Consider the following 72,089-nt stretch of genomic DNA (forward strand, 5'->3'; position numbering starts at 1 on the left):
ACTGAACCTCTCCTGTAAGATACAACTTCCACTCCCCCCGTGGCTCCCTGCAAAACCCTTTCTCCTCCTGCACTAAAAGTGGAGTCACACCCCAGTCACTTCTAGTCTGGTCTTTTCTTTTCTTTTTTTTTATAACTACATATCCAATGAAATGAACACACACACACATACACAGAACCTCAGTTAATAAAGTGGCTCACTTTGCTCCTGGGTCTCTCCTGCTCCTAAGCTGGGCTACCATGCAAATTATCTTCAACTTCCTCCCCGTGAGTCCTACTTTCCTACCCGGGGATCCGAGCATCTCTCCCCCACTACACGCACCCTCCCCCACCCCCAAAACGTAGCATTATCTAATCTGAAATGCACCTCCAGAGAGCCTAAGCTAAGCAGGGAAAGCAGTGGGCAGGGATGGAGCGAGTGAGGCATTGCATGGGGAGTATGTCTCCACTGCCTTTAAAAAAACCTAAAAAGTTCCCGAGATGGACTTTGGACACCTTAAAGTAGTGCTTGGAATATGCTTGCTAGGGGACTTCTCCCCTCTGGAACTAAACTGCCACCTGTCCCTCCCGGCTCGCTCGCTTCAACACAAACACAAACACACACCATTATTTTGTATACGCACCCCTGCCCCGTTTGAGATAGCCTTTTTTATTGTTGTTTCTAACCCTGTTCCCACGCTGAACAAAATCTAAATTAAATCCCACCCCGGAGCAACTCACTCTCCTCCACCTCTGCGCTGGATCAGACTACAAATAATAATTGTAAAAGCAGTAAAAATTGATATTTAGGAAAAAAAAAAAAAAACAAACCACGGAGCGGGGGGGAAGGGGGAGAAAGAAAAAGAAAAGGCGCCGGTGCCACATACACAACAGTTGTAAAATCGGGGCTTCCCAGCCCGGCGCAGGCAGGCGGGCAGGCACACGGGCACACACCCCTGGGTGGGCAATGCGCGGCTCCCGGCGGTGGGTACGGCACCCGCTCCCTTTCAGCACCACGGCGTGCGGACAGCTGCCCGCCAGCCCCGCCGCCCGCCCCGGCGCTCGCAAGTAGCTGCATCTCGCCCCCCGGAAAGGGGGGAAAGAAATAAAATTTACTAATAAACCGAACGGAGCTGACTCCTTTCGCTGCCTCTCCCTCTTCTTTTTCCAGGAGGGACTATTATTTCTTTCCCTGTCCCCCCATCCCCCCCAGCCTGCCGCCTCTGCCCTCCGGGCCAACCAAAAATGAAATAAAATGAAATGAAATCGAAAGGAAAGAGAGAAAGAGAGAGCCAGGAAGGGAGAGGGAACCTGCCTTCCTCTCCCCATCTCTCTCGGGAAAGTTCAGGAGGTAACTCACCTTTGTGCATGCCAGTGAACCTGTCCTTCAGCACCGTCAGTTCATAGATCTTCCCGAACTCCTCGAAGAGCGGTTTGAGGTCTTTCTCGTCCAGGTTACGGGGGATCTGCCCAATAAAGAGCTTAATGGCATCGTGGTCCTTCATTGGGATGGTGGATGGGTTTCCGGGACTATGGTTTAATCCGTTCATATGCCCGTTGGTGCTGGGGTTGCTGTGATTGCTACTCAGGCTGGTATTGTCTGGTTGTCCGTTTGCTAACGTGGCCATCTTTATATACATAGAGAAAATCTTCTTTCCTTTTTTCCCCCCTCTTCTTTTCTCTCTCCCTCCCTCTCTCCCTCTCTCTCTCTCTCCCTCTCTCCCTCGCTCTCGCTCCCTCTCCCTCTTTCACACACACACACACACACACACTCACACACACACACACTCCTCCCTCTCCGTCTCTCTCTCTCTCTGGGTCTGATCTGATTTTTTTTTTACATTGAAGATCTGTGTCCTTTCCGTTTAAACAGGCTGGATCGGTTCAAATTCCCAGCCAGACTAGGGGGTGGGGTGTGAGTGTGTGGATGTGTGTGTGTGCGGGGAAGGGAGGCTGGGGGTGGGGGACTGCTTTTGCCTCTACTCTGGCTAAACCCCCTCCTCCCATCCAACCACCCCCCCGTCTGTCTGCCCGGTAGAAGCTCAATGGTATCTTCCAACACAGCCCCTGGCTATAAATAGCACTAGGCGCATGGCTCTTTGAGAGACAGTCAATTTCTATTGTGCCAAGTGAGCAAAGGGGAACGGTTGCGTTTTTAGGACCAATGATGATGATTTTTTTTTTCCTTTTCCTTTTCCTTTGCAAGCCCTCCGATCAATCGTTGTCGTTATAATTTCAGTGATCATCGGGAAAGCTGCCGTTTTATTTGAGAGGGGGAAAAAACCCAAACCCAAGGTGTTCTGACTTCTTCCTATTAATATGATGTCTCTTATTTATTATTTACTCTTATTATGAATTCTCAATTGATAATAAAAGCAGTACAGACACGGACGAATCCTCGGGCTCAGAGGTTGCTTTTGCTGTTGTGGTTGTGGTGTTACAAGCTCTCTTTACTATATCTCTTCTTGTTGCATCTAAAAATTGCATGCTCTTTACGCTTTTTTTTTTTTTTAAATTATGCTGCTGATGATGACATCAAGCTAGAAAAGGCGCAAACTGTGTTATTGTAGCTCTTTGGAGGGAGACGAAAAATATTGAGATGACTTAATTTTCATGATGCCGATATTTATTTTACATACAATCAGTGCGGGCGTTATCTCCTATACTAGCTGCATGTGTGTGTGTGTGTGTGTGTGTGTATTGGAAAGGGATTGATTAGATAAGATTTTCTTGCCCGACTTCCAAGCCATCAGGATATTCTGTCTCTCTCTGATGGAAACATAAATTGTATTTTGTAGTCATCAGGGATCGGGAGTTGCTTGTCCGAACAATGCTCTCTAGACGGTGTGTACTGTATGGTGGAAATGAAATCAGCTCTGCTTTCATAGCATCTGGGGGTGGGGAGGGCAGCGAGGCTCGGATTAAGGACACAACTCCCCCTCGTCCCCCAAATAATAACAGTAATCCGGACAGTAACAAAACAAGGCTCTGCATGTTCTCAGAGCAATTTTTTGTTTCGGCTTGGCTTTTTTTTTTTTTTTTTTTTTTTTTTTTTTCATCCCTTTCCCCCGGTTCCCGTGCAAGCTGCGCGGGGACGAGGTTTGGAGGAACAGCAGCAGGCGAGCCCCGGAGCAGCCTGAGAGTTACCTGGCCTGAACCCCCCCCCAACCCCCGGCCAGACTGCAGCCACACCCCCTGGCTCTCTCCTCTACCGCAGGGGTGCTGGCAGCCCCCCTCCCCGCCCTGCCCTGGCCGCCCCCCCCCCCCCCCGGGCACCGCGGGGGCTCCCAGCCATTGTTCCCGGCGCCGCTGGCTGCTCCCCGCGGCGGAGGCGGCCCCGGGGGGCGGGCTGGGAGCCGGACCCCCGGCCGCCCGTCCCCCGGGAGCGTCAAGCAGGGCGCTGGTAACACGTGTGACTGTAAACGGAAGGGGCAGCCGTGGAGGAGGGAGGTTATTACTTAAAATTTGCAACGTCCCTGCGTGTTTTATTGACCGGAATTTATTTTTATTTCTGTTTGTTTTTTTTTTTTTTTAAAAAAGAAAACAAACAACAAAAACAACAACAACAAAAAGGAACAAACCCACAACACCTTTGTAGCAGTTTTCACTTCATTTGGCTTTGGTTGTAATAACAGAGCAGCAAGGCAGTGTCCTGCTCCACCCTAACCCCCCCCCCCCCCCCCCCAAAAAAAAAAAACCCAACAAAAAAAACCAACCAAAAAAACCCAAACCACCCAAAAAACCAACCCAATGCAGGTGGCTCCGCTGTTACAACTACTCCCGTGAATGCGAGCCCTCCCGTGCCTTAAAGGGGAGCCCCTGCCAGGGAAGGAGCGCGGCGGAGCCCGATCGTGGGGCGGAGGGTGGCCGGGTGCGGAGGGGTACAGCAGGGCTGCGCCCCCTCCTTGGGCGACCGACGGCCCCGCAGGGGGAGCGCGGCGGGGCGGGGGCGGGGTCGGGCCCTGCCCCAAGGAGCCGCCCCGCCGCCGGATCCCCCCCCCGCCCCTTCCCCCGGGGCCGGCTCCGGAGGGCGACACCCGAGCAGAGCCCCCGGCAGCCCTGGCTGCTTTTTACGGCTCTTGAAATATCTTTCGCCGCTAATGGGGAGGCAGCTGCTGCCAGACGCCTCACGCCGGGCTGGTGGCAGGCACCGCGCATTGTCTGCCGTCTGACCGGGCTTGCTATTTATTGGGGTCTAAGCGCGGGGGGGATCTGCCTGCCTTGCCTTCCCGGGCATGCACTAGCAACGTTTAAAGGCTAAAGAAACGGAGACCTGACAGCCCAGGAGCTGCGGGGAGGGTAAAACCCTCAGACAGCCCCTCTCCCAAATCCCCAGCCCCGTGACTCACCTGCTTTCAAATCCTGCCTTGTGCCTTGGACTGTGATAAAAGAATAACAACAACAAAAGCTGCATGAAACAAAACCTTTCAGCACACACCACTCACCCCCCGAACCAGGACCTTAAAAATCTTGATACCCACTCTTCCTGAACCTTAAAACGGTACCCGTGATAGAGCCAGGGAGGCTCACCGAAAGAAAGACTTGTTAAACGTTTTTGAAAGAAGGAATATCCACTAGTGAAAAGTGAAACAGCATCCAGCACTGATCCATCCCAGGGACAGCTCTGTTAACACTTTGTCCCTGAGCAGGCCACTCCGCCTGCAATCACGACTTATCCCAAATGGAAGCCAATTAAAAGAATAGGGCAGTGAAAAAAAAGAGTAATTTTGTTGCTCATCAAGGGTGCCCCTTTTATAACAATATATATTTTTTAAAACTTTGTGCTGGTCCACACCCCGTTTTCACAAAGCCACAAGTATAGTCATTTAGAAATGGATGCTGTTCAAGTACAGCCCCCTGGTGCACAGGCACAGCTGTGAGGGGTGGCAGGATGAAATAATATGGACACAAATATTGCTACAAGGGCTCTGAGATGAACACAGCTGCTACTGTGGATGGAAATAAGCTATACCCCGTAAGCACCTTTACACATGTACAAGGAGCTGTACTGGATTTTAAACAGATAGAGGCAAAGGAGGAGTGAAATTGTTATCTATAAACCAGCCTTTGCTGAACAGTTCCCAAGTGAGAAATGTTCCCAGTGTAATCACAGTGGGTCCAGTCCAGTCATCCATAAGCAGGGGAGTCCACAGGAATTTTGTAAGAATAAGGTCTTTTGCAACAGTCTCCAGTTTCTCCCAGAGAGTAAAAATTATTTATCTGCTTGGAACCAAAATAAAGCACTTTATATTACCCCCTCTATTTTTTGTTTTTGTTTTTGTTTTGTTTGTTTGTTTGTTTGTTGGGTTGGGGTTTTTTTGTTTGTTTTTAAATGTACCTACTTGCCACAAAAATGCAACTCTCTCCCAAAACCATTTACAGCCCCATTTGCTTCTGCTCCACACTCTGGTTAGTGTCTCTTTTTGGGGGGGCAACACAAACACTATTTATCATGGGGTAGATTGCCAGCAATTTTTAATTCTTCAGAAGAAATGCTATACCCCGAATCAGCATAGCTGGAAAAATGCACTGGCATTGCTATACCCGCAGCAGAGAGATGCAGTGGGACCAGCCACAGGTATACACACACACACCTCGTGCGGGAAAGGGTTTGGGGACCAGGCTTTGGCTTTTAATGTGCCTTTCAAAGGGCTTGATTGATTGCTGTTAATCCTGTGAACAACTTCGGTGTTGTTAACAGGACTGCCCGCATTAGTAAATGTGCTTGCATGCATTAGTATGCCTCTCGTCCCCATGACGTCAATAGACAGCTTTCCAATGACTTCCAGGAGGGCTGGATCAGGCCCTTGCTAGCAGCAAGTTTTTAATGAACACCGTTTGGTGCAGGGAAGAGGGGCATAGTGATACATCAGCCCTGACTGTCTTCAGTCTCCAGGAAACAAGCAAGTAAAAAAGCAGAGCAGGAATAGGCCGAAAGGTTGCTGGAGGGGGATTCTTCTGCTGAACTTCAAAACCTGGACCCGTAGCACACACAACCATCACTCGCTGAATGCTATAAAATAAATGGCAGGCAACTTTTTTTCCAAATAAGTAAATAATACCTGTGATTTATTTTTTTTTTTAATAGATAAAATAAATGGCAGACAAGTTTTGTTCCAAATAAATAAACTGTAAGTGTTAATTTTGTTTCTAAATAGTAATTTATCCTTCTTTTGGTCAGCCCAGATACTTTCAGATACTCTGCTAGCTTATTTTATTGAAATTTTTCCTAATAAAACATAAGACCGTTAATAGCAAAGATACACATTCCGGTTACAATTCAAAGATACAGCTCTCAGCTACTATTAAAGGGCCCGATCCTGCCAAGCTTTCTAACTCAGCTGGGACTGTTTACTTCAGCTTGTTAGGCTTTCTAGGGAGCGCTGACAGGATCAGGGCCTATTAGCCGCGTAATCAAATAAAATAATTGAGAGCTGCATGTGGGCCTCTAATACATCTAACTAAAGGAGAGGGACCACCGTCTAGTAAACTTTGAGCAAGAACCTAAGCATCAGGGGATGGACCTGATCCTGAAAACCTTAATCTGCATTGCTGTTAATCAGTCTGCTGTGGTCAGAGGGATTATTCATCTGAGGAAGGATTACTCATGTGAACATTTGCAAGATTGGTCCCTGAATTAATGCGTGAATCAGTGTGGGGTTTGGGTTTTTTTTCCCTCTTCTTCCCCCCACCCCCACCCACACCCCCGCCTTAGTTAGAATCAAGAAGGTTGATTGAGGAGAGAACTGAAAATCTATTTGCATCCAAAGGAGCTTAGTACAGGATTGCAGACAATGTAGGCGATGACAAAAGGTATCACTGTAATGAAAAGGGAGCTTTGTTTACGGAGGCCTTTTGTTATTAAAGTAGCACTGGTGAATTTCAGGTGGTAAAGTGAAGGCTGTATAGAAAACGGAGGTTAATAGAGGACAGAAAAATAGAAAAGACCATGTATGCATGTGTTTGCATATACGTTTAGACACAGGGTTTGTGCAGGCACATACATGCACATCCTTACATCCCTATGGATCCTATGGATTCTGCTATTTAAACAGAGCTCTCCAGAATATTCCTAGTACCCACACTGTGAACACTGTAAACATGTTGTATTAGTCCTTTGAAAAGAATATCGAGTTTATTACCTCCCCATCCCTATTCTGTAGTATGTATGTCCCTGTATATAATGAGTAATGAAAGCAGGCAAGCCTGTATTGCAGGGGCAATAATGCTTCATGTTAATATGGTCCTTTTCATCATCAAATCATTGTGCAATCAATAACAAATTAACGTTCACAGCGCCCCTCTAAGGAAGGGAGATTTCAGTTTAATAGGATCTAGTAGCGCCACCAATTACAAAGGTTGTCTGAGACTCCCTACAATAAAATCCTGTTTGGCTTTGACAAACTACACGTGCTTTGGCTGAAACTCTAAGTTGGGTGCCTGCCTTTAGTTCAAATTCTTTAATTATTTCAGGAAAATTTCAGCCAGACCCATTTGCCTGTCCCTGAGAACAACCCAGAGGAGAACCGGGCAGGTTTGAACCGAGTCAAATGAGATGCTTTGTAAAGCTCTCCTGTCCCCATGCTTTACAGCATGATACTAAGAGCTGACAGGAGGTGAAGCTCTTTCTCAAGTCTTTTTGCTATCTTGGGGAAAATCCGCCCCAAAGTGGCCAATTAAAAGTCTTGGGAAAATGGCAGTTCTCATGCTCACTAGAGATGCAGATTTCCAAAACCAGATTCCCTGGTGGCTCAGCTCTCAGCGGGTACACTCCGGCGGAGGCGAGTTATTCCTGTCATTGCAGCACTGGCCTGGGACAGGCCAGGAAAAATTTGAGTCTGGATACCTGAGACAAAAGCAGCATGTCTGTCTTCCCTGTGCTTTCAGGGACTGACAGGGAGATCCAATAGTGAGACTAGAGCAGGAACTAAAAAGAGCTGGAGGGAATTCAGGAAAGCTAGAAAGACAAAGGATGTTGGAGTATACTGGGATGGATTGAGAAGAGACACAATGGGGAACAGACCGGGATTCAGACTCATGGGTAGTATCTGCACTAGCAAATGAACCAGGTCCAGAGCATAGGTTTGAGAAATTAATTATTACTTTAATCTTAGCACATACTTTGGCATGGGTTTGGCCCATATCAGCCTCCCAGCCACCTTATGGATGCAGTTTGAAAGTCATCACAGGCCAGTAGGGTGTTTCCAATAGGCACTGTAGAAAAAGACAATGTGTTTTTTGGGAGAAGAGAGTTTAGCCATATGGGTATGTAGTGCCATTACATTTAGACCCAGGGTAAAAGAATTCTCCAGTTACTTATTTACACTGACCTGGTTAGCCATGGAGAGCTTGGGAGGAAAGGTGGTGCTGAGACACAGCAGTCTGCTTCTCCAAGGGAAGAATCTGGGAAAATGGAGGGAAATGGGAGGTGAAGCAGATCTAACAGGGAACCGTCTGTGGTAGAATAACAGGGAAAAGGGAGGAGTAGGTATACAGAATGCAATGTAAGAAAATATTGGAGGGGAAACTGTGGGAAAGCATAGAGGATCTGAGAACTCATGGGGTTTGTAAACTCGGGGACAGGCCACTGGAAACCTAAGGCAGGAAAAAGAGACAGACTGAGGAAGAGCCAAAAAGTGAAACTGTATACTGCATTAGAACTGGATGGGGGGATACAGAGTGAGAAGGGCTGGATCTGAGACAAGGATGAGTTAAAAAAACAAGAGGTGTTGCCAGGAGGACAATATTTGCCCCTAAAAGACCACTCTCCTGTGTGCTTGAAGTAGGAGGCAAAATCCCCCAGTCCTCTGCAGTCAACAAACAGCACTGCACATGCCATCTACTCTGTGAGTGATCATGTAATTAAAGGCTGAATTAGAATGCATCTGTACAACAAAGGAAAATCCAGGTTGTGCACGTAACCTCAGTTCTGGGGGCTCTTAATATTTAAGTGCTTGTCTTTGCAACCAGAATAATTTCTTTTTAATTAGGGCTTGTGTGCATGTTTGTGTGTGTGTATGTGCACTTGCATATATATATGTGTGCATATGTGTGTTCAATTTATATTTATTAATTAAGAAAAATAACACCAGGCAAAGAGCTACAGGGAAAAAAGTTAACTCCTTTTTTTTGTTTCCTTTATTTTCTACCACTAGTTTGGGATTTTGGGACTTCAACTTAGTTTAGGTAAAAGATGGATTTTAAGACAGCTTTTTGGGAATGATGTCCTCCCAAAACTGTAAGCACACTCAGTACATCTTCTTGAAAATCAGACCTAACTTTGAAAAGGACTTTAAGCAGCTAATTCATATTTGGGCACCCAGCTGCTCGCTGAGCTTTAGAGAGAACGGAACATGGAGATTAGGTACATGACGTTAGCAGCCCAAGTCAGTCGTCACTTTTCAAGTAGAGCTTTACAGCCTCAGGGGAAACAATGACAAAGTCAGTGCTCAGATTCAGAACACCCTGATATCCCATGGCATGTTTTACTTCTGAAGCTATACCCAGTCTCACTTTGAACAATGTATGTTGTAGGCACAGTCTCAATATTGGATTTGTTTGCATGAATGAATACTTGTTTTATAAAACCCATTCTTGCTCTTATTTTATTCTGCAAGTAGCCAGAGGGAATGTCAGTCAGGGTCCAGCATCAACAGTGCTGATTTCACGTACCTCATTCTAATGCAGATCCATGGCAGATGACCAAGTGTTGACAGCATGTGTGTGTGGGGGTGTGTGTGCACGGGCATGTACGTGTACATCTACACATACACATATATGGAAATAACTGCAGATAGAGAAGGAGGGCATTCTGTAGCCAAATGGCAAAAATGTTCCTCATCAGCTTTCTGTTAGAATTTCATAGTACCTTTAAAGATTTTTTCACCCCTTATTTTGTATTAATTCTCTCTGTCTGTCTATCTCTCTGCCTATTTCTCTCTCTCTCTCTGTCTATCTATATATCTATGAATCTATCAGTTCTTTGCTGTCTGATACATGGTATTTCTACCTGCATTATTTGCTATTGTTTTTGCAAATATGCTCAGTTTCCTTAATGGTCAATTTTCTAAATCCATCCTAGAATTTATGAAAGTAATAAACTTTAGATCTCCTCTTACACCTTTTTAAACTTTTATTTCTTAGTGGTTTTGTCTGTTTCTGTCCAAGATAGTAAATCATCTATACTGTGGGCTGTCTTCTAAAGGCCAGACATGTAGATGGAGGCTGTAAAGGAAATAAGCAAGGATGTGCAAACTGTCCAGGGCTTCAATAGCAAAGGGAGAGACTACTCATGCTTCAAGTTAGCTGTTTAACCAACCCAAAACTCATAAGCTTATGGAACAAATACAAGGGGTCATCTGGCTGCTGTATTTGCACACAAGTGTGTATTCTATAGGAAAGCTTCATTTCAAAACAACTTTTACACCTGGGAGCAGTTTTCATCTCAGACTTCCTTCCAGCATCTCAGGAAACTGTACACTGCATGTACACACACCGCCCCCCCCCCCCCCCCCCCCCCCCCCCCGTGATCTTGAAGTAATAGTTATAGTACAAGTGATAGCATAATATAGAGATTCAGACCCCATTTATTCCTGCTGCAATAGGAGGGTGAGAATTTTTGTTTTTATTATTTATCTGATGGGTTGTGCTGGGCCTGAAATTAGAGCAGACAACATTACATCCTTTGTGCTTCCTGCATGTATCCTTTTAATTCAGGAGCCCCAGTTGCCTTTGTAGTTGATGCCGAAAGATAGGCGTTGTCGAGGGCTGTTCATCCCTCCAGACCTTTGGTTGAAGAGGAAGTGGTAGATTTGAATACAGAAAGAAGTGCCGGGTCTCTGAGAGGCAGCAGATGAGAAAAACACTCAGAGAAGGTCACAAGTGGGGCTAGGAAGAGGGGAGAGAGAGAAATTGAGAGGGAATGTAGATATGAAAAGAAATCTCTAACTCACAGGGAAGGCAGCAGAAGGCAAAAGACCTAGTTTCCTGGAAGAACTAGATAAATCTTCCTGAAGAAATGGCTTGGGATGAGAAAACCATAGATTACAGGAAAAGAACTGGGTAGATAAGGAAACTAAGACCTTTCTGAGGAAGCTCTGAAGAGGCAGTTAAGGAAACTAGATGCAACGGCTTGGAGGGGTAGGAGCATAAAGTCCAAGAGGTACAGCACGGGGAGAAATGACAAAAAAGCTGTAGGCTTTTCCAGAGTCCATAATGGAATAAGAAGTCTTTGAGTCTTCCCACACTTCCAGTCTTCAAATTCATCTAGGATACTGACAAATTGTTCCAGCTCCATTCACGGTAGTTTCTTATGGAAATATCATCTATCATAGGACCATAGAATCATTTAGGTTGGAAAAGACCTTTGAGATCATCAAGTCTCACTGTTAAGACAGGATGGCCAAGTCCATGTGATAGGAAATAATGAGTTGACTGTAAAGATGTCATCACCTTTGTGAATTTATCTACACCAAAAAAAAGTACTTAAGATGAACAGAGAAATTTGTATAAGCAGTTGCATGCATATATTAACATTGAAATTTAAGATTTGCCGGTATTATTTTCACATAAAGTTGGAAATCAGGGGTTTTGGTGTGAAATCATGGGAGAAGTTTAAACATGAGTTTAAACTTCCTCCCACTGCACTTGCTGGAAGCACCCCATCAATATAATCAAGAAGTCAACTCAAGCACATGGAAGAAGTCAAATGAAATACTGGTATCCAAAGTAGGATCAATTGAAGACTCAGAGTCAAAACAGGAGAGTTCCTGTCCTGTAGTTCTGTTTTCATGCATTGGCTCATGCTGTGCTCCTGCTGGTGCCCAGCCACAGTGCTGCTAAGAAGAGACCAAGAAGAACCCTGCTAAGTCTCAGACTGACAAAATTAGACCTTGCTTTCCAGGAGCAATTGATTTTGAACAAAAAAAGGCCTGATCTTCTTTGCAGTCTGTGCAGAGGGAAGGAAATTTGTCTTTCTTCTTGCTTTTGACTGCAGGAAATGTCCAACTGACTGATCAATGGTGTACATGCTGTCTGTTTGCTTGCAATGCAACCTGAAAAGAAACAAGACCCCACAGAGTGGGACATAAAGGTGAGGCTGTACCATTCTTTCATCAGAGAGAGAAATGCATAGCAAATGGCAGCCATGTGTGTTATTGCTATTGCCTTTGAAATCAATGAGGAGAGAAGCCTTCTTAGCAATGCACCTAAGAGAGAAGTTTGCTCCCTTGAAGAACCAGGATAAGGCCACAAGGATATCAGCTAGCTTAAAGATTTTATGTGGCTGAGAAACATCATGTAATGAAATTACCCTCTTGCACATATCAATATATTCATTATCTTTGGTGTTGCTATGAAATGGAACATTTTTAGCAAAGAGATGTCTATCTCTAGGTGATCTTTTTTTCCATCCACACAGCTGAATCAGTTGAACTTGTGTAACTCCATACGTCCTCTGAGCCTCAGGCCCCAGCAAGCTTGTGCTACCAACATGTCAACCAATCAAGCTGTAAGAGCCTGAAAGCTTAGTTACTTTCCACAGTCATATCAAAAGGTCGTATTAAAGGCAAGAGCCTTGCTGGTGGCTTATGCATTTCCATTATAGAAAGTGAATGGGTCTAGGTTTCAGAATACATAGGAGTTTGTGCTTAATGAAGATGTAGGTACAATTTTTGGTGACTGTTTTCTGCAGCAAATTTGCTTCCCAAAGACGCAAGTGCTGCTGTCCAAAGGCCATCGGTTCCCTCCATCTCTGCCTCTTCTGAACTCTACAGAAAACTTAGACTGGGTTTCACAGCCCATCCCAGAAAACCTCAGGTTTTTAATCTGAAAGCAAGGACTCTTTCAATCAAACCTGAATTCTGCCTCAATAATTGGTATGAAATACCTTTGTTTATATTGGTTAAGGATCTGCTTTTTCATGCCAAACAATTCAATAAGAAAATTTGCTGTTACTCAATTCCTCTATTTTCAAAGAAAATAAGAACCCTATGAGGGGTAAACCTCTGTCTAAGCACATAGGACCCAAAGCCACCAGCATGCACCTCAGTTTCAAAACACTAAGATTCTTCTCAAGTGTTTCCAAGCATGGAAAGTTGCAAGGAATTCTTTATTACTATGTCTGAAATATGCAGTTCAAATATACAATTAAAATATACAAGTATACATTTTTAAAGAACTCTTTTGGTTGTTGTAGCCCTTTCCTTTCTTTCAAAGCATTCATCTTAGCAGCAGATGATATACCAAATCATCCCCAGTTATCATACTTCATTGATTTTGCTATACTTGCCATAGACCATGTTGAGGATTTGAAAATCAGAATTCAATAATGTCAGCTGAGCTTGGGAAGGCAACGTGGCTTCTGATAAACCAATTAATTAGCTGAACAATCTCAACCTGCACCCTAATATTGACCTTAATATTCTGGGGCATTTCTGCCACATACAATTTTCAACATGTTAAATTTCTATTGTGACATTAGTAGTATGTTCTTCTTGTACTTAAGCTTGTGTAAACTGGAAGATACTCTGTTATCAGTGGATTTACTAGTAAGTTGGGGCAAGGCTGAGTGGTATTAATTCCCAAATTTAACTGAGTACAGAACAGCTTGTAGACTCAGCAGTGTTTCTGTGTTCCTGAGCTCATATCAGGATGAGATATAGGAACATATCAAGGCTCCTGTGCCATGGTTTCCATGGAAAGAAAAGCGAGACATGCAGTCTGGTCAGTTTGGAGACAGTAAGCTCTCAGTAGACTTTCCAAGGTTCCCCATATTTGTGTTGTGCTGAAAGTGGGGGATGTGAACTATAAGAATTGAGTTTCATTCCTGAGTTTAATGCTGCTTTCATTAGGGACGTCATGTATCTATGCTGATCTCCAGTTTGCCTTTTGTACTGAGTAATGGACTCAGTAATTAATAGTTATTATGTGTTTTTAATATTGACAAATTTAGATTTTGGCTTATACGGTACCCCAGAAAGCAGGAGGCAAACCTCACATTGAATCTCTGGGTGGCATTTTCCTTCCTGACTAGTCAAAATAGCTGGTGGAGATGCTTTTGTCTATTCAACAAACATGGGAAGACTCACAACTAGTCACTAAATCAAGTGAACTCCTAAAATTAGGTGGTAAAGCTTGAGTCCTAAGTTCGTAAGTGGTCCGTGAGTGCACAGAGGAAAGGTCACTGTGGTAAGTAAATACCATATGACACACAGCAGTATCCCTGGATGCAATAGTTTCCTGGAGATAATTCGCATGATGATGGACTGAGTGTCTGGGAATCTTAGCAACAATGAAACACTCTTCTGCAATACGACTCAATGCTTGTAGATACAATGAATGCAAGGAACTGAATGTAATGCTGTCGTTGGCCCTTACCCAGTTTTCTGATTGAAAAACAGTCTGGAATCCCATGCACACTCAATCAACCAAGGTCCAAGATGGAGGAAAAGAAAGAAAAGACCAATACAGTCAGAAATACGTTATGCAATATGAGGGCTTGGACATGATAATAGCAGGGTTTTTTTAAATAGGATGGAAGGTATGACACTCTTGAAACTATCCTCTCGGAGGCTGTCCGGGGAGAAGTTCAGCATCCCTTGGCAGCAAGAAAACAGATGAATATAGAGTTAATAACGTTCCAAGGCCAGCATTCTCCTGCTGAAACAGATTCTAATATAGAAGGCTACATGTGAGCTATTTTTGTGCCTACAATGACTGCTGTGTTTGCCTCCACTCCCAGCATCACTCTCATTGTACTGTATGTAAAGCACTTTGGGACACGTTGGCTATGAAAGGAAGTTCAATTTGTGAAACCAAATTCTATTCTACCCTCAGTCACTGCACACTGAGCCGGGTCAGCTCTGCATTCATTTCACATCTTTTTTTTTTTTTTTTCAGAATTTACAGCTCCTGCCTGTCTTCAGAGTTACCGAGGAAGCACACACATGATTTTATATAAGTCATGCAGATATTATGTTTTTATTTGTAAAAATATATACATGCTTACGCATACACAGAGACATATACAGACTCTGTAGAAATGACTCATAATAAAAAGCAAGAGACAGGGGAAAAATATATCAGTTCATGCCTTTCTTTGCTTCAGATTTTTTATTGCTTTTCTGTTGAATGATATTTCTGTACTATCTACATAATGAGTACCATCTTTCTTCAGATAATTAAAGAGATGCTGCCCATATCCAGCTAAAATTATATATTTACACATGGCAACCTTCTAATAATAAACATGTGAGATTGTTACAACTGAACAAAACCTCACAAGTCTTCATTATTTCCCTCCACTTAGGCTCTTTATTATCCTTCTTCTTATGCATCTAGCTCTGGTGAGTGATGCCAGAGAAAATCTCAGTAAAAGGACAAGGCAATACAGCCTGTTGGCTTGCACCTGGAGTCTGATGACTTGGACTGGCTCCTTGGTTCTGATCTCTGGCGTGGCTGTGGGGCTCTTTCCTTTGTGTTTCATGACCTCTAAAATCGGAATAGCACCATTTCTCCCTTACCTTGCTCCCACACACAGAGACTTTCAAGGAAACTTGAGGGAAAACCAGTCTTTTTCAAGGCCAAATACTTGCCCATGAAATATCACAAAATACCTCCAGACTGTGATCCTATGCCCTCCCTACAGAGTATGAAAAATCTTCCTTCGAATGTGGTGACTCATTTTGGATTCTAGTTTTGTGGTTCTTCTCTGTAACATTAGAACCAGAGGGAGTTGTATTAGACCAACAGATGCAGCTGGAAAAAAAACCCACAAATTAACCACCAAAACCCAACCCCCAAAAAATCAGTTACATGAGCCTGAAGAAAGCCCTGAAGAAATATGATGGCTGAAGTATTGTTATGGGTTTGTTTAATTTTGTTTTCCTTAGCAATATGGCTGGATTAATAAAAAGATTTATCTGCTTTCTACTCCAATTCACATTATTCCTATGCTTAAATCATCCTTATGACAAAACCAGTACCACCACAGTGTACTGCAACCCTGGAAGAAGAAACAAACAATGCACACCTATGTAAAACACTATAACTAAATGATCTTTTTCTTTCTCAACCTACAGAACAACACATATTGCACATGTTGCAGCCTCCCATCTTCACTTTGTGCTAAGGAAGCTGACATCACTGTTCTTGCTCCAGAGCAGTGAGCTCAATCTGCAAGCAAGAATCACTTGTGCAGAGTTGAGGAAGAAAGCTAGATTTTCTTCTTTGGGTTTCCCATTAAATGAATACATGAATAGCATTCTCACTCACATGCCTCAGTTTCAGCATGACTGTGATCAAGAAAAAATGCAGATAATGAAGCATGGCCAGTTCAAGTTTAAGCAATATGGTGTTTACTTGTTTCCCACAGCCTAGCCTTGAAACCAAGCAAAAGGATTTGCTCCACTTCTTCCTTTCCTGCTCACCATTCAGCATTTCATCTCATCTTCCTGCTCCCTTGCTAAGGTGTATGTTGGTTTTGGTTTGATTTTTTTCTTTCTTTCTTTCCTTTTTTTTTTTTTTTTTCCTATTTTGCTAAGTCTGTTTACAATGATTTCTTCTTCTCTTTTTCCTGTCTTCTGTAATCTTGGTCCCAGGAGTTTGGTTCTCTGAAGACCTAGTTTGATGCCCCTTGTTTTACTGTTCTAGATTATTTGGTAGCCAAAAAACATTTCAATTCACATTTGACTTCCCCAATAAATCCTGTTATCCCTGCCCAGTTGCCAGCCTTCTCACTCACAGTCATTATCAGCTATATCCTATTTGCCCTAATCTGGTTATCTAGTCTTTTATCAGCTTATCTTACCAGGCCCCACCCAAGCAAAACTCCCTTGAATCCAGTAGCAGGCAAAGGCCCTCCTGTCTTCTTTGGAGTGGATAATTCAAAACCCCAAAGCATGTGACAAGGCAGTTCTGAAAGAAGACTTTGAAAACATCCATGCAAAATAGCTCAGGACAGTGATTCCCCTCAGAGGCCAGGGTAGGCTGAACGATTCCACCCAAGCCATGCAACAAGAAATCACCTGGGAGTAAGATCTAGACTTTGCTCCATAACGTCATGCTTCATAGCCAAAAAAATCCTCCATTCCTCCCACAACTGGCTGCGGTATATTTCTGTACTTGTTCACTTCCTAGCCCCTTCCAGGCTTTTGCAGGTACTCACTGATGAAAACCACTCTCTTGGCAGAGAACATTTTGGCAGACTACACAATGTATCTCTATTTCCCATGAATAAAAGTTTCTCATCCACCCTCATCCACTGTTATGTGCATCTGAGCCTGGACTGAAATTTTTCACTAAGTTATTTCTTCTGATTATCTAAAAGGAACATCTTGAAATGTTTGAATTTTGTATACAAAACACAACCTTTCACATGCCAGGACCTTTGGAAAATCTCCTCAGCAGTTCTGTGTGTTGAATCAATAGCCCAGAGGTGTGTCAGATGACAGTGCAATGTTAGACATGTTGGTCTCAGATGAGATGTAGAATTGTGGTCCTAAGAAGCCAGAGGTTTTGAGAATGCTGTCTGTTAAACAGCAGCTACCAACTGGGCAGTTTTAGATCTGGAAGTGGAGGAAAAATCTCTCCTTCACTGATAATGCAACATCAATACATGGAGTGTTGATATGATTATTTTTGTGGGGGGCTTTGGGTAAGACAGGCTGTGGGATCTTCAGTAACCATCAGTAGGCAGGACTGGATTTGATGTCATGTTTGAAGGAAGGCATCTGCAAGATCACAATACCTTTCATGACCTCAGCAGAGCCCTGCTTGGTAACGGGCATGGAGTGGAAAAGGAAAGAGGTCTTTTACTGACTCATTCCCATTTCCTGAGTCACTCGAGTTTCCCTTGCAGGTCTTCAACTACGCATTATTCTAAGGTTGCATTACTGAAAATGCCATAATAAAAACTGAGTTGTGATATTTCATAATGTAAATTTCTCCTGCATTAAACTTCAGTGATTGAATTCTTTCTACAATTGTTGGCTCAAATTCATCAAAAGAAAAATACATATTCTAACATATTTTTTTTTCTCTTCCACATTAAAATATACTGATGCTTTTATTGAGAAAAACTTTAAAAGACAACTTATCCAAAAATGTGAATATATTTATTTTTGGTTTTTCCCAGATTTTTTTCAGCACTCCCATTAATTTAAGACAATCTATCCACACTTCCTATTTCACCCTCTGACTCATCTTTAGGATTTCTCAGTCATCTGGTATGTAGTGGGAGTCGAAATAACCAGCAGAAAAGTTGGGCTCTTGCCTCTTCTCCCCCACCTCCCATGTCACAACTAAATCAAGATATGCCAAGGAAACAATGGAATTAACAAATAAACTACATTGTTAAAGTAAATGGATGCAGCAGAATCAAATTAACAGTAATATTGTTTTTAAATCTTTAGCAGTTGTGAAGGCAACTAATTCTAACAACATAAGAGGGGACAATTCAACAGTTACACTCTGGAAGATGGAGAGTCAATTTCCTCCACAAGCACAAACTCTCTGCGTGAATGTTTCTGTTGCCCATATGTCAGGGAAGAATTATAGCATCTCTCTCCTTCACAGGAATGTTGGTAGGATAAATACATTGAGGACTTGGAGGCACTCAAGTCCAGACTCATCCCACTTAACTATGACACCTGTCTGAGGAAACCAAGAAGAAGTTTAGTTATTCAAGGATATATAAAGTTGAGGCAGAAGGATGGACATCTGCAGAAGGCAATTTAGCCTGCTGGAGATGTGAGTCACCTTCAGGAACTGTTTACCATTTTCCATGGAACTCATAGCAACTATGTACTTAGGGATGGGATGCAGTCGTCTGAACATGCATTTGTAATGATCTCCTAAATGCCCTAAAGAAGCTAAGACATGTGCTTGGGGTAGATGGATGTGACACAAGACTTCCAGGACAGAATGGGATGTCCCACAGCTCTTTCCATGACAGTTGATGTCTATGTTGAAACAATTGAATTTTGCTGAAAGTGTTTAACACAGGTAAATAAATTTGGCCTCCAGGATATCACCAGTGAACACCAGTTAGGAGTTAAATAGGACAAGTCTATTAGATGTAGAAACACCCAGTTGAAGGCTTCTGCTAGAAGAGCATTGTGACTACCTTGAAAAGTGTGTCGAGCTTCAAAAGTACCTTTACTGTTCTGCTTTCCCTCTTCTTTCAGCTTTCAGTTTCACCTAAACTGTTTGTTAGCTCTATGTTTAGCTAGGAATAAGGACACGTAAAAGGTGAAATAGGTAATGCTATGTTACGTTACATATGATTTTTTAATGAGGTGTTAAAGCAGTGACATTCCCCAAGGACCGCTGAAGGAAGTGTTTTCTATATTCTGTTCTCAGACTGGTGGCTGCTCTGTGTGTGTCTCTGAGCAGGTTTTGCTCTGCTGGTGAAATAATGGGTGATCTTGCAGGTCTGTTAAAAGTTAGCAAAGGTGATATGTAGAAAAGTCTAGACTATCCCTCACAATGCCATGGAAATTGCCAGTGTTTCCTGAGCATGTCATTCACCATCTTAAGTCTCGTAGATGTATCTGTGGCCCTCATTGGTCTAGGCTCTGAATATTCTCCTAATCTCAGATGGCTGCAGGCCTTAAGAAGTATGAAGCAATAGGTTAATTGATGCAAACTCCCTGTAAAGACAATGGAAAGAGACAGAAGACTCAGTCAGTGATTCAGATGTAAGGTGGGCTGAATTCCTCTTATGAGGTGCTTTCTCCATCAGTCTAGAACACCTCTGCACCCAGCCTAGGTACGCCAGCTCAGTTACAGCTGTGCAGGCCACAGTGGCTTAAAAAAATATGTATATTTAGAAACTCCAACAAATTCCTTCCTCAACTCCAGCAAATTCCTTCCTCACCAGCAGAGATACAGCCCTGGTGTATAATGTCATTCCCTCTCTGTATTATTGGCTTTTTCCCCATCTCTTGGCTCCAGAGCACTGCCTCTGTCTTGCTGTATCTGAAAGATTATGAACTTTCTTTTCTGTCCTCTTGATTATTCCTTCAAACTCTGCTAATAGCTGACCAGCTTTCCACTGCACTGTAACACAGTATATAATAATATGCAATTATTGTCCATTTAGGCTTTCCCCTGGGTCTGCTTTATTCCTGCCATCAGTGGACCTGTACACTGCTTTTCTGCTGATTTTACTACCAGATTCATTGCTGTGGAGAAGAAAAAAAGATCATTGATGATCTATAACCTGTTATATAATTTTCCTGACTGTCGTTCTTATCTTCTACACCCCCACCCCCCAATTCCTTGGCCTACTCTAGAGACTTTACAAAAATTCCTTTATAATATGCCTTCTTCAGCTGTTGCATCCTGTTCTGTACTGGATCACTCCTTAAGTGTTTTGCTGCTGCATTCGCTACTTCTGCACAGCAGTTACAGTTTATGTGTTACCTGGAGGTCAGTGTGCACAATAGCTCTGCTGCATTTTCAACCTCTTTGACTTGGCTTCTCCACCCTCTTTTCTGTTCTGGACAGCTAAGGTATCTAGAATCCTAGCTTAGATATTACAGTTTATTACCTTCCATTTTCATTAGGAAGGAAGAAATTATTACACCAAGTCTGACCTACTTAGCATCTGCACATGTAATTTAGTCTATCTACAGAGCATCTATCTCCTGCCTTTCTTCTCAGTTTTGGGTTACCCTCCAGGCCTGGCTTAGGTAGGCTGGTAAACCTTTCATTCAGTGAAACTCTTGGATTGAAATGTAATGAATTTCTCAAGGCAAAGTCAAGTGGCAGTTATGCAATTTACAAGCCAAAGGGTTATTGGTGGGAATAAAATTTCTAAACAACTCAGAGGATCTAGGCTGTTGTACACATGAATTTACAGAGGCACACTGTTATACTTACTTCTTTCATGTGTTTTTTGTGTGTGTGTGGGGGTGGGGGGGTTATATTTTTTTTTCAATATACCACTGATTAATTCCACCACCTTTGAATTTATCCAGTCTGTTCCTGTAAACATTAGAAAAGGGGTTCTGTGCACACTCAGGCAAGTCCACATGTATGCTGCTCAAAGGGTTAAATGCGTACAGTTGCTTATCTAAGGAAAACCAAACTCTTCTGCAAATCTTTAGAATGAATGTGTACGTAGCCTTCTTCAGCGCCCCCTCCCCCCGCGACCATACTTATGCTTGGTTAATGGGCATGATCATCCATGTCTAGATCCAGTCAGTTCAGAGGTAGCTTCACTGTTGAGCTGAGCAGAAGCAAGGAGTGAACCTCGATGTTTTGTTCGCAGCCCAGTGAAGCTGCTCCACCACCCTGCTATGCCAGATCTGTCCCCCACAGTCTTCCTGGGGGTGCTGGGACGTTCTCTCCAGGAGCTGTTTGTGCTACCCTCTAGTGGCCAAAGCACAAAGAATACAGTCAAATTAAGAGCACATACCAAATTTTTATGCGAAGGTGATCATGGTTTGTTGGTTTTTTTTGACAACAGGAAATCAAAGCAAACCGTTTGGGAAAGTGGAAAGAAACCCACACCACTCAACAAATAAATCTGTTTGAAGTTAAAGGTTGGGAATGAAATGGAACTTCTAAAATATGAGTGTCTTCTAAATATATGCAATTTGCATAATACAAAACCTTGAGGAAGTGGAAGGTGATTTTAGAGTTTACACAGGGACTCAGAGTATTTTAAATATACCAGAGATTTCTTGTGTGAACAGAAGGCAATAGTTTGATGTTCCCACTCAACACCAGTAAAATATGACAAAAATACTGAGTTTCCTCCACTATTTGTCTCTTGCCGACTATAAACTTTTTCAGCGACAGAAACTCTCCTACACTGTTCATATAGGTCAGTGAAGTTCTTATCTTTGTTGAGCCCTACCACAACAGTGAAAGGAATAAATAATATCTGATGAATTACAAGGTTGTAGAAGATGAGGTAAGATGGAACTCAGTGGTGGAGAACTGCTGACCAAAGATGTCTAAGCGTTGTGGAGGAGCATGAGACAGGGTTTCCAAAGTTATTTAGCTATCTGACATGCTGGATACTACTATAGGGATCATATAGGGTGAGTGAGAAAATTCAGGGAAGGACAAGGAAGGGCAAAGGGACAGCACAGCTAACTGCCCACAGAAGAAAAATGGGCAAAAGATGTGAGACTCTGAGTGCCACAGAATCCAAACTGACACTGAGATTTAACATGTATAAGAAAGCAATGAAACATCCCCCAATATTCCTCTCCTTCCTAGTCCTCACCAACAATTCTTTCAAGTGTACATTTAGAAATGGGCCTGTTCTGACTCTTAGAAAGCCACACATTTTTGTAGAGAAAATAGGCTCAGCAAGAAACATGGGAAATGCTGGGGAACCGAACCAGCAAAACACATTTTCTTTCAGTCTTGCTTTTCAGACCAGCGGAAACAACACTTGGCAGAAGACCTGTTTCGATCCCAAATATTCAACAGAGATTGTATGGCTTCTTATAATGTTGCTGGGAGCTATGGAAGAAATGTTCCCACATACTTATAATACATACATACGAAAGTCCTCCCTATAAAGCTTTAAAGGTCCTTTAGCGAAGAGTTTCAGAAATCTCAGAGGTTTGCATCTCTGGGCATCTACAATGAGGAAATTTAATTGCTAGTTGTTCAAATATTCAGATGGTTCCCAACTGCTTTCAAAACACAAGGCTATTGACTTCTGCTGACACCTCTGTTCTCACTTGGGATAACACCGAACTACTATTCAAATGACAAAGGAGCAACTCAGGTAGAAGTTAAGACCATTAGTTTAAGATTAAAAAAAAAATAAAAAATAATTACCCCAAATTTTTAAACTGCTTTAGGTAGTGTGAGACATCATCTAATTTTGTTACCTGGTAGTTCATAATCATCTTGCAGTAATGTGCCCAGGCAACTCTATTTCTTCTACTGGGCATATGGAAGAGGGTTGCCATTTTGATTGTGCTGTGCTGCTGGAGGTCTATCTCCTATGGGGCTGTTTTAGTCTCGTGAAATAGTAACCCTTAATTTGAGGGGCTTGATGCAGTAGACAAAAATCAAAGTAAGACTTACATTCATAAAAAACTCATGAGTTTGGCAAACAGAGGATAAGACAGCAGCTGAGAGTTTTGAATTGAAAGCTTAGTGGTTAGATCACGGTTGCTTAGTGTTCGTCTTCAAAGCTGTACTCCCAGGAAGGAGGGCAGGCAACCTAGATATTAAGTGGAAGATCAGATTAACCCTGACATTTCTAGGTCAAGGGAAAAACTGAGGTCATGCCTTTCCCATGCCCACAAAAGTCACATCTGTGCTGATCAGAAGTGCTCATGGAAGTACTGATACAAAATTCAGAAGGGCAAATGGTGCCACTACTCTTTAAAATGCAACATGTTAACAATTACTTATGTTTTCACTCACTACATCACTGTGTATGTTCTACCCTGTCTCTCTAAAGAAATCTTATGAATTATTGAAGCAAATGGTTCTATTTTTGCCTCAAATATCCTAGCCTTGAAATCTTATGAATATTTTCCAAATTAGGTCTTCAGTTTACTATATCATTTTATTACTTGGAATTGGCTGTTTTATTTTTTTTTTTTTGCTGGTCCTTACTGTGGAGAACAATAGCTTGGAGGCAGAATAATCAAGGAACTAGCAACTGTTTTATGAAGTGCAGTCACCCTTTCTGGTTTCTGGAATACACTTACATCCTGGTTTTGCATATTGTGAAGAGCTTCTGTTTAAGAAGAAACAAAAAATTGACTTTGGTGAGTAACACAGGAGAGCTGACCTGGGTTTCGACTGTAGTGAGTGCAGAATCATGAAATGAACTTTTCCTTTCTACTTCTAAGGCAGATTTTCTGCCTGTTTCAGGCCTCATAGGTGTTCACCGTGTTTTAAAGAACCTCCAGCAATGGAGATGTTACATGCTTTCCAAACAATTTACTCAGCTGCTCAACTATTCTCCATCAGGAGAACATTTTCCTGGCATCTAATTTAAATCTTCTATGCTGTAATTTAAGTCCATGCGTTATTCTCCTATCCACAGTGACTCTGAAGAATAATTCATCACACTTGCCTTGGCACCTTCTGAACTGAAGAACCATTACTTTGCCTCCCACTAGTCGTCTCTTTTCTGGACAAACCGCACCAGTTCCTTCAATCTTTCTTTCAGACACAAGCAGGATAGCTATAGCTTAACTGTGTAGCAACATATTTATGTTCATGGCCCTGTTTTTAATATGCCATTCTGTTCTTTTCTCATTACGATCATCTTTTTTTTTTTTTTTTTAATTCATATTCCACATATTGATGTAAATAAGAATGCTTTTATATTTGGCTTTGATTGCCTGTAGCTCTGTGTGTCACCCTCTGCCGACTGACAGTAGTTTAGAGGAGATGCTACAGCATATGACATCTGTAGTGGTGGCTTTTTCTGTAACTCCCATAGTAGCAGATGTGAGGACTTCAGGAACTGTGCTTTAGTCTGTGTGTACTAACTGTAGGTTTCAGCACACTGGCTGTAGTTTTTCCATAACAGAACTGTAGTCTAAGACCCCAAACCATGGCAACCAGTAAGTAAAGACATCACCGCATCCCTGAAAAGTATTGAGGCCTTCCATTGGGAAGGGCAAATGCTCTATTTCTAGGAGTCATGGAGCAAATGTTGTCCACATCGCCATGGACAGATTAGACAGAAAACTCTGCTCAGCTACCTTCTGTGCTACCTGTATGACTGTGGGTTAGTCATTAAGTTTTCTGTTGTCTAAATTTCCTCTCTCTTGAACATGGAGAAAAAGGTTTCTTGACCTCATAAGGAGAAAATAATTTAAAACTGCATAATGGTACTAAAAAAATTATAAGATGCATAAGTACCATTATGGCAAGAACAACTCCTCTATAACAAACTGTGAAGCACTGACGCCTTTCAGATGATGCACAAAGATCTAGATGTACAATATCAAAGGAATACATTACAATGACTATCCCTTTTACTGTTTAGCTCATAAACAAATGTATTTGCTCCAGGTACAAACTATTATATGTATTAAAAGTACATGCCAGTTTACCTTAAATGAGATTTCACATACATACTAATTTTTACAATGAATTTATACAGTACGCATTTCTTATTTTGTAAAAAAGTATACTTAGGTATCAAAATAAGTATGAGAAATGAATAAAAAATTGGGTTCTTATTGTAGCACCATTTTAAATGGCCATCTCTTGGTAACCAACATGACTCATACATTTCTCTATTCCGTGGGCAATGTGGACATCTCAGTGCTTTCAGTAGCTAGGATTCTTAAATATTGTGACTTGTAAACTATGAAAACTATGGTAATCAGCAACTTTAAATTTTCCTTAAGTGGAGAGTTTGACATTTTGTAAAGCAGATACTAGTCCCAGATAATGGAATCATTAGATGGTGTTGGATCTTGTCATCTCTGAAAAGTAGGTTATTTCCTTCCAGATAAGCAGCTCTGGTTGCTCTGTTCCCTCCTAAGGTTCATGACGCTTCCCCTTATAAGGCCCTCAATCCAGTTTCTTATAACTTTGACATCTTGAATGCTTGCTTGTCTTTGCAGGAAAAAAAACCCACCAAACAAACACAAACCCCCATATCCTAAACCACTAGCTTTTCTGGAGAAGAAGCTAGGGAAAAATAAATTCTTTGTCCTACCTACAAATTTCTGGTAATATTTTGTCAATTATGCTCTGTAAGCTGCTGTAAAGATTCAAGATCTCAGGTGATGATGACCTTTGGTTTGGAGAAGTGCTCCTTGTTGTAACCAGGACCTGACTGATGTACAGGCCTCTCAAAATTCACAGGCTCACTGAACTCTTAGAGGCATCTTAAATTTCAGCTGCTAAATTCAACTTCAGCTCCAATTTCAGTTCAGCATTGTGGGCTGCAACAGTTCTACCATTTTGATACTTGAATGCAACGTGTCTCCTGTGCTTTCCCTGGTATCCTTTCTTTCTGCTCTCCTCAGGTGGGTCTTGCTGGAGAAGATGAGGAACATGCTTGGTGAAAATGTGGGAAAGAGAAGGTTTGGCTTGAGAATGGTGAGGACTTTTTAAGGAAGGAGGAGGAAGAGGAGTGGAAAAGGAAAAAGAAACTGCAATTGGGTACTAACAGGAGGGAAAGGGAGGAACCTAAAATGGAGTGGACAGTTGAAGGAAGTAGGAAGATGGATCTAATTTAAAAAAGAATGGGTTGCAGGACAAAAAGGCAAGAAGGGTCTGAGGATGGGTGCTGTGCTTGGGGGCAGAAACCACTGCAGGCAGAGAATATATTTGCCAGGAGGGCAATTATTTTCATTGATGAAATTGGTGAGTCTTCAGTGGCAGATGACTTCACTATAGCTGGATTTTGAACACACGAAACACAGTATAAAGTGATCCACACTGAACTTTAATATCTTGGTGCCTCAGTTTCTCACTGTGTATATGCAACCAAAACACTGAAGAGTTCTAAAGTAAATCCTATTCTATCCATACACTGGAAAGGAAGGTAATTTTTTAAAACACTTTTCAAAGGAAAGAAAAGGCTCTTTTTTTGGTTGGGTGCCCCCCCCCCCCCCCCCCCCCAGTTGTTTTTCATGGAAATAATGGCCTTTAAAATAACTTTTTCATGCAATGTTTTTCTAAATTCCCTGGGAGAAAAATACCTTAAGTTAAAGATAACCTCGGTCCTTCATATGAGTATTTAATTACATAAAAGACTCCAGTTTTCAGTTCTACTCATATATGCTGCCTGTTTGTCTCAGTCATGTGAGAGCAGCTAGAAATAAAACCAAAGTCTGTGACGTTTCTCTGTTACAAGGCAGAAAGCTGCCAGCACAGTGCTTCTTGATGCAATGGGAGTGGTGGTTTTTCTGAGATGAACATTTGCAGCATCTAAACTCACTTCCCCAAGCAACCATCAGATGGTAGCAATGCTTGTTGATGCATGGTAGCATGCTATCTACCATGGACTAGATTTCAAACTGGGATGCAGGAATCAAGGCTGTTACTGCCAGTCACTGCAGCCACCCAGTCAGTCGCCTTTTGAGAGTGCCCTCATGTTAGCATTTCGGAGGATGTGGAAACCGCAGATCTCGGTGTTAATGCTGAGGTAGACACTATGTAAAGTGATCTGATCTTATATGCACAGAGTTGTAGCCAATAGCCACATGCATGAGGGAACAGATGAAACCCAAGGGAAATGCAGATGTCCTGTCCCTGGTTTTGTTCTCGAGGTTCTGGTTTGCTGCAAAGAAAGACTCTAAGGGGTGAGGAAATAAAAGTAGCAAGAAAATTAGCTTGGGACCTTGAAACTAACTAGTAGAGACTCTCAGGGAAATTGATCCAATGTCACAGAAGGGTGATAGAGCGGACTCCTGTAGCATGTAGGAGTCCTTGGTGAAGTGTTAAAAAGCTTTCTTCCTGAAGGCCTGGCCTAAGGTCACTGAAAGCAGCCCTCTACTGTGGCTACTGTTAGTCGAGCATCACCCTTGAAGCTGAGGACAGGATTCAATGCCCCTGACTTCAAATGTCAGTTAGACGCTCAAGCCTGACTTCCCGTCTGCATTCCCTGTATAGCCCATGGGGAGACAGAGACCTCAGGAGAGAGAAAAAACTTTGCCCAGGCTTAGGTTCCTGACTTGAGGTGTGACAAAGCAGCCTGAGAAGGTGGCTGTTTCTCTCTGCTAACCAGAAATGGATCTTGTTTGACTTGCTTATATTTTGGCCCTAATTTTAAGTGACTAACATGGTATAAATCAATCCCCATGAATGCCATTGAAAGGCATAGTTCCCAACATTCATTCTGCTTTCCTGTCCTAGCCAAAAAATAACTTTGTAAAATGTACACACATGACATGCAGTCACAAATATCTGTAAACATCATATTCAGTTTATTAACAATTCTAGAGTAATTGATTCCTCTCTAGTTGCTTGAATTACCAAGTTTCTCCTGACATACCAGTGCTATTGGGATTTCATCAGCAGTTAGAAAGTATGTTTGTTCATGAGTACTACGTTTGCCAGTCTTCCATCATGTCCAGTACTGACTCCCTTAACATGTGTTGTTTCTGCTGTGAGATACCTGATCCAGCCACCCTGGGAGAGCTACCTTTTTAGGTTCACCTTGTTTTGCTGTCTGGTGCTTGTGTGATGCCTTTTTGGCAAAACATCCCTTTTATTTCCCCTTTGGCCCCTGTCCCCTTTGTCTGCATACACCTCCTGCTCAGTCTTCCCAAGGTGGCAGCTTCATTAAACCACAGGATGGACGCTTGGGGCGTCTTTACTGTTTGAGACAACTAATTCCCATCAGTAAATTACTATACTGTAACCCACTGTCAGACTTTCTGGTGGCAGGTGTACTATATTTAGCAAAAATAGATTTGGCATGCCTGATTACCTGTTTAGCCATAGTGTCTCATAGTAAGCTCTCAGGGAAGTGAGAATAATATTCTAGAACAAGTACATTTTTTTTCCTGTCAGCATAATCAGACCTATGTCGGCTTTGCTCCAGAGAGCCTTTTCTTTTTTTTTTTTTTTTTTTCTTCCTGAGTCACTGACATTGGATTTTTTCTGACTTGGCCTGGGCTTATATTTTTGGCATGTATAGCAAGTCTTGACAACTTCTTAAATGTCAATTTATATTTGTCTAGCTTTTTTTTTTTTTTTTTTTTTTTTTTTTTTTTTTTTTTTTTAATAGGTCTTTGAGCTTTTTCTTAGATTTTTCAATTCTTAACTGGCCTTAGTAGTTCCCCAGAATTAGTTGCAATGTCTGAGTGCAGCCATGAACTGGGACAAAGAGAAAACGGTCTGGGCTGGCTACTTTTATCCTACATGCTCATCATCAGGCAGCTCAGGCACCTTGGTCACCCTGGTGGTGTCTCCTCAGGACTGGAATATTACGTTGTACCTCACCAGATGTGCAGGTTCCCTTCTGAGTTGTTGTTTTAGAAAATACAGTATGAATTTTGTCAGGCATTTTTTTTGTGCTAAATCAAAGAAAAACCTCAGAGAAAACCTCTGCACAGTGCTCCTTTGCACTTCAAGAACATGTTCCAGAGAGAGGGACTGAAGTTTTAGCTGTCTGCGAAGTTTTGTTTTAGCTTGCAAACCATATCAAAACAAAAAAATATATGTTTTCAGCATGGTGGTGGGAGGCCAGGAGATGGTTGCATGTTGTTTATGGTCAAAGTGGAGAGTAACTGCCTCTTACAATTAAGTACATGTTATTTACTACATCTATATGCAAAGAGTAAAGCCTTAGTCTCCATTTAACTTCATCAGTGCAATGAACCCTGTACCACTTACCTTTGGTGCTTACCATGCTGCTGTAAAAGGTCATTAGTGGTGTCCACCCTAAACAATGGCGTTTTATAGTTACTGTAATAGCACCTTATGCCTGTGCCCTTTTAAAAGAATGCGTTGTGTCTGCGCATTCTTTACTGAGATTTGTGTCACATTTGCGTCCAGTGGGCATCTGTGACTCACTGGTTTGGATAGTTAGACTGGTGGTTACTTTTCTATATTGCTCATCTGTGCATTTTCCCTTTCTTTTGCAACAGGATGACTCGTGATGACTGATGTGATTGACTTAAACACCATGTCGAATCACATCATATACTTCGTTTTGTGTTTACAGTCTTTTGAGGCTGCCCAAAGCTTTTGGTTCCACTGTTCCAGTATTTCATCCCAGAGCTATTACTGCCAGCTATACAGACCTCTCTGCTGTCCACAGTGTGGCTTGTTTGTAGTGAGATGTGTCAGGTATTGGAACCAACCTGAACAGTGGAGTGTGGAGACAATGCCTCCAAAAAAATATCCTGAATATGCAGAGACATATGGCATTTCTCATAGAGGCACATGCCAAAGTTCTGACTTCTCAAGCAGAAAATATTTAGCATTGACCCTAACCACTGTTATTTTTCTCTTTAAGGATACTAGAAGACATTTTTTTTTTGCACATCTGTTCAGTTTGGAGGCACCTATAAACAGGAAACTTTTCATTCTCCCCAGTGTCTTCACTTGGCCCTTTCCTCACTCAAGCAGTCTCATGGCAATAAGGCTGCCTCAGGTTTTCTTTTAGCCTCTTTAACAAAGAGCTTTTTTCCTGAGGGCTCTAGTGACCATGAAGTTCAGCTGCCCTGAGAACTTCTCTGTTCCTTATGCATTTCCAAAGTTGTTTCAGTCTCCTACTTTTGTGCTGCATATACTTGCTTGAAGACTTTAAAATGTTGTTGAATTTTAAGCCCAGAAATGAGTGGGCTTTCATCTTGTTGTTGTTGTTTTGGTTTTTTCTTTTCCTGGGATATGACAATTGCCATATATCAGGGATTTCTTCTAAATGATAAAACTTTTGCTTGTGTGACTTCATAGAGAGCAGAAAACTTTAAAGCAAGGATAAAGCAATACTTGCTTTTTACTGTTGTGTTTTTTTTTTTTTTTTTTTTCTTTACTGCTTGATTGTTGTAAGTGTTTATAAGGTGAAAACCAAAGTGTAGTTCACACATGTATATATGATTAACGGGAAGTAAAAAACATTGCAAGTCCTGTTGGTTAATGACAGATATAAACCCCTGTTAATTCTTCCCTCTCAGCACTATAGAATCAGAATATAATATGGCCATGTGCCCTTATTGCATAGCCTGTAGCTGGGGAGTTTCTCCCCATGATTGTTCTACCTGGTTTAAACACCTACAGCTGAACCTCAACACTTCTTTCTGGAAACTGAAGGGGTTTCACTCTTGTCATTGCTGTCAAAGGGAGGGAAGCGGGTGTACATGATGCAGGTGCTGATGTCTTACTTGTGCGGTGTTTCTCCTCTTGTGGCAGTGGCAGGGATTATGCCATCATGTGCCTATGAAAAACCCAGCTGTATCTCTGAGCATGAGATGTTATGAGTCTGAGCAAACTTGTGGAAATTGTATTCTTTTGACTTGCAAAAAGAATAACACCATCTGATATATATCAAGGCCTCTACTTATTTTAGCTATTTTTTTCTGTTGTTGATAGAGTGATGACTAAGATTTCTTTCTTGACAGAGAACAAAATAGGGTGGATAAAACATAGTGAAAAGTTAAATCAAAGGCATTTGTGGTTGCTGAAAGACAGCATTCATCAGTAGGAAAAAACACTGGGAATCTGGGAGCTCTTTGGATTTTAGTGTCTTTAGTTTAAATGTCAAGCTTCAATACGATATTTTTCTGAATCTCTAGAATTTAGGTTCAGAGTCTTTAAAGAAGAAAAAAAAAGAAAAAGATTTCTAAAAGTTTCTAGCACCTATGTTAAGGGCCTTATTCAACCTTCCCTCCGTTATCCAGTGTAAACTGGAGAATGTTCGATGTCGTAAGTGGAGAGTCAATGCGTGTATGAAGAGCAAGGCTTCTTCTCCCTTGAGAAAATGTACCTGTCCAAGAAAGCTGCAGAGACACTGAAAGAGGTGATTCATAGTTTGCAGAAGTTGAGAGCTATCCAGATTATTTTTTTTCAATTAATAAGGAAAAGACTGTAATGCAGAAACTGAAAAGCTTACGAAAATGACAGGCATCTGTTTCTCTTACAATGCAGAAACACCCAGAATATCCCCTCTTGAGTAAAATAACTGAGCTGTGTGCCAAGACAGAGAGACGTCGCTTCCTCTTCACTGATGGTAAGCCTTATCCCCAGTTCTGAAAGACAATGTATTTGGAGGGAGAAAAAAAAAGGGGAAGTTGTAAGGAGGGAAAAATATGATGGGTAAAGAATATCCACAGGCATCTGTCAAATCAAGGCAACTTGTCAGTTCTGCAAGCTTGTGGGTTATATCAAGTCAGATTCCTCCATTATATTTGGACATACTTGATCTCAACTAAGGAAGATTCACAGATGCTTCAAACTGATTCTTCATGTAAACATGAGCAAACCTAAATGGATGCTTTAATATGGTGTTTTGTGTAAGTGTTTGTTCATAATAAATCATTGTATTCTTTAGAAACAAGCTTGAAACAAGTGCATAAATATTAAATGGCCTCAGGAATAAAGACATTTTTAGCAGAATTATTGAGTGTAGTTTTCCAAATCCATTGGGTAATCCAAAATCCCCATAGTCATTTAAGGACCAACATGTACAGCCATTTATAGCAATGCAAATCCAGTGTAACTGTGCTGAAGTCAATAGAGTTATTTGAAATTAACATAAAAAAATAAATAGAGTTTGGCCTATGAAATATAAACAACATAATTGCCTGAAATTCAACCCATTAGGATAAAAGAATGAAAATTCTATACCTCTGCAGAAATAGGAAGTGATCTGTATTATGTGTGTACAATTCAGGCAAAAAAAGATTATACTGATTTCATTCATGTGATAAAGCTCTTACACCCTAATCAGAAACCTTGAAGTAGAAGTTATTCATTTAAAAAAAAAAAAAAAAAAAAAAAAAGCTATTCTACATTTTAATAATTCCAGCAGAAAAAGAAAAGGAAGGACCAGCTCTGTGGCTCCTGCAAAGTAGAGGTATTCAGACCAATTTTATTGTTTGCAGACTCCTTTTAAGAGGGAGTGGTAGAAAAAATGAACAGTTCCTGTATCCTCAGTTTCTGATGATCCAGAGACTTCTCATATCACAAGGGACAGTCTTTTGGAGACGGCCATGTTGTGCCTTGGTTACCTGAGGTTTAAATTACACCTGCATAGGTTGCCTTTATCCCTCCTTTTATATACGCTTCTAAGATACAGTTTGCCTATGTATGCGATGAGTAGGTAGAGATGGGAGACAGCTAAGTCTATGAGAGACGTGTAACTTCAAGGTATCCATCTGCAGTAAAACTAGTCATATTACAGTCCTGCTAGCATGAGGGAAGAATCAAAGACCTGGGGCTCCTCAGTATAGCCCGTGAGAGTGCCTTTGGGCACCTCAAAACCACCTTAAAATGCAAAATAATGTTTTTTTCCCTTCTGAGTGGAACTGACCACTGAGAGTGAGCAGAGAGTAGGCAGTGTGACCTGATCCAGCACGGAGCTAATGGTTGGGTACTGTGGCAGTGGAGAGGCATTCCGATACCTCACTCCGGGGCAACAAACGGGACATCATAAATGGTCTTCTGCAGGTAGTGGGAATGTTGTGAGGCACAACATGTTGATGGAGGAAAGCATTTACTCAGTGGTAGTACTGCAGTTCCTGCTGGAAGGCCGAACGAAAATGATGCATGTGGAGCAATGATGCCCTCCCCTTGGTGTATTTACTTGTGCAATCATAAGTAGTTATGTTCAGTTTGGCCCATTAGGTCTATACTACACAATCTGGGATGCTTTTGCCCAGGATCATTGTTTGATGCCCAAGCAGGGACCCAGGGTCCTGCAGATGGCCTCACAGAGCACAGCAGGCACTGCTGTTGAAACCTCTCCTGTTAGGACACAACTGCTGACTTATTCTCTGCCCTGCTATCCATCAGCAACAGAGTCAGTCACAACTACAGGGGACAGGGGATGACTTCAGGACATTGTGTCGTATATTTGAGTGCTTGATTTATGAAACATAGCAAAGGCAAACCAAAGCTGGAACAACTTGTCCATAGGAAAACTCCCTGTGCTTCAGCTAGGAGACGTGCCTTTCAATGCAACCTCAAAACATTTATTATAAAACAGAACAATTTGTATTGTATTCAATAATGTTTTCAAAGGATTGTCAAGCTCTGTCTGCAGGTACCTTTTCTTACAACATATAATCTATAGTGCTCATTTCCCCCCCCCCCAATAACCATATAACAGAGATATGCATTACAGAATATGTGTATAGGTTTGCTTCTATTACAGTCATGATCAAAAGGCTATGATATATTGAAATATTTGCATTGTACAAATACATCTGTTATCAGAGGGTTCCTTAACATAAATGGTGTATTTTCTATAATGTGCTCCATCTAATGAATGGTTCGGCGAAGGCATGAGAACAGAGCTATGTGGGGAGAATGCAGTAATTTCTCTTTAACGTGCAGGAATTCTGAATACAAGTAAATGCATGCCAAATTTTATTGCTTCTAAATCTGAATAATTGTATTTCTGAGCTGTGCATCTGGGTAGATAATAAAGCCACAAAACAATTTAATGAAACATATAAAAAATCAAATGACATTACTAAATATTATAATATGCAGAAAATATATTTTGCATATTGTCACCTAATCTTTCATCCACGTACTAACAAATAATGCAACAATAATTGAAAGTCTTATTATCCATCTACGTAAATTGAGACCAAATTTACCTTGTTTCCTTTTCTTTGTGTGTGTGTGTGTGTGTGAACATAAAGGTGAGATTGATATTATTGCTTTATGTTTATGGTACATTTTTTCCATAATACCTAAGGTGACCAACATAAGTCTTTTTTCCATTCAAATCAGTCCTCATATTGTGATTATGTTACCTAACCAAGTACTTATAAGAGGTAAGACTTGAATATGTGGCCTTCATTGTTCCCTCTCTTTGATGCATAATTCTGCAGGAATGAAAACTGGAGTACCATAAAGAAAGTGGGAGTTCTCATATACAGATTCAGTGTCTGAATTTCACAGGTATGAGATGCCCTCATAGTCAAAGGACAGATATGGGTAATGCAGAGGGCAGTACTGCTGACTCATCCCAGAAGACTATTTTAGGACAAGCCAGGCTGCTCTTTTGGAGGTTTGTGCTTCTTTCTGTTGACTCTTAAAGAATCCTAAATGGTTAGCTTAGATTTAGATGTCTAACTCTTAGAGGACCATGTAAGGAAACAAGAGCCTCAGCTAAAGAGGTTAAAATACTCACAGGCTCCAGGAGGGAGGGATGTTTTTTGTTCTTGCAATGATTCTAGCACTTTGTCACTGATTTATTCTGCTCTGCCATGGAAGAGGTCAATGCAGACTTCCAGCTGGTTGTAATGTCTGGATTTAAAGGACAGCAATCTGAAGTGTCTGCCGCAAAATGCCTTTTGCAAAGGTGAGCCCGTATCATCAAAGGCCACACAAACAGTCGGAAAGGGACTGAATTTCCCAAAGACCAGGGCTTGGTAGTGTTCTGGCTTTACTCAAGACAACTGTCTCCTTTTTCTTTCCTGGTGATGTGTTGGCCCAGATTTTTACATGCTTGCACAGGGAGCAGTGTCCCATACCACTGGATGCTCAGCAGAATTCAGTGCAGGAAATTGTGCTAGGTTAAAGTGGTAAGATGTTCCTCCTTGCTTTAAGAATATATAAACAACTCCTTCTTGATAGTTACTGCCTATACTCATAGAGAAGGATTACCACCACCACCACCACCTCATCTATCCCTCTGTGGCTGGAAGGAAATTCACTCTCTCCTCTCCTCTTTATTCTGCTTTCTTACACACATTAGGTCAAGCTCATAGTCTTGAACCTTACTTTACAAATTCTGGAAACGTAAACTGGGAACTAATAAACACCCTGAGCCAATTAGTGAAAAAACTCTCATTGTGAAAGAAGGAACTGTCCTCAGTGAAGACAGGGACCTTGTACTGTGAGGTGTTTATTGTATTGAAGACAGGACTTGTTTTTAAAAACCACACTATGATTGTGGAACACATTTCTGTAAGAAGAAAGAGCCATTGTAGAAGTCCTAACACTATCCACTCTGGGTGCCAAGTGCACTTCTGGATTCCATCTGCTTGTTCTTACATATAACTCACATGGACTCGATAAAGATGTTTTGTAAAAAATAAGCATTTTTCTTATCAGGAGGAAGAGTAAGAAAGACCCAGATGTAACTAATCTTGGTGGCCACATTCCTTGTGATGCTACTGGAATAAGCAAAACTGCAAAACTGCTTGGGGGGGGGGGGAGGGGTTGGGGGGGGCGGGATGTAAATACAAATATGCTGAAAAATAGAGATTAGGAATTGCCACTTAGAGAATTGCTGCAGTGAAATGGTGAGCAGAATAATCAATGCATATAAAAATATTCTGCTTCCCTGATTTAAGAATCAAATGCCTGTAGACAGGTTTTCTTCTCATTCATACCAGGGTAATTTATTGTACTTCACAGAATGCAGGAGAAAACTTGGCCCTTAATCTGTGAAAGGAAGTTTTCAGGATGGGGATTTTGATTTGACTTCAAAGAATATGAATCAGTTCTTTCTATTCTGTAGTCAATTATTCCCTTTCAATGCAACTCCCATCGGGAATAAAGCTTTCTCTGATGAGGTTTAGCCTTATAGTCCACTGCTATCACCCTGGATTCAGTCTTTCCTCTGAGATTATTTCTTTTCTTTCTCTCTTTCTCTCTTTCCCTCTCTCCCCAACCCTCCTCTTTCTTTCTCTTATTCTTTCTTCTTTCACTCTTTCTTTTCTTCCTTTTCTGTCTTCCTACCTTCCTTCAGACCAAGATTTTTCCAACAATTTATTGAAGATTTATTTAGACAGCCACTACCTAAATCAGAACTAAAATCCTGGTAAAAGAGTCACGTTTTAATCTTTGATGCTTAAATGAAGGAAGTGCAGTATGTCTAACAGGAGATTTATGCTTCAGATATTTGGTTTATATATGATTTGTGATGGCATATAATCTTGATAAAATAAAACTCCAACAGGTCAAGATCTAGGATTGAATAGCTGTCTACTTCCTAAAAAAAGATTAAAAAAAAAAAAAGGAAAGAAATAGTTCAAACTGTTGTAACTCATTAATTCTAAACGGAACTCTTTATTTGAATGAGTACTAATGGTCTTTAATTCTATTAGTATTTTAAAATATTAGATTTGTCCATTCAAAATAAAAAGCATATATAAATATACACTTTACTTATTCTTTAGCCAGTATAAACATGGAGCACTGTGTGCCTAAAATAAATCTCCTTACAATTTCCATTTGTGATGGTATTTCAGGTGATGGAATATTTTTTTAGAATTAATGTGAATTAACATGAGTTTTTGCGTGAGGTTCAAATTACAGGTTTTTATGGAAAAGGTACATTTGTAAGTGAAACATAATTATGACGCCTAGTCCTAGATTCAAATCTGAATGCTTTTCTGACGGTCTGAAAGATAAGATTTTGCAGGTACATTTTCAGAAAACTTACTAGAGTACTGAGCTTCTCCTCTCTTACTTTCCTCTGCCCAGATGTGGCCATTTTCAGATGTTTAACTGGAAACACATCCATTTAGAAAACTTTTCCCATAATTGTAAAAATAGTGTTTGTAGCTCAGTTACATGGACACTGTAAATTTAATTCAGGATTAATATGTAGATTTGATACACTTGCTATTTTCTGTAATTTAGCTATATCTAATCCATCTTTCTCTCAGCCATAAAATCTGAGGAATATACTCCAGTGGAAATTAAACAGGGACTATCAAAATAATCAAAACTTGTTAAGGACATGCGTTTTCTCTGTTTCAGAGTGATGTATAAATGGGATGTGGGGCAGAAAAGTAGAAAAGCCAGACTTCTCCCCCCCCCCTATTTTTTATATATTTCTAAACTTTCATGGCAGTACATTAAAATTGTCATTTAACTTACTAGAACTAAAGTGTTAAATATCTCCATATGACATCTTAAATGCAAACAACAAAATATTCCAAAATTGTAATTGGAAACGAGGAAGTGAAATAGATTGTAAACCTGAACTGAAGCTGATTTTTCAATTTCAGCGTCCCATTATGCAGAAGCATAAAACACAACAAAAAAAGGAGATCAGATTCTTCATTAAAAAATTGAAAAACAAATTACTCACCCTGGAGTCACTATCTGGAAAGGGGGAAGGTTGCAAACAACTTGGGGGATTCATATAGGGAGAGGCTACACCTATCTGTTCCTTTTTATAGGTGAGAGAGGAGGTTTGGTATTTTTTTGTTCTTGCTATATAGCTTCATGCTACTGGAAAAAGGGTGAAATTCTGTGATCTAAGGTGGAATTTGTCTAGACAAGGAAACATCTCTTTTTTAGATACTCAGCTTTACTTTCATGTTCTTCCCCTTTAATGTTAAATGGGTCACAGGACTTACAACCTACCTACCTTTTAAAACTATTTTTTTGCTGCTTGAGATAACCAGCAGCGATTAGAATTGCTTAATATTTCAGGCAGAGGTGTAGGGTGGAAATGCTCTAGCTTATTGGTAAGCAAAGTAGGCAGCACTGGTCTCACTGGTAGCAAGAAGATGAGTGGTTTAGCATCAGACATTATATACTTGGAAGAAATAAAAAAAAAAATCAGGAAAAATATAAATAAAAAAGAGTGCAAAGTTTTATTGTCAAGCGCGGCTGTCACTTCATGAAACCAGAGTCATATATAAGATATATGTGACATACTAATAGGAAGTAATTTACCCAAGGATGTTTTTGTGCCTTGAAGTGCCTTCAACATTTCTGCTTTGAAAACTTTGCAAGTGTGTATGCATCAGAGCAGTTACTGAGGCGCTGAAGTTCCCAATTTGTGCACAATGTGACTTTTATAATGCTATTAAACTCATCTCATAGAAAGCGGTGTGCACAAAACAATGATACATGAGATCTCAAGGAGGCTGCTGAGCGGGGGAGAAGGCTGGAGTGAAGAGAAAGCTTTTATAAAGTCACTTTGAAAATGCACCTCCGCTCCAGAAACCTGTTTATTCACACTGGAAATTATCTCCTGTGCTTTGGGCTGAGATTCATGCTGCTTGCATTCCTCACCCCCTCTGTATAATAAATTACATGCAATTTTTTTTCTTTCTCTTTAAAGTAAATTTAGTGTTGATGAGATGCAGCAGACTGACAGCCCTGGTAATTGAACTCATGTATTTATCTCTAACATGGGGCAGTGACAGCCCAAGATTCCCTCATGCCCCATGAGCTCTAACTTGAAGGGATGGTCTCAGATGAGGATGTGGTATCTGTAGCACAACTGGTCATGCAATCATCAATAAAAGCTCACAATTTTCCAGCTGAAGTGTGACCTTTTTCTCTTACCCTTGCTACAGCCTTTCCCACCTGCCCTGCTCTTTTTTCTTTGGCCTCTAGACTGTAAATTCAGGGGAAATTTTGTAATGTGTGTAAGCAGCAACGTACCCATGGACCCCAGTTCTGGGTACAAGGATTTCAAGGAGTTTATTGGAACAGGTAAACCCCAGAATTACACAAATGAAAATGCCATCTTTTCTCATTGTGGCATGCTGGGAAAGTTCTGAGCATTACTTTTGCCCCAGAAGGGCCAAACCGAGGGCATCAGATTAATTTCCTACAGGAAAGCTGTGAGATGGTGATAGACCTGAGAAGAGAGAACACACAGACTTTCTTGTGTGATAGAATAGTCTAAACCTGTGTTTTCTCTTTGTCCATTCATAAAATACAAACAAACCTTGAGAACAAACAAATAAACCTCTTGCTGCAAAGTGAAATTCCCTGGAGGAAAGAAAAATTGGGGGAGGTGAAGGTCAGTCCAAACATTTTGCTGTAAAAAAATTAGAGCATTTTATTCAGAGTAAAACTATACATGACTTTTTTAAAGCACTAAACCAGCAATTTTGTGAGCTATTTTTAAATTTTAAAAGAAGTATCCTTTGTGGAAAGTATTGCCATGGAATATTTTGTCATCACCATTGCGTTTCATTTGTTTTCTTGCTCACATTAAATTTGCTTGAAAACAATACATTTTTAGGTACTTTGAAAAATGTTATTTTCATCACCAGACAGGCATTCTGACAGCATTGCATGAATAGCTTTAAATGGCATTGTTTCTGATTCTGAAACACTCTGCCTGATTCAAGGCATCTCAGCTATGAGTGTAGTTACTGTGGATGTCTTTTGCCAATGGAGAAAGAAAGAAAGAAAGAGATGCCTCCAAAAAGCAGTTCAGGATCTTCAGTTTTACCATGTCTTCTCTGGCCATGCTGGCAGAAATGAAGTTATAGCAATACAAGCTTCAGTTGCCACACACATATCCATCAGATCTGGTAGGTATGTGGAGCCCATATGAACTTCACAACTACCTCTGTTTTGGCCAGCCAGGTGAAGGCCAACAAAGTGACAGTGAAGACTCCAGACTACTCTTTCAGCATGGCCCTTTGCTTCATGAGAACTTAGGATAGATAATCCTTAGTCATGGACTTAAATATGTTAGATATACTCAGGCTTGCATTTAATAGCTAGGAACAAGTAAAACCTGAGAAAGTTGGGCTTAAGTATGGGAATATCTGTTTAGTTTGGAAAAGGTATAGTCTTGGCTCTGTCCTCTTTCTTCACTGGCCTTCAGAGTTGATGTAGCTCATCAGCAAATAAATAGTCTTACATTAAAGTAAGGAAAAAGCAGTGGAAGAAGGTAAGCCCTGATAACTCAAAACCTACTCTGAGATGGTATATTATAATACATTAATAGATTATTTTTGGTTCATGCCTCTTTCCTCCTAAATACACAGCCTGGATCTTTGTCTAGGATTTGGATGTGGAGATCTCTATATATCACCCCCAGCCCCTATTTCTTCCCCCTCCCCTTCAATTTTATTAATGGTATTCAGGGAGAGTCAGACTTTTTACTTTTCACATGACATCAAGTCATTGTGTTAAATATAGGATTTGGGACTTGGCAAATCAACAAGCACATTGTGCTCCTATGGAGACAAAAGGTGACTGAACAGTTTAGTCAGCTGACATCCAGGCAAAAGGAATGCTCCACAGTAAGAGGATTGCCAGCTCTATTGTTGGGCCTGCAACAGTAACCAACTTATTGCAACATTAATTTCCCATCTCACATGGAAGTTATTTAAGGGAGAAGACTAACAAGAAAACAGTGCCCACAGTTTAATCCTATTGTCACCCTGATGGATTTATATTTGCTGCTGGGTTGTAGGGGTGGAATGAGGCTGCTTTTTTATTATTTTGACTGTATTTGCCAGGGGAAAAAACAACCCCAGGATTAGGAAAACATGACTTCTGCTACCTTTAGATAGTCAGGAGCTGCTGTTCATTAGTGTAGGTATAAGATGACTAAAATTGTATCTTAGTGATGCAGAAATCCTTCACTCAGAGATGATAGAAATATTTTTAACTTAAAACTTGTGAAATGTTTCCTTTTTTTGGCTACATCTGTTCTCATGACTTCATCTCATTTCTCATTTACCTTTTTTTAACATGTGTAGCAGCATTCACAGCAGTACATGGCGCCAAGTGTAGTAGTTATTGTGTGTAGTGTGGTTTCCTACTCTGCATCCTGCAAATATCTGTAGTTGCCCTATAGATGTATATTTTTTCTGTAACCCTGAGGTGTGACATTAATTCTGCAGTTCTAGGCAACTGCTTTACTGGCATCGAACAACAACCACAGACAACTCCAGTAGAGTAGCCATTCAAATATTTAGTTATTCAGGTTTGGACAAGGTTTCAGAGCCTCTAGCAATCCTTTTTAGCACAAAGCTATTCAACTTTACATGCACAGAAAGGCAGTCACATCTTTGGATTACCAAGCAGATACAGCACAGATTCAGTTTAGCCAAATCTTCAGCTGGTATTGATTGTCAAAATTCCACTAAAGTCAGGAAGTGTCACAGTGATTTACATAAGTAAGAAAAACAGACCTGTAGCTTTTATGGCTTGCTTGAAAGGGATAGTTGCTTTTCTATTTATTCATGGTCAGTGTGAATAATACAGCTGGAAGTCAAGAGTCCTCATTGCTTGTGTTGAAATCACAAATCTAGGTCATTTACAGGTAGTCACCATTTCACCTGCTTAGCGATTCCAGACAAGTGTTTTTGGGTAAAAAAACCCCAAAAACCTACTAATGTTTTGGGGTGAAAACTACCTCTAATTTTCTTATCCAGAAATGCCTATGGTTTGGGGTTTTGTTTTTTGGGGGGGAGTTGTTGTTTTTGTTTTAATTTACTGAAACCCATTGCCTGCAAATGTACACTCGATTTTTTATCTTGATTATGCTTAAGGGGAAAAAATAGAAAACAACAACAAAAAACAACCTTAATATTTTAAATTGCTTGTGAACAGTGTTTACTTGTTTTTCAGCCAGTTTTAACTGAAAAAAAATATTTTTGCCCACAGGCCACTGGCTTAAAGCAAAATCTTTCTTTCTTGAGGCACATCCAAATGCTGTCTTCCTCTCCTCTTTATTTGACTGCATCAGACTAGCATTCTGAATGGCACCATGGCTCTAATGCTCCTCATTATGTCTTTTTATTATGTATATGTTGTATTTTTTTTCCTCATGTATGCATATTATATTTTTGGGTGCTCAATACTTTATTCCATACGGATGGAACACATGCAAGGGCCTGTCAGCTTGACAGTCTTTCTCAGTCTTCTTTAAAAATAATCTCTTTAAGTATTTCTTGATCCAGATCTCTGCCTTATGCTCTTTGGAGGAGGGAACATATCTGATTTTTAAGTACAAAGAGTTCCTTTCTACAATTAGAAAACACATTTTCAAGGATGGAAATCTGATATACAGTTCTCAAAAAATCCAAAAATATGCAAAATATCAACCAGTCCTGTTTGCATAATCCCAGTGCTAGCATAAAGTTTTTATACTCTCCAAATACCTTCCTTCTCATAGATTTGAAGCACATGTATTAGAAGTGTCTCCTTGTACCATTTTAAGTTCTGTGTGAGGTCCCCAATCTCCTCCTATAGCCTGTTCCTGAACTGCAGCAGCCATCATCTTTCAGCCCAGCTCTGGAATATTGATCAGAAATTACTGCAGATCCCAGCACAGTGGCTCATTTGCATTTAACATAACTAAATCTATTTAAAAATTATGAATTTGGGATTCCTTTCACCTAATTTTAGTTATCCGCAGGGTAAGTGTCTACAAGCTGGTTTTCTGAGCTCTAGTTGTGAGACTCCACAGAGGGGCTCCTCCAATCAAATCCAGCACCTACTTCAGGCAGAGCCTGATTATTCTCCAGACTACATTGGTTGCACCTGGAAAAGGGTCCTAAGTGCTAAGTTTGTATTGCAGGATGGAAGGCACTTGGAATCCTGTATCCTACCTATCAGCCCAGCATCCATATCTTGGATAGCCACGTGTCAGTGCATGTAGCTGTGCTGAGCTCTAAATGTCCACGCGTCTCTGAGCTGTCTTGGTTCCATCTGGAGTCAGCAAGGCAAGAGAGCTGGGGGGAACTGGTTTTGGGAGGTGGGTGTTGCTCATTCTTTGCTGTAAAGAAAAAGTACATACCCAATTTTTAAGGCAACTGAAGTGGTCTGTGGTGAAACCCACCCTCGGTTGCATATGTGGGATGATGTCAACTTTCTAATAGTGCTTTTAAAGAAACACATCCTTAAGTCACACCCTGGAAGTGAATCTTAATCTGTTTTGGTTTGGAAGGTTGCTTTTGGCCTCGATTTGTAGAGGATCCTGAGGCAGTTGCCTACTTACTTATTTCAATGTTTCCTTATCTGAGCAGTGGATAATACTCTCACAGGGATTTTATTATTTATTTTTAACACCGATACAGCACTGATTATATACAAACATATTTAGAATCACATTATGTTAGATACTGTAAAAAATAAATAAATAAATCATACAATTTCTATTTCATAGAATTCTCAGCCCAAAAGATAATATGTAACAAGTGTCCAAATAAAGAGGTGAGACTGAGATGGAGGAACAAAATTAATTGTACAAAATCCACAGCCAGTCAGTAGTAGCAATTATAAGTCATTACCTGATATTTTTCAATGCTTTAACATGTTTGGATGACATTCTCTAGATAGCTAATGCCAGTGTAAGTGAATCATATAGTATATGAGTATTTGTAAGCAGACTTGCTATATTTGGGACAATAAATGCTTGTGTTATGAAACAAAACAAAACAAAATCAAACACAAAACCCCCAAACACATTTGCTTTAAAATCTTTGGAACAGAATTCCATTTATATTTATTAAAAGTCATTGTTATGAAAATTAATTTCTTTACATTTAATGTGCAACAGTTCAGTGCAAAGATTATGAACCCATTTTGACTTTTTGACTTGCATTGCTTATAGTAAGGTTCATCTAGTGGATTTGGTTGGATAAAAAATACACTATGACAGGAGAAACAGATTAGCTGTGTGGGAGAGGGAATATACCTTAGACTAAAGCAAACAAACAAAACATACACAGAAGTCTACACTGATTTAACACACAGCCTCCTCTCTAGAACAGTGTCATGCTGTCATGCTTTGGGTAGTAAGGCACCCATGCTAGCAGCACAGTTACCCTAGACAACATCCACAGCTATCAGAGAACACGAGTCACACTGAGAATTCTTTGCAGCATAGCTGGTGTGAATCTCAGCCCAAAGGTTTGATGCTGAAAGGACTAGATAGGTGCCTCATCATCAAGAGATGATGTAGCTGATTTGATTGGACAACATAATGTAATTTACTTGTATACTTATGTACTTATCTATGCGGGACTGTGACCTAAAGACACAACACAAGTAAGCTTAGTGGACTTGAGCACCTGTTTAAGAACACCTTAATACTTTGTATGGATAGATCACAAACCAGCCCGTGTCCTCATACACCCTCCTTTCATCCACTCATTTCTCTCCTTGCCCTCATGAAACCAATTGTTCACATGCTCTCACCCAAACCTCTTTATCTTTGTTCCCAAGCCCTCCACCGAATTCCCATCCCTTAGCATTACCACCTCCCTCCTGTTTAACGCTTCCGCCGAGCCACATACATGGGGGCTGCTTTTACTCTGCTTCCAGAGAGAGTTTCTGGGCCTGAATGAGGGATGGCTCCACCCAGCTGATACCAAACCTAAAGAGGTAGTTTGGATATCACCGGCTGTTACACACCTTTTGTCCTACGGCTGTTCTTACCCGTTGTTACACCAGCTGCTCTGTTGGCTCCAAGTGGAAGTGAATGTGTCAGCCCACCAGTGCCTTGTATTTCCACTTGCCCTAAAAATCCTCTTTTGCTCTGCACCTTGGTGATCATACTTACATGCTGTCCTAAGTAGAACATGAAGTCCAACTGTTGTAGGATAATCTGTATTATATAAACTTCAGTTTGTATCTCGTAGTCAATAAGTGAAGTATTCAGCTAAATGAAAAATATATATGACTGCTGCAGGAACAAAACAGATCTGGGATATGTACAAAGCACAGCCTGACTTTTCCAGTCTGGATTGCTGAGCTGGTTCTCTCTTACAGGGAGTCCCTGCTGAATAAAGTTGCAGTCATTCCTCCACCTGGTTCACTGTGCAAAGACACCTGCACATACTGCCAACATAATGCATACTTGCTAAAACTAAACAATAGGGGTTTTTTGTACAACACCATGTATTAGTATAACTAGTCACACTAAATTCATATACTAACCCTGCTTTATAGGGCAAAAAAGAGTAGGAGAGTAGGATTTATTTCACTAAACTTCCAGTGTCTATGGTATGGCCTTCTCCATCTGAACTAATAATCTAAAGAGGACGTATATTCAATACAAAGCAGCATGCTGAGGATGTAATTGCTTTGTCTTATTTTACAAGTTAGGAACATACTGTAAGTGCCTATACCTGCACACTGACAGTGGAGTGAGGATGTACAGAGATAGAAGTATCTACCTGTTCATGGATAAGTGCCACCTTCATTTCTATTAAATCTCTACACAATATGTGATTTGTCATAAAGTCATTGACTGGAAAGGTTTATATTTGCTTAATTACTGTTATTGAATAAATACATCGGTCAACTGAAGCTGTTTCAAGAGGAGTAGTTCTGATAAAGGCTGCTGTTCTATATCTTGCCTGGTGGGGATTCCCCAGTATTTAATGAGAGGTAATGTTACTAAATTTTCACTTGCAGTGCCTCATTTTTGTATTTTGGGACATTTCCCTTAAATATGTGGAAACTTAATATTTTTTGTTGTTTCTGTCACTTTGGCAAAATTGGTTGAAATTAGCTGAGGCTTCAAAAAAACTGAAATGAAGATTCAAAATCTGACATGCTTTATGATCACAAGCATTGACTTTCCTTGGAAAATTGTTGAAAAACTGCAGCTACCCTTCAAAGTTGCCCCAATATGTAAGAACTTTTTGAAGCCTACAAATTATGACATTGATTTCTTAACTTGTATGTTATATGCATTCTTATCCCTTGCCCGCCTAAATCTATTACCTGCTTTGCTCATTGAAAGTGCAACATTTAAAGAGGCAACACTGGGAATGAGTAGTGTCTCAGTCTTCCCTATCATAATGGAATACATCTCTTGGTTGTTCTTTAGGTGTTATCAAACTGTATCTAATAAATAATAGTGACAAACTGCAAACACCATGGAAAGTTGCATTGATTATAATATTAATTCAAGTACAAATAAGATAGATTTTTTTCTGTAATTCAGGAGGAACAAAGCACAGCATAGAAATTGAACATAAACAGAGTTGGGATCTGCAATTCATTTTTCTTGTTTACTATGAAATTGGGCCTAGTTAAGTTTCAAAAATGCTAATGAGGAAATAAATTAGGTAGCAATTTTCCAAGGCAATATCTCATTGGGTTTGTATTTGTTTACTTTTATCTATATTTGTCCTTGTTAACCCCTTTTTGCCTGGCCATTCAATTTAATTCGTTTTGTTTTTTCTCTCTTTCTGTATTTGCTTATTTGTTTGGTATGATTGCATTTGTATCCTTCCAGGACATACTTCATAGAAAAGAAAGGGGACAGAAGAGGGAAATAACCCACTTCAAGGGTCCTGCACTCTATTATTGTCTCACTGTCAGCTGCATAACCACATCACTCATACCGGATTTCCAAAAAGCGCTTGATATTTGACTAGCTCTATTCACACTAAAGTCAACGGTAGTTCGTTGAAGCCAGTGAAATCAGACTTAGGCCAGCAGTAATCACTTTTGAAAATTCTGTCCTTAATCTCCAATAATTTCTATTGACCTTTTTGAGAAGCTTCTCTGGAAGGAAACTTGGACTGTAATGAATCTTGAACACAAGAGGCAAAATAAGGTATTTTTTTCTTAAGGCCAAACTATATACTCATAAGTTTAAATGTAACTCTTTTGTAAGTATGTCTTCTTTTTTTCAGTGAGAATCATATTCACCACCATAAGAAAAAGTTAATAGTAAATTATTGCATGACATGAAAGTTATATGGCTTAATGTAATGCCATAGCACTATAATTCCCTTAAGTTTTGCTCTTGGTAACATGCTTAGCACATGGGCATCAGTCTGGGCAGAGGACAGACAACGCACTTGCATTGGAAAATTCATCTGCAATGCAATTCCTTTCCATTCCACAGGTTTGTCACCATTATAAAGTCAATTTTCAAACACCATATAATGACTTTGAGAATGGCACTCGAGGACCTGCTGATATAAAACCTATCGTTATCAGGTCAATCATTTCCCAATGCAGTGACAGATATTCAACATTATTTTCAGAGATAAATGAATAGTCTTCATCGCAGCTCCTCTCCTTGTTGGCAATTTCAGTAAAGAGGCCAAGAGGTGAATAGCCTGCAGAACTTGTTCTCTTTTTTTTCATGCCTGGGGTTGACTTTTTTAAGTTAAAGACCTTTTGGAGAAAGTTTGCCCTCTCATAGCCTTTTTGCAAAAAGTGGCCATGTATGTGAATTTTGAGCACCAGCAACACCCATTGCTAAAGGGCAGGAGCTAACCAGGGAAAGGTCATTCCAATTCACAAAGGGCTTTGATATTTCAGAATAGCTGACTTTGTTATGAACTGAAGGAGAACCTCACATTTCAAATTCTTTGTGTAAAAGAAAAATGTCATGGTCCTCAGGAAACCTACCAGAAGAGCCATCCTGAAGGTATGAATACTGGAAGCTCTTGGGGAGGTGGCTCTACAGAGGTTCCACAAGTTTCCTGGTTCTTTTACCCTACACATTAAAATGGGAAGCCACATTGATGAGCAGCAAGATGAGGAGGGGCCAAGGTGTTTAGGAACAAAAGCTCCAATAGCTTCCAAGCTTTCATCTCCCCTTCCATGTAAAGAGGCACAGTGGAATCCCAGCAATCAACATAGCAAACTAACAGAGAAAATGGAGACAGGTATTGACCAAAGAGAAGATAACTTTTTAATGGAACCATCATAGATTCTGATGCAATTCTATCAACATTCAACAGCTGTCATAAAACATTCCTATTTCTATGAATCATAACCTCCTGAGGAAATAAAATTCTTTGGGGAGTTTCCAATATGAGGATATAGCACTTGAAGAGGTGAAGCTTTTTTTTTTAAAAAAAATTTTTTTTTTACTATTTCATGTTAGCCTAAACATAAATTTAGGGTTCACCTGAGGCACATGGACCCAGCTTTAACAATATTTTCCATGTTTATTCATTCTTTAGTTTGTTTTCCACAATAGTTTATAGCATATACATTCAATGTCAAATATGAGGTAGAATCAGATGATGGCTTGGGTTTTTTTTCAGAACTGGGAACTGAGTGTGGCTCCCTTCTATGCTAGATATGTAACTGGAAATAAGCAGAAAAAGCTATATGAAAATAAGGCTTTATAAATTTTTCTTCAATAAAGTGGTAGACCTTTAAGGCATGGGAAGAAAAAAAAAAAAAAAAAAAAAAGAAAACACACCTCCATGAAAAGACATATTTTTTAGCTGTTGTTATATTCCTGCTTAGATTCTTCTCTCCTGCATGTTCACCAACCGACCAATTAGCTTTTTAAGCAGCTCCAGGTACACCAAGACTTTTTATTTTATTTTTTGGGAACTTACTCCTTTGAAATGAAACAGGTCAATATATTTCACATACAAACTAGATCCATCCCCTTCCTGAAACCTCTTGTGGAGGCCTCTCTGTAGCTGTCATATCCCTCTGACAAAGCCCAGACGCTCATAAATTGAGGACACCCCTTTTCTCTGCTCTGCTGAAGTTTCCCTGTGCCAGTCTGACACTTCCTGCCTTCCCTGCTATGCTCTCTAAATGCCCACATCAAGACCTCATTCCTTGAGAGAAGATGCCTGTTTCCTGCTAAGAATCTCTTGAACAAGCCTCCTTCTAAATAAACATCATCCATCAGGTAATTGTGTGACTTATACTTTTCATCAGTGAAGATGTGTTGATCCAGGCGCCAAATGTACACTGAGCTCCCTTAGGGAATGAGCTCACCTGTATGAAACTTCCTCTTCCAAATCCGTTTCTCACGAGTGTTTCCTTTTTCTCCTTCATTGTCTCCCACATTTTGCTATTTCCCTTCATCCTCCAGCACATCAAGTGTTTTTATCTTAGTCTTCCTACATTAAAAAAAAAAAAAAAGTAAATCAGATCATTATTACAGGGAACCTTTCAATTAAATTTCTAAGTAAAATGACTGTATTAGGCAAAAGTTTGTGTGGTAGCCAATAATTTCAGGTAGTATGGAATGCAGGCTTGGGCTAACCTTGCAACCCAATAAGTTATTATGTGCAAGTGTTACAACTCGATTTTGAAGAGAATACACATGTACGATGAAGCCATATTATAGCTGAGTGATTGATTACAGCATTCTGATCCATCTCAACAAGATAAACTCAGATAAAAGAATATGCTGATATTTAAGACTTGACAATTTATTATCCAAAGACTACTGTAAAAAATGATTTTATAATTCCCTTCATTTAAGTGGTTTTTTTTGAAAGTAATAAAACATATTTTCCAGAGTAACAGACTATGATCAGAAACTTTTCTTGCTACTAGCAGTAAATTCCACTAGGAAGTAAAATGAGACAAAACAAACATTACTGGTTGTCCTAGCTGCTTCTTGAAACTTGTACGAAAGCTAGTCAAATGGGAACTTGTTTTTTGGTGAAAATTTTAAGCCTTAAAATCTTGTTATGGGCTAAAGGGAAATGTAGCAAATAAGTCAATAATTTATTACTAATGAAATCTTAACAGTATAACTAGACAAATATTATTAGTTCAGATTTATTTATTGCAGAAAAAGAAAATAAAGAATGCTTTTACCAAGGAAAAAACCCTCGGAAATATAGCAAAGTGGTTATAATTGTTATACGCACAGTAGTACCTATCCCTTTTAAAAGCATTATGGTCACCCTTCCACTGTCCCTCTGGATACTACACCACCAGTCTTCCTCAAGCAAGGGGACATTTGAACCAGGTCATCAGTGTTCCAAGTTCTTCCATGGGAAAACGGTAACATTAAATGGGGTTTAGTCTTTCTTCCTCTGTTTTTGGGGTGATTGGCATGGGCTATTTCTGTATTTTCTAACTACCCATACACACTGCTCTTTATTCCTTGTTTGCAGCTACATACTACATCCCAGTTTACTATATGTAATGTGTTCTACATATGCTAGATATCTGGTCTTTGCTGTCTTTGTTAACCCTTTTTATAACCCAGCTCCGGGTCTTCATTTCTTTCACCATTTTTGAGTTGTTTATAGTCTTTGGGTCTAGAACTAGAGTGGAGAGCAGGATTCATTTCTCCTAACCATCTATTAAAAGTTAAAACCAATCTTTAATTGAGGTGTGTGGGGAGAGAGAGGGAGAGAAGCACTTCCAAAGGACCAAAAAGGAGCCTAAATTTTATGCATTCAATTAATACTGGAAACTTTTTTGTCTTTCTTACTTCCTAAGAGTTATAACTTTTTTTTTTTTTTTTCTAATCACCAGCTACAGAGGGATCTAATACTTCTTACTCCAATGCAATTTTGAACATATAATAGCATAACCACCCTACCAGTGTCCTACTTTCATTGTGGTAATATGGATCCCAGACTATTAAGAAAATATGAGCAGTTTTTCTGAAAAACATTGGTACAGTTTACACAATCTTCCCCCTCATATTCAATGTTGGCAAGTCTCTTTCATTGCCCTCAGATTCAACAATTTAAATTTTGTTAAAGAGAAAGCAGAACCACCAATCTTCCAACTCAAATAAATGGTCTGGAAAGCTGCTGTTGACTTCCTTGAGAACTGGCTTGTTCTGTAGTTATTGCTGTATTCAGGCTTTCTGGACTTCAGATAAATATTACCTAAACTGGCTCTGGTGATCTGGAAAACTGTCTGTTTTGGTGTCACAGATGCAGTGACGCACTTCACTCGTAAGACAGAAGCAGCAGTATGCTTATTGGTATGAAACAGATTTAACAAAGTTTGATAGAAAATGCAACAGTGGTTTAACAAGAGCTGATGGCAAGGTACACTTGCTTATTTACTGCACAGAGAGCTGGCTCAGACAAAACTGTCAGGGAGACCCTCCCATTGAGTCATGAGGTTCAGAAAGAACCTCCTTGTGGTATAAACTCCTTCTCAGAGGGGAGTTTTAGTGCAGCTAGATTCAGACTTAGACTGGATCAACAGTTTGTATCTAAAGCACTACATGTGCACAATGAATCCTTTATATCACTTAGCTAAGATTTCAAAGTTTAGCATGCTCTTAGTCACTTGCAGAGAACCTGTTGTGGCAAGGAATTTCTGAACCTTGAGGAGTAACCTTGATGTGATAGCTTAAGGAATAAGACGAATTTCTACCATTGAGACTCCTTTATTCTATCACTCTTAGTTGTATTTAATCTCAGTCCAATGAAACATATTGCTCTAGAAACAATTAGAACCAGAAGACTTTGTGTCCCTGCTCCAAGTCATTTTCTTTCCCTAACCTTGGGCAAGATTTTTAATCATTATTTCCTTCTATCTCTGATACATAAAGTGGGGAAACTGGTGTAGCCTGATATTAAATAGCAAATTTCAAGATACTGGAACCATCTAGCTACCTTATGAATAATGATCTGCATATACTCCCTACACATATAAATAACCATAATAAATGTTGTAATAGGTAATAATGCATTTCCTTGTTGTGCCTATTCTTTCAAATGGAGTAAAACCAGAACAGCAATAATTGGTATGAGTAATCAACCATCACAACAATGAAAGTTTCAGCTGAAAATGAGTAGCAGATGCTGAATGAAAAATAGTGCAATAAATAGATAATATTAACCTAAAGGTGTGAAAAAGAAGCAAATTCCATTTCATCAACAATTTCTGAGATGATGAAGTTTGGCTTTTTTTCTGAACTGGATAAAATATACCTAAAATGTTTATTAGGAAAAAATAATATTTATTCTCAAAATACTTCCCTTTAACAAAATAATGAAGTTACATCTTTATTCAAGTCATTAAAAGCTTGTCTATACATTACAATCTAAGACAAAATGTTATAGCAACATAAAAATCATATTACAACACATATATCAAGTTTCTGTTCCACAAATATTGAAAAGAGACATTACAATGCCATCAGAATCCTTCCCATATTACTTTAAATTAAACTGTAAATTAAATCTATCTTATTTCCTAAAGTTTTTTTTAATTATTATTATTTCAATGGAACCCTGTACCCTCACTTTAATTTGTCAACATATTTCTGACCAGATACAGCCATAACACATACTCAATATGTCTTGTTTCTGTCAGCTGCAGAAGCTAAGATTCTAATTCATCCAACATCACTGCATGTAAATGACATGTCTTGGAGGCTTTGTCACCCATGTCTGCTTTCTCACTGGACAGACTGAGACCATCACTCAGCAACTCACGTGATACAAGGTTAGATCACCCTCTGGAGAGAGTCCGGTTTCTGTGTTGTCCACTTTAGGTGGAAATTAGACCATGTAGTCTCCTAATTTAAAACCTTGTTTAGGCTTTAAGCTTCGGTAAGAAGAATATAAGATCCTTATCTCATGTTTTAAATATTTCTAGTGATTTATTTTGGTTTTGGATCAGTATTGAAGGTCATCAATTTAGCTGCAAGAGTGTTATCATTGAAGTCTTGGATTATTTGGAAGTTAGCAATACCAACATTCATAAAATAGATACATCCTGCCTTTGGAATTATTATCCAAGATAATTTAACTATTGAAGGTTTAGTTTTCCACCCATTGAATATATCCAAGTAAAGCTAAGGTGTTTGGTGGTGTTGTTATTAAACACCTGGGCAACACAAGCTGGGGTTTAAGGTACCCTTACTACCTTGAACCATTTCTAATAATTTAAAAACCATTCCTATATAATACATCTATTCAGTTCAAATATATAATTACATTTTGTTGCCATCTAGAAATGCACAACAGTTCTATCACATATTTTGTGCCAAATCATTCTCCCGATCACAGTTCTCTGAATTTCTGTTTCTCCCATTGTGAGTGAAGCTCAATATTAAAGCTCTAAATTCTTGTAAGAAAAGTGCCATTCTCAATTCATCCCATCTTGTGGCATCTGTGCCTTGAAGGAATACAACTTCTACCACCTTGTCATGGCCCCTGATCTGGTGGATGTGCATTGCTCATAAGGCTGAAAGAGTTGTAGCCGGTTCTATTTACGGGGTCTTTCTGGACTTTGGTGGGGGGGACAGTGAATGCTGTCAAGACTGGGGTGTTTTTATGCAGGTCAAGAGCTTTCTGATTCTAGTCACTGTCAACAGTGAAAGGAGACACTTCTGCATTGTCCCACCAGTAGGGAACTGGCTGCTTGGTGAGCAGCTTTGCAGAAAAAGACTTGGGGGGCCCTGCTAGACACGAAGTTGAATGTGAACCGGTGATGCACCCTTGTGAAGATGGTGGCTAACCACATACTGAGTTACATTAGCAACTGCATTGGCAGCAGGTTGAGGGAAATGATTATTATATTCCATTCCACGCTAGTGAAACCAAACATGGAGTACTGCATCTCCCCTGTATGAAAAAGGTATTGGAAAACTGAGGCTTGCCCAGCAGAGAGCTACCAAGATGTGTGGGTGTCCAGAGCATAAGACATACAAGGAGAAACTGAAAGAGCTGGATTTATTCAGTCTTAAGAAAAGAGGAATAAGTAAATGTCATTAAACACATATTAGGTAGTTAAACAGACGGCAGAGCCAGAATCTTTTTGGAGGTAGACACAGAAAGAACAAGAGGCGATGGACACAGGTTACAGAAAGTGATGTTATGGTTATAAATTAGGGAAAAAAATAATCTCAGAATCAGGATGGTTAAACTTTAAAGCAGAGGCCCATCCAGGAGGTGAAATCTCCATTTCTGGAGATACTCAAAACTTGGATGAACAAAGGTCTAAGACAAATGATGTAATTTTTAGACTGGGCCAGATTGGAGCCCTGATGACCATTCAGGACTTCCTCACAACTGAGATTATGATCCTGTGATCATGTGGGAAGTGCGAGTTCTGAAATCAGATTATCTGGCCTCACAGCTACTGAGTCAAAGGTCTAATTGCAGACATTCTACTGAAAACCATAACCATAAACACTTAATGGGTAAATTCTGTCCGTATCAGAATAAAATTAAAACAATGGTCAAATAGATAATATGGGGAAAAAAAATAGTGATATAATTTTTCACTAAATAAAAAACCTCAACAAGCCAAGCCAACAGACAAACCTCCCAGGAAGGTTTTAAATATTCCATTAAATAAATAAAAAACCCTATGGAATTTAGTGTTCAATCTTTAAATGAGCTAACTTGTAAATAACCTAGTTGAGCTTTTAAAAAATCCTAGAAAACTCAAAAGAAAAAAAAAGACTTAGAAGGCAAATATTTTTTGAAATGTCTGGATGACATCTGAAAAGAAAACCAACAACAAAACCAAGCTCAAATAACCAATGTTTCTCACCTCCTTAGGAGCAAGCCCAGGAATTGTTTCTTGTCCAGGATCATATTCTGTTTTCCTCTCCAGCAGTTCAGCTGCTCTCTAGTGTCTAGTTTTGTAGTAGTTCAGGGCAAATCTCTCTATTGCTTCATAGCCATACAGCCTGTAAAGGATGTTTCAGCTGCTTATTTATCTCTCAAGGTGGACTGTAAAAGGCAAAAGGAGCCAAACCTGAAGGAAATGTCTTTTTACATTTTTTGACTATGGAAGGAGGGAACCTCTGGGTATTTATGGGACCAGGACCAGGAAGAATCACAAAGGGGTTGTGTTTTGCCTCAAAATTATGTGATTTCTATCAGGTGACTTTGAATTGTTCCTGCACCTTCTAGAGGGCAGTGTGTTCAGTGGGACTATGAGTTGCTAAGCTTTACTGCTTGTATAATGTTTGCTGACATGGGTGCATATTCCAGCAGTTCAAATGTGTTCTGAGATACCTGCACATATTCACGGTAACAACCTGCAGCTTGTAAAACAGAAGTGAAGTGTGAAGTTAGGTGAATGAGAAACATTGCCCCTCCATGACCAGTATTCCCTCGGTCTCAGTGTCCAGAGTTTCCATTAAGAAGTGGTGAAATACCCTAACAGTCTCCTTTGGGCTGTCATGTCATTACAGGTCTTCCCCACTCCCCTCTGGAGTACGGCTTTGTAGCAAGGTTTTATAGATGAAAGGAAATGGATCTCAACAGCTGAGTCCTGCTTCTCAACTGTTCTTCTGTGTAATATCCCAGAGCCAAAAGAACAGGCAGGAGTACATACTGAAAAGCGTGTTCCTAAGAAATTCAGAGCACCCAGTTTTGTGAACAGATGTGAAGGTGAGTGCCTTCTGACGTGCTCTGGGTCTTATATGCAGATGAAGTAGGAACTAATATTTACCCTATCCATGTATTGCAGCCTAGAAAGGCTGAAAGACTAAGAGTGGCAGGTGATCTTTAACTCCATTCACAACTTCAACCCTACCCATTTAAATAAAGCTTTTTCCCTGGGATGAGCACAGCTTTTTATAACAGTTTCAGGAGATACAGTAAGTCTCTTGGAGATACAAGCTCTCCTTTGTGTTGCATGTGGCTGCTTTGCCTTCCTCCTAGGACTCAGAAAAATCTACAGCTGCACTTCCCCTGCTATCATATGTACTCACAGCCAGGGAACATGTTTTGAGATGTAGTTTCCAGCCTCTCAGTTCTATCAGAACCATATTGGACTTTCCTAAACTGATGTCAGAATCCCTTGGCACCTCTTAGATTCTCGTTAGGAAAGAGTGAACCTGTCATATAGCTTCATGGTCATTCACCACATCCATACTTCAACTAATATTGTCTTCCCAGCGAATGATACCACTTTAACCATAGCTGTCAGAAGATAAAACTTTTTACTTCCCAGGGAGGCAGTTATAAAGACAGGCTCTTAGTCTTTTCTGGCCTGGAAGGGGAAGGACCAACAAATGCTGCATTTACTAGGAATATAAGACAGAATTTCTTCAAGGCAGTGAAGGCATTTAACATGCTCATTTGTCAGTAGAATTTGGCTGTGACAACAGGGGCAGATTTTTAAGTCTAAGGATTCTAGGAGAGCCCTGACTATGGAGAGGATTAATAAATGTCCCAAGCTGGGTAAAGAAAGATGTGTCAATTAATTAGTACTGATCAAAACACACAAGAAAAAGGAATATAATACTGATTCTACCTGGTAGGTCACATGGCACACTGAGAAAGGGAAATGTACGCCAAAAGGAGGGAGAAAATGGCTAAAATGCATTTAAGTGTTCTGTGGCAAAGAACCCACAGTGTAGAAGGTTAATGTCTCCAAGACTATGTCATGATAGAAATACTTTTCACAGCAGTTGTGAGCATCCATAGTGCTAAGCAACACAGTAAATAGGAGTCACAAAGATTAATCAATGTGTAAGTATCTTTATCCAAATCGATCACATTAAACTTCTTTCATAATCAAGGGAAAATGAGATCAGTATATCCAAAGGATAGTTCATCTCATCCAAAACCAGGTAGCTAACTTAGCTTGACAACTGGTCATGCCACCTTTCCTTCAGTGACGGTGAAAGCCTAAAATGACCTGTATGTCTAAGTTCAGATGCCTAAATGTAAGTGATAAAAATCACACCAATGTGACTCTCACAATAACACCAGTTTTTTAAGTTAATGACTGAGTGAAACAGTCAAAGAGTGTAATAGAACAGCCATAATGCTGATCATTTCATGAAATGTCTGAAAATTTCAGTTATTTCATGAAATTACTGCTTTCACCATCTGACTGTAACATACAGGTAGAATTAGAAATGAACAGGCTACAACCACATTCTTAGTCACTGCATTTGTATCTAAGCACAGTTGTTATTTCACTGACGCTAAAACCTTATGTAGGTTCTTATCAGGAAACTTTGCTATTGCAGTTCCTCTTTAGCAGATAAACAATTTTTACTGTTCTGTTCTTTTTCCCCCTATTGTTACCAAAATAATAATGATTATAAACATCACTTTAAAAGCATGCCATGCTAGGTTTGTCTGTATTGCAATATATCATTCTGAACTCTACCTTATTCATTTATGGTGAAGCATTTTATATTAATGTTGCCATTGCTTATCACAGACACTGGCATTATAAGTGCTTAAGTCAACGCAGCTCAATTATTTATTAGGATGGGTTTCACTGTCATTTCCTTGAGCAAAATCCTTCCTGTTCCCATTCAGTGAAACTGGTTTATTCCTGCCAGTCACTGCTACTTGCTACCCATCACACAATTCAGTCCATCAGCATTAAATAAATTAAAAATAACTTGGATTCCTGGTAATTAATAAATATGCTTTTCAGACATGCAGCTTCTTAGGGTTATATGCACAGATTAAAAAAATCCTAGAAAATATAGAGCAATTAGAAAACAATCTAACACCTGAACATCCAGTCACATTTGAAATTTCAGGTGTTAGAAGCCTTGATCCTTGAAATCCAAGTTCAACAGTTCTGGTATATTCTGATTCTTGGTATTCCATACAATTTCCTGAAATATGCTCTCTGTTTAAGGCCCTGACCTTTGCTGATGAATATTAAACAGTCCAAGCCAGTGTTCATAAGAAACTGTGCTTCTCTGTCTTCCTTGGCAACTTTCCTGTGCATCAGTTGTTATTTTTCCATAGTGAACAGCTCAGGTGGCAGCAGCGAGATGATTTTTCTATGTGATCCTTTACCTGTAAGCTACCTTCCTTAGGCTACTCTTGAATATGCAATTTTTCTCAGGTTTCTTTTCTTGAATTCCTCCCAACAGAGAAGATTTTGCATCAGGGTCTTCTCTGTTATAAGTAGAAACTTTTATGCTGAACTCAGCAGGGCTGGACTACTTCATAACAGCTAATGGTTTGGCCACATGTTATTACTTCTTCACCTAAGAAACTCACGTACATCACTGGGGCTAATTCCTTGTTTAGCGGTTACTTGAATGTATTGACACTAACATGCTTAACAGGCTGCAAGCTAGAAGTATCCCAGAAAAAAATGGGTTTTGAGAAGGTATTTGTAGCTATTAGAAAAAGTGGGACAGAGAAAAATCATACATAATGCTCTGCCAAGCGCTGTCTGGAGGCAATATGGTATTCTTCACCCTCGAACTAGCTTCTTACTGGGGGAGGAAATCCTGTCCAGCTTAGGTGTGAGCAGTTGAGTTTGATAGTGACCAAACAGAACTCCACTAAATGAGGGGGTCAAATTGAGTCTCATTTGGAGGTTTCATGCAAAAAGAAATCTGAGTCCTGGATGTTGTAGGATTATCTTCAAATCCCTTTTTTTTTTTCCAAAGCTATATGTGTATTCTTTAAATGTAGATGGATTTGCTTCTCTTCTGTGGGTTTTTTCTTTTTCTTTTTCTTTTTTTTTTTTTTTTTGTCTGCATGTTGAAGAATTATGCTAAAAATGCTACCTTGAGTGGAGAGGTGTAAAAAAAAATCCAATGGTATTGTAGTCCATTGTATGTCCTATTATGGGGAAAAAATGACTACCAAAATGCATGCATTGTTTGATAGCTAATCCTAACAAATAGACAGACCTGTGTAACTAATTGATTTTTCACTTGGATGGTAGACCCAAAAAGATTTTTCTTTGCCTTGCTAAAAAAAAGAAGAAAAAAAAAAAAAACCAAACTTGGAGAGAAACAGAAGACCAATTTGTTTTGTTTTCATATCTCTTGTTTGAAATTACTGAAGATGCTTTTTAAAAAATTAAAGTTTTGGTTTTGTTTGAAAATACAGAAAGGAAATAACATGACTTTGCTCATTCTGGAGGCATGAAATTCTTTGCGCTCATTATGATTCAGTGCACAAATAGTTCTTGTACCACAGCATCTCAGCCCATGGGCTGACATCCCATCCTTTCCCCAGGGTCCTGCCCTGTTATCCTGGGGCTGTGTCTGACACTGACTACTCTCTCCGAGTCTGATCCTTCCCCCCATCCATAAGCTCAGCCTGGCCCTGTCACCATGGTCCAGACAGATCATGGTGAAAAACAGAAAAAGAGCTGTTATGTGATTTTATGGTAGTATATATTAGGTTAACTGATTGCAACATGGCAAATATACCAAGCTCAGCTTCAGAAAGCATGTACAAATGTGTTCTACAAACATACAAATGTGTACTATCAGTTAGATAGCATTACCAGTGCTGGTATTTATATGATCTAAGTTAAGAAAGTACTTAAGATCTTTGTTGGGTATAGAATTTTAGGAAAACAAAGTATGTGGACTTACAAACAAGAATCTAGTACTATAATCTAATAGGAATGAGCACAATATGATAGAAAGTCATACTGAAAACTCAGCAGAAGTTGTTTCTGGTATATCAAAATGCATGGTAGTTAAGTTTACTGTTTTCTAGAGAAAGAAGTATTAAAAGAACAAATAAATACAAATACAATTGCTCCATGAGGGACTGCTTTCAGAGCACAAAAAAGCCTACTAGTTCATAGGGCATGTGTCATTACTTGTCAAGATCAGCAGTAATTGGTTTAATTTTATCCAAGAAATTATACTTTGGAAAAGTAATTGAAAATCTGGGAAAGTAACAGAAAGGGAGGAAAATGAGTATAATATTGATTTTTGAAAAGAAAAAAGAAAAAAAAATGATCATGGTAGTTATCACTTCCTAGGCCCAGCTGAAAACTACACTAAAATAATAGATCAAGTACTACAAAATAATAATTAGGGAACCTCTAGATAATCTTACAAGCACAATAAGCATACTGGGCTGATCAAAAGAAAATACTGGAGAATGTCATCAGTCAACTTGTGTCTTTTCCTGAAGGTTAAAACTCACGCCTGCAAGAATGGCACATACACAAGCCCCTCCCCACCCCACCTCCAAATAAAACAATACAGAAACCATAGCCAAGTGGCATCAAACTTTTGCAGCTTTTCCATCCTCATAGAGAGTGTTTAATTATTTGGGTTAGCAAGAAGCAATCTTTTAGCAAGGGTTAAAATGAGACCTTCATACAGAAACAATTTTCATATAAATGCCACCTTAAAACTCAAGGATTGAAGAGCTTTACAGATATTAAAGAAGTGATCCTTAACCATGTAAACTTCTCAGCTGAGTATTGTACTGAGGTTGACAAAATTGGTCTCAGGAGTAAGTGCTACCTGTTGAATTAAAAGTGGTTGGAACTGGCCTTCACTTTCACCGCCTTGCTCTGAACTACAGAAGTGTTATTAAGGGTCATTATTAATCAGCATGTCACAAATGGGGAAACTGAGCCATCAAGAATTGATTTATTAAAGGTCATAGAATAAATCCTGGTGGCAGAAGCTAGATGAAATGATCTCCAGCCCTTTTAACATATGATTAACATTTCCGATCTTAAGATATTCATGTGCACTCAAAGATACTTAGAAATATAGTAATAAGTAAATTAATAAATAACTGTGCGTATGAATACATGAGATCTTGGGATTTCTAGAGACTTCTGTACTGCTTTACCTCCATCCACGTTAAGTGGGAATGTACTTTGTTGAAAGGTCTTTTTTTGATTACGATGTACTCTGTGCCGTGTTTGCGGGTTAGAAATAAAAAGCTAATAATTTACTTTTCAATTAATTTTCAAGGTCATAAGAAACTCCACTTTGATAGTTACCTTCATTTCTGTGTGTGATGGACCTATGGGGTGCAGGAAATAGATTTTGAGATGGATGGAAAATGAGCAACTGCTGACAATAAATAAACTGTTTAGTCTAAGACAGATTGAAAGTCAAGATTACTCTTTCATGAACATAAATGGCCATTTAGCCAAAAGATCTGGCAAAAAAGGACCCAAAGGAAGTGGCCCATAAAGAGTAAGAGACATTTTAGTTTTTGAGTTTCCAAACTTCAAAGTCAAAATAGATAGAAAGGCCTACAAAGACATCCTGTTAAAGCTCATTACTCTTTTCCAGTGTAAATAATCTGTAAAGTATTTGGGATCTTTATGGTTGTACAGAAAAATAAATAAGAACAAATATGTTTCAGAAGACTTTGACCAGTGGTGTGTTACAGTATATTTTTTAGCTACAAAGACATTTGTTTCTTTTTAAGGAAAAAAAAAAAAGGAAAGAAAAAAGAATGAAGAGAATTTCATTAACCAGCTAACCAATGAGCCTCTATCCCCTCCCACTTAAACAAGGAGAAAAGAAAGCTTGAAGAAGTTTAACAAAGGACCAATCTGTGTAAGTTGCTAACTCTGCTGATTTACACTAGTTGAAAGATGCAGTTCAATATAAAGAAGAATGGGGAAAAAATGATAATGAGCTTTTATATAGATCTCAAAGCTATTTCTTAAGCTTTGTTCTTTGGGAAGCACCTGGCACAGTCTGGGGGCTGCAACAACCTAAAAAAGAAATATAAAAAAGAAATATGGAAGGATCAGTTTCGCATACGCGCAATGACTTGCCATACAACATATGGAAGATGGAGGAGGCTTAGTAGAAATGTTGATCACTGGATGGTTACGGAAGAAAATCAATAACGTATCCCTAAGTCATATTACAATGTGCAAATGCTGATATTATTGCGAATCAACATGTAATACTGTAGCATTAAGTTTTAGCTTGTAGGCTCCTTAAGGAAGCTTTAGGTTGTAAGCTTTTTAGGACTGAGGGGTAAGTTCCTTCTCTGTTGTATGCACAAGCCATCACACTGGAGCTTGCCAAAGGGCCTGGGGCTTTTCAGCAGTAGCATAACACATACAGTTTTGTGGTGAAATCTTTAACCCCATCCAAGACAACTGTTAGTTCTGGATAAGTCAGGTTTCATTGTCTGCTGCACTAATGCAGTCCCTCAGCCAGCACTCAGAATATAATAATAAAATACAATCAATGACCACAATATTCTGCTCTGTGCTTGTGAGCGTGAATCCTGGGAGATGATAAATAAGATGCCAAGAATCTCAGGGGATAGCAAAGTTGCTCTGGACTTCATACAATTCCGATTTCTAACTGTACTCTTACACTGACTTTAACCTTTGCTTTTAGAACTTTTTTTCTTCCATATTTTTTTTCTTCCACTGATTTTGGCTCTGTCAGAGTGGCTGTATGAAACTAAGGATGCTGGAGGGGGTTGAGACAGAGCCTCCATATTTTTCCACTCAGCCAGACTGACAATACGCTTCTATACTCTTTATTTAAAAATCTGATTAGGTTGAACTGTGGGTTGTGACGAGACATCCAATGAAAGGTCAATCTTTCCTCTAAATTCTGCATAAAATATGTCATGACAGAGTAAAACTGCATATGATCAAGTGTACTAACATGGTGCCTATCACCTATTTGGCTTATCCAAAATAGAGCATAATTGTTTTTCCACATAACCAAGCTCCTCTGTACAAATATTTTTGAATAGGAAAACAATCTCAAAACAAACTCCTTTCACTTGGGTCCAGTGGTGTTTTCTCTCTCTAAAGGATACTGGGATTTGACTTCAGGTAACAAACACATCATTGATAAGCGGGAAAGAGACAGGGAGGAAAAGGGGGGAATTTGTGGAATCAGAATTACACTTCTGTAAGTATAAAAACAAATAAAAAGGTATCTGATGGTGAAACACTTTCAGTTTCAAATACAACTTAAATACTTACCCAGTGATCTTGGAAGCAACTCTTACTGCCACAGGAGTTTAGAGATGCCCCAGAAACATGGGCCCATGCTACTTCCCTGCAAAGAATCACTGAACATCAGGACAATAACTCTATTATTATTTTTCAAACTCAGCCCATCTGTAAGATCAGAATTACTAGGGAAGCACTGGCTAGTTATTGCTGATTCAGAAAGAAAAGCAAGTGTGAAATGATGTAAAACTGCATGTTGAAATTAGGGTGTACATAGATTTGCTTTTAAGCTCAGCATGCTTAGGGACTGCGTAGTTAGGGCAGATAAAATCCTCTGGGAATTATTAGCCAACATCACATCAGCCAACCTTTTCTTGATTGACTGGGTTTCTGAGGCTGCAGCAAAGCAAACAACAGCATTTTCCTGTTTTCTGATTCCCCTTGCGATTACAAATGGATGTATAGGGGTGAGGACACACATCCTAGTGAAACCTCTTGGTGCCTAATAATGGATGTTTCTATATACAGGCAAGTGGTATCCTATTATTCTCTACATCCTCTGTGCAGGGAGAGGGGAAAGATAGACTATCAGGAAAAAAAGGTTGTATTCATTATTTCTTGGCCTTAAGAAAATGTGCCCATCAATCCATCAAAAATGAATTTTATTCTGTAATATTAACGTTTAAGGCTATGCTTTTCTGGCGTATTGATTCTCCATAGGCAGAAGGACTCTGAAATGGAAACAATTTTAGAAATGTAGTTTTCAGTTTCCTTAATATTGTATGTTCCTGTTATGAAAGAAAATGGCTTTTCCTTCACCCTTCTCTCTTTCTGCACTATATATATTAGTCACAGGAAAGTTGGCCAAGTTTATCTCTTGTACAAGTCCAAGGACCTTATGTATTTGTGAAATTTCCAAAACTAGTTTATTTCTTAAATAATTATATGCCATCATGCCATTATTTATAAATATTGCAATAAAATTCTGGCCCAAAGTCAGAATTACAGTCAGGTTCTTTTTTTATTTTTCATTGAGTCCCCACATGCAGGGCAACAACCGACTCAGGACACAGGTTAAACACATGCTTAACTTTGACTGTGCTCATAACAATTTGTACATTTACTATTTCTAAAAGATTGAGTTAAACATGTGCCGAAAGTGTTCCTTTGTTTCTGTAATTGGGGGATGTTTGGGCAATGGAAAGGTGAATCTTCAAATGCTGTGCAACAAGATCTTGCATTCGAATGAGCACTGGGGATGAGTGTTGGTGAGTGTTATGGAAATAAATGGTGCAGTCTTGGACAAAATTCTGGGGAACTAAATTCCAGATCTCTAAAGTTGAGGCTGGAATTTGGATGGCAGCTAAAATCTCCTCATGTCTCTACATCTGGTGCCTATATATCGTGGCTAACATACATGAATGCTTCCACTGCCAGTGCTTCTAGTGTGCGACGTGGTTTGAAATCTGTTTTTTTCCTGTTGGGGAACAGAAGGTTTAGGTCTCCAGCTCTGTCAGTTTGACACCGCTTGACAGCACAGACCTCCCTCTTTGGCACTGTGTTTTTTAGCTTTTCTGTCAAATGTCTCCTGCTTTTTGAAGAAAGAAATCACTTAATTCATTATAGCTAAAATGCAGTCCTCTACAGATAGCCAGCATATGATTTGTGCAACCCTAGGGCACTGTCTGCCAGGATCTAACATAAGACCTTCAAAGAGGACTTGGGAGACATTTTAAAGGTGAATGGATCTTGTTCTGGACCACTGCCTACAAGAGAACTTCAGTGCAGGGGAGGAAACCACACATGAAATAATATTACAGATTTCATCCAATATGCTGTTATTTATATAACAGCTATTGATAACCCACAGAAGGTCTCTAAGCATGGCTTACCACAGGAGATCATGTAAACAGGCACGCTTGATAGACAGCTGTCCTCTTGAGCCAATATAAAGAACAAATGTAGCTTGTTTATAAACTCTGCTAAAATGAGACCTAAATGGCATTAAAAGAAAAAAGAAGAAGTCCTATTTATAAACCTTGCTTCCACACTCAAAAGTCTGCAGGCTAAAAGTATGAAAAGCCTTCCACCATACGGGTTTGCAAAACACATGGAAAAATAAAGATGTGTTTACAGAAAATATCCCAAACTCTCAGGCTGCTCTCAGCACCCAGGCGATGATCACAGTTGATGGGTTCTATGTTGTCGCTGTATGACTTGTTATGTCAAACATCCATCTTGGCTCAAAGATTTTGTACAACCCTGCCTGCATATCGCTGCTGTGATTAATTCTGTAATTCACAGGAGGAGGAAGTGCCATGTAGATAAGCCAATAAAAGTTAGGTGGAAGGAAAACTGCTTCCAGCACTACCTGTGGTTCCACGTGATTTCTTTTTAGCATCTATGCTTGGCATTATTTTAAAAGGTGGATTGACCACATCTATGTTAGAGACAGGATTAGGAGAAGGCAGAGCAGAAGACGAGACATCAAGTAAAAAAGTATGCTGATTTTCATCAAAGTATCTGGGAACTTAGAAATAAAAAATATTCTCAATAATGACAGAAATAAAATAGTGCCCTTTTCATACCTGGACTGTGGAGTAATCATTGCCCTCCGAAGATGTTTACTGTGGCTTCTTTGTAAAGCAGGTTTTGTTATGGGCTGTTCTTCACTTGAGATATATTAAAGTCAAGATAGATGCCTTATCAGGGCAGCTCTCAGAGAACCAATTTAGCCAATGTTAATGAACAGTAATGCCTGATGCTTAATCAGGAGAGTATTATAGGGGGAAAACTAATGCAGCAGAGATGTGTATTTAACGTATGCCAAGTGATTAAGTGGTGATTAACCAGGGGTTGAAATTTTGAGCTCTGGACTTTTAATAAAGTGTCAAATAAAGGTTAAAAGGAAGGAGAAAGAGTAGTCAAAGAAGAAACTTGGTAAGCTTCTATTTTACTACTGTCTTTTTATTCAGTTTAGGGGTTTTTTAAAGTCCTATAGATTTGTAATCTCACATAAAATATTGCAATAGAGATGGACATTTAGAATGCAATATTCAAATGCACTTAATGGATTTGAAAGTCTGCCTGTTATCAGGTTGCTTTCTATGTTACCTAACTTCGCAATGCATTAAGTGGAATCCTAACTATTTACAGTATCACTTCTAAATATAAATCTTTGTTACATCATTTGTCTTATATTAAAACTCCACTGCAAAGCACTTAATAGCTTCACAAACCGCTGATCACATTCTGCAGATTTTCTCCAGCTTGGATAACAATTACTTGGGAAAGCAGTGTTACTGAAGGCAATGGACAGAGGCATCGATGCTACTGTGCCATGAATGTGTGTCATGGAATCAAAACCTGTGGTAGCCAAACTACTTTACTGACTCCAGAGGACTTATTAACATGCAGTGGAAGCTCTCAAGGTGGTTCTACTCTCCAGAGCTAATGATTCATACCAGGTATTATCATCATGCTTCAAGTGCTGTTCAACTGCGGTCTATCTCATCAGTTGCAAAGGATTTCATTTCTAGAAAGCGCCACATGCTAAGTTTTAACTCCTCTTTTGGACAGGCAAAAATGGTAGGTACCTAAAACCAGTGTCTGGGAGTAAAAATTCCCCTTCAGGAAAAAGCAAGCAATGAGAAGTAATAAATTACCTTCATGTTTTTCCTCAGACTCAGGACCGAACATTGATGGGGGCTTGAAGAATCAGGCTCCAACTACCCTTGCATTTGCGTAGTGCTCTGTGTTATCATGCAAAGGTGGCAAATTACTGCTTAACAGTCCATGTGCAGCTGCTTCATGGTGCTCCCCAAATGTTTCACTGCAAAGGGAGAGGAGGAATATCAAGGATCTTCTCCTGGGTGATGCTTCCTAGCATGGGAACTGCAGTGATAAGATGATGAGTTTACAAGGAACTTGCCATGTTGAGTGAACTCTGAAGGAAACACCAGCTGTAACTGAGGTTGTACAGTGAGCTGGACAAGAAATTAAAGATTGCCTTAATGAACTGATTCTTCATTTTTAGGGTACTGCAGAAGTAAAAACAAACAATGAAACAATAAAAAAGAAAAACCTAACAAAATGAAAAGATACAGAAAACAATCAGTAGCTTCATCAGCTAGACTTTAAATCATCATGATTGCTTTACCAATACTTAGTTTTTACAAATAGTCTGTTGCTTGTATCTTTACTGCTCTTACTGCAGCTGAGGACTGATTTTTAAAGCATTTTGATTGTCCTAATGAAAATCAACTTCAATGAAAGTGAAGGTAGCTCAACACCTTTGAACACCAAGCTATTATAAAGTTATATCATAGTTGATGGCACTGCCTAAGTAATTTCCCAGGTAGCATTACACTGCAAATATCCATACACTTAATCCAGTGGTAGTTATATGCAGAAGTATTCTTTGGCACAGAAAAGGAAAAAAATCCATCCAGGTAGCATATCTTTATACGGCGTGATTGTCTGCAAATTCAGAAAAGGCTGCACCGAGGAATTTTCCAGTGATACTTGTTAATTTTCACAACTGTAAAGAGTGAATGACTATAAACACTCTTATCATGCAGTGAAATAGGTACTTTTTGAAGCTGTGTCATGGAGTCTTTACTTATGGTTCAGCTAGCTGAAAAAAGGATGCTTTCTCAAACATGGAGAATCTTATCTTTATTTTATTTCTTACACCAAATTTACCTCTGGGGTTGCAGAAGGCTTCAACCTACAGTCAGTTTGAAAAGTGGGGAACTTGCCCCTAGAATAATGAAAAGAAATGTCACAGCAGGCATTTGCACAGCTGTGATTCAAGCCAAGCATAAGGTTTTTGTAGGAAGAGTGTTAAACGAAAAGCAATGTTTATCATGATCTTAAGGGTCATCTTTCCGCTTTTGACCATCCACACCTCTCCATGTCTCTTTTCCATCAGCATCTGGATCAAGCATATTCCAGCATATGGTTACTGAAACCCACAGGAATCACTTCTTTAAAGGGTTCTGTAGGTAAGCTGTTGACCGGTCTGTCTCTAATTCAAGATCAGATGGAAAACAGACAAACACAGACATTGTCACCAAGAAAATGATACTTGCTTATCCATAAAATCTCTAAAATTTTCCAAAATGTGTCTAAAATGTGTCTTTCTCTTATCTTACTAGTTAGATCTATTTTTCTATCCTTTGCCACTGCAGTCCTGCAAAGTTTCTTTTGATGAAAACCTGCTCAGCTGCTTGTTTTCTACAGCTGGGAATATACATGTAACACTGCAGTGGAGAAGTGCTGAAATCAGAAAAAAAAATAAAATAATTCCCGAACATAGCAGGAATATGAAGACTGTTACCTTTGCCTACTCACATTGCTGATTCCTGTCTTTCCTCTTTTCCAGTGAATTGCCATCACAAGACTATGAATTTTAACAGAAGGAACCACTGCCTTTAGAGTCTTGAGTATTCTCTGTGGTCTTAATTTTGGACAGTTTAGGGGATTGTATTTATGCTCTCCCATTGGAAATAACTTTTTAAAAAACTCTTCTGTGCTGAATTGCTTATTACATTCATGTAAATCAGTCAGAGGTGAAACCTGTGGCCACTGGTAGAGACATGTTCTTTGTTTCACCTCCCATCGCCACTGTTAGGCCTGCAGTGCTGGGCACCATCAGAAGAGACCTGCTTGGATAAGAAGGTGCCATAATGTAACAGTCATAACCCATTTACAAATCCAACACAGGCAGCTTAACGTAATAATAATAATGAAAAAAAAAATCAAACATAAAATAATGAGAAAATACATGTATTGTTTGTTCTGTTCGACATCATAAAGAAGGTGCACACTTGGGATGTTTATGCCCCAGATTGTTATTTTCTGATAATGTACCTGGTTAAAAGTAAAGTTTTCCCTCTGGATGCATATATAACACTTAGATAAGAACAATTCACAAAATCCTATTATAGTGCTGCTGTACACAAACACAGTTTTGGATGCTTCAGATAATATCAGGTACATATATACAAGAGGAAAAGGTATTTCTAGGAATATCATTATTGGTGGCATATCTGTTCAAGTTTCCATATGCACTGGTGGTTCTTTCTTTGAGGCAAACATTAAAAATATCAAAAAATACATTTGTGGGTTGTTTTTTTTAAATAATGGATTTTTTTTAACAAACAGACAAGCAAACAAAGAAACACAAAGTTTTAGTATTCTTCCTCTCCACTAACTACCATGATTCTTTCTTTCTCCCCAGAAACAAAATCATCACTTTTAGATCTCCAAGGTACTCTTTTACTTTTGATATATGTTTAATTCCATCCAAGAGAAGGAATGCATGACAATTTTAAACTGTCAGGAAGCATAAAATGGATCTTTTTCTTGCTTTTTAATAGATATTTAACTAAGTAAGAAGTCTAGATCTTACACTCTGGGAGACACTGTTTTATTGCTGGTGCACTACTCTGAAGAACTCTTCCAAATCCTTACACAGCACTGAGGAAACCAAAAGCTGTGCTGTTGAACCACACCTGTGTTTCTACAGACCTGCACTGTAAGGTCTGTATCCACCACGGACTTTTTTTGTGACCCCATGTAAACAGTTTAATCTATCTTTGTCGTGGGGGTAGTCTTGAGGAAATTTCTGGGTTTGCCTCTGGCTTCCATTTGGCAAGTAATTTCTTTCCTTGTGGTTTTGTCATCCCAGCTGTGCCTAATGAATTTGAAACTGGTACTAAAGGGTATTGATATTTATAGAGGCCTCCAGCAGAATGCTAGAGGGGGAATTGAATCGCTGCTGACCTATAGTTAGCACTGGAATGCACTCATAGCAGAATTTACTCTAAGTGGTTAGTTAGTAGTTTGCTGGGAAATTTTAAGATAGCTTTGTAGTTGTTTAAAATCTCCTATGTTTAAAATAGGTTTAAAAGTATCTGGGTGTATATTTTACTAAAATATTCAGGCTATTCAAGTATTCAAGCTAATTAAAAATAGTCTATACTGGTCCTATATCTTTCAACCAAGAATCGGCTGTACACGTTAAAGGAGATAAGACCACAGGCTATAGAACAGCTAGTACTATATGAAGTCTAAATATCAGCTTTTATAATTATAACATGTTTTAGCTTTCACTATCTTCAGCTATACTTGGCAATATATTTATAAACATTGAATATTTTATAGCACTTATGGAAGAAAACACTTTCAATAAGCAAATCATTAGCATATTTTTAGTAGATTTAAACTAGAGCTTAAACTAGGAGTGAAATAAGTATTACATTTTGTGCTTTGTGTAAAGTATTTTATAAAAGCCTGTAATTGGAAAGTTGTAAATGCAATGCAGTTGTAAAGCTAGGAACCATTTGGTCAAGAATCAAGCAACTAACATGAATGTCTCCTCAAAGAACAAGACTCCTTGTACTAGACATCCAGCTGGTGTAGACATTATCATAATCTCACAAAAACGGATTTTATAAAATATGCTTTAGAAAGAATCCTGACTTTCAAAAATGTAAAGAGCAAAGAGGAATGTAGGGGTATGTTAACAGAATGTATCATAAACAGCTCTTATTCTACACTCTAAAAAAACTTTTTGACATCAAATCAAAACTTCTTGATGATGTCTTATTGAATGTGTTTTCTTCTAAAAGTGCTTTAAGCTTTTGAACTTGAAGAAACATATATTTATGGCTCAAAAAGGCGTTAGAGGAGAGGGTGATTAGTTCTGTACTACTTGTTTTTTCTCTTAATCTTATCGATGCTTTTTGTTTTGATCTCCTGATAACCATGAAACAGTAAAATTCTTCTGAGATATCTATCTGTAAATATTAGATTTTAGTTTGTACATGATATGAGCCTAACTTGCAGCAGTAACTGAGGCATTCATCGTAAAATAAAAATGTGACTCATTTTACCACATTTTACTACCTGAGCAGAAAGAAGTCTAATCTAAACTAGCCTCACAGGCTCCACCTGTAGTGAGTACAGGAATACTGATGCTTTCATCCCTTACGATTGTCATTTAAGATGTGTGGTGTGTAAGATGAAGCCAACCAAAGTACAATCTTCTGCAACTACTTATCTGACAAAGGGGACTTCTTAACTGACCAGTTCAGATGAGGTGCAAAATTTGCACAGTTGAAGACAAGTGAGATAAACATTCCAGCAAGTCAATAGGAAAAGGCTGATATTTTCACAGGGTTCTTCCTGAGGGGAGATTGTGTCCAGCTACCTTAAAACATCTAAACTTACATAGACATTATCTTTCTGTGACAGCCTTCAAAGGTTTATTTCTTTCTCATAAAGAAATGAGAGACTGTCCAGCATGTTGCTTCAGGAGGCAAAAAAGTTTAGGAACTTGTAAAGATTAGTTTACCATCTTTACTTATGAAGTTTATGGAAGCCCTGTCATAGAACAATATGGACTGTAATTTTGGAGTTTTGTTATTTACAGGAAACCTTTAAAAGATGAGAGTATATACTGTTATATAGTGTGTACAGTATCAAATGAAGACTTTGGTAAGACCATTTATTTGTTATTTAGCACTAGATGTGCTACTTAAGGTATATCTACGCTAAAGATTAGGGCACTGAGAGCTTATGTCTATTGTTGAGGCATAGAAGTGTGTTGCAAAGTTGCACTACTGAACACATTTTAACATTCCTTCTCAGTACTGCTTATTCATTTAGACCTAGTGCTTTTCAACCAAATTCTTAGATGTTCTGATCAGCACAGCAGAACAGAAAAGCTGAACAGTTCTCCTTGCTTGCAATGCATGTTATAGCTATAGCTTTTCTTACCAATTGAAAAATAAACCTGAATAAATAAATAAATAAACAAACAAATAAATAAATAAACAAGAAGGTAAAGCTTGTAAACAGAGGTTACTAAGGAAACCCACAATGCTCTTTTCCTGGTCATTCACCTTAGAAAGCCCTCTTAAAGACTCCTTTTAAAAGACTCTTCTGAGAGGACTGTTCCCTATCTTTTTTAAAAAGGAAGGTCACTGCTAGTTACTTGAAGCAGAATTTCAGCTTGTATTAAGCATTATGAAACTAAATAGCCCAAATAAATACAAAAAGTTAAAACCTTGCCTTGAATGAACTCTAAGTAATTTTTACTAGACATACATACATACAAAAGCCAGTTAGAAGTGAACTACATATGCACTGACTGCAGTCCTGAGCTGTGTTTCTTAGGCCACAAAGGTGTTGAGTGGATGAGAAGAGTTAATTTTTAATCCATCCAAGCCTGAAAAAGATCCACATTTTTCCTTGCCTAAAGTAAGAGAGAAGGTTATGAAACCCTCTGAAATGAAAAGGCAGCTCTCTTTCTGCTCAGCTTTATAGTACGGCCAACAGCTCTTCCAGTTCACTCCTGGGGGTTTACAGCAACCAGGGGCCTAAGAAGAAGGGCTGAGAACAAAAACCAGTACAACTCATCATAAAACAGCAGTATCCAACAACTCAGCACTATTCCTACCA

At 39.4% G+C, this 72,089-nt stretch overlaps 1 protein-coding gene across 11 annotated transcripts in view; it reads right to left on the reverse strand.

Annotated features, from left to right (window-relative positions):
- The window catches only part of CELF4 (CUGBP Elav-like family member 4), a 722,303-nt gene extending 720,395 nt beyond the window's left edge, over window positions 1–1,908 (reverse strand). For 10 of the 11 annotated variants that reach the window (XM_037374246.1, XM_037374243.1, XM_037374238.1 and 7 more), the window contains exon 1: window positions 1,339–1,774. In XM_037374246.1, the coding sequence (XP_037230143.1) occupies window positions 1,339–1,618 (280 nt within the window). In that variant the 5' untranslated portion in view covers window positions 1,619–1,774. Of the gene's footprint in view, window positions 1–1,338 lie in introns of all 11 variants that reach the window. The other variant, XM_037374241.1, reaches the window with a different exon arrangement.
- Window positions 1,909–72,089: the final 70,181 nt, after the last annotated feature.

The sequence above is a fragment of the Falco rusticolus genome, chromosome Z (assembly GCF_015220075.1).
Source record: "Falco rusticolus isolate bFalRus1 chromosome Z, bFalRus1.pri, whole genome shotgun sequence".
NCBI lineage: Eukaryota > Metazoa > Chordata > Aves > Falconiformes > Falconidae > Falco > Falco rusticolus.